Source organism: Bubalus kerabau, chromosome 4 (genome assembly GCF_029407905.1).
Source record: "Bubalus kerabau isolate K-KA32 ecotype Philippines breed swamp buffalo chromosome 4, PCC_UOA_SB_1v2, whole genome shotgun sequence".
NCBI classification, from domain to species: Eukaryota; Metazoa; Chordata; class Mammalia; order Artiodactyla; family Bovidae; genus Bubalus; species Bubalus kerabau.
In genome coordinates, this window is record NC_073627.1 from 17486071 (window position 1) to 17554226 (window position 68156).

Sequence of the window (68156 nt, forward strand, 5' to 3'; positions counted from 1 at the left end):
TGTGACCTTAGGCAAATTACTTACCCTTTCTATGCCTCAGGTTTCTCCACTGTAAAATAGGGATAAGGTGTCATCATTGTGTGTGGTGAGGACAGAACTTGGCTCATCATAATAAATTCTGGTATTATTAATAGATCTACTTACTCTTTCACATCCACAGCAACTACCAGCTTATATGCTACAGAGCTAAAACTCACCATCTTTTCCTATTCTATTTTAAATTCTTTTCATTCCTTTTTTCTATCTCATTTCTATTCTGTTTTCTTTACTTCTTGCAGTTCAAGTTTGACATGTCAGTGGCCTAATGAGTAACAGCAGGAATTTGCTTCATCCTATTTTCTCTTTTTCAATAGCACTTTCTTTTCTAAAAGCAGGTGGTTATTCCTCTGTGTTCTGCATCTCGATTCACTTCCTGCAGATGTTCTCTTGTTTCTTGAGAGAGGAATCATAAACGCAGGAAGGCCTCTGCCAGAAAATGTCTTCGCTAAATAAAGAGAACTCTGTCCTGCAGAAATTTGAGTTTTTATATCTTCCAAACTTTTGCATAATTAACAAATCCTCTGAGAAACAGGAGAAAACCTAAAACCAGAAACACCCACCAGAGACAATTCTGACCATCAAAATATCCAGGGAAATAGGTGGAAAACCTGACAACAAGGATCTGCTTGATTAGAGAGAGGCCAAATCCTGAAATGGCCTCATACTTTCCTGCAGTTGAAGTGGCCAGGAAAGCAGACAGGAAATGCCCAATCTAGTTTTAAAGAAGAATGCCATAAAAAAGTTCACATGAAAATCCTGTTGTTGCCTAAACTAAGTTGGTCAGCATTATCGAAGTCATCCTGACCCACAAAATACTCATCTCTTCCAGAAACTGAAGGGATAGTAGTTTCATGCTTGATTCTCTTGCCTTCATCATAACTGGGTAGTGTTGTTCAGTTCAGTCACTCAGTCGTGTCCAACTCATTGCAACCCCATGAACCACGGCACGCCAGGCCTCCCCGTCCATCACCAACTCCCGGAGTCCACTGAAACCCATGTTCATTGAGTCGATGATGCCATCTAACCATCTCATCCTTTGTCGTCCCCTTCTCCTCCTGTCCCCAATCTTTCCCAACATCAGGGTCTTTTCCAATGAGTCAGCTCTTTGCATCAGGTGGCCAAAGTATTGGAGTTTCAGCTTCAGCATCAGTCCTTCCAGTGAATATTCAGGACTGATCTCCTTTAGGATGGACTGGTTGGATCTCCTTGCAGTCCAAGGGACTCTCAAGAGTCTTCTCCAACACCACTGTTCAAAAGCATCAATTCTTCGGCGCTCAGCTTTCTTTATAGTCCAACTCTTACATCCATACATGTCCACTGGAAAAACCATAGCCTTGACTAGATGGACCTTTGTTGGCAAAGTAACATCTCTGCTTTTTAATGTGCTGTCTAGCCAGGTAATATAATAACATGGAGGCTTTGCAAACTCAATCTCATCTTTGTACTCAAAGTATTCTGCATTCTCTGCAGAGATGCTGCTTTGAGGTGGAAGACTGTAACCTGCGGCCTGCTCAGGTTTCTTCAGGCTCTTCTTCATGATGCAGCTGCTGGTACTGGATGCTACAAAGCTCATGCTTGAAGGTGTTGTTAACTTCTGAACTGATATAATAATACAGAAAACACTAATTTCTTGGCAGCTGGTACAAGATTTACTTACAGGGATACATAGAACTTTGCTGAGAAGATGCTTTGTTGAGAAGCTATCAGAAAGATGTTGAGCTTTTGTACTTAAAGGAAGAAAGAAACTTTCTTCTGAGGACTTTTTTGATGCTTACTGAGAGAGACAAAATGTAAATTCCACTCCTTCCTCCCCTTTTTCAAAATCATCAGTAACATCTTACCTCCTCAACATTGATTTTTTGGAAGAGGATTCTTTTGACAGTTGATCTCTGTCCTTAAGTTCGCATAGAGAAATAGAGACACTGTTCATAAGAAAGCAAGAGCTGTAGGGTGGGGGCAGGTAAATATGAACACATGACACTTTAAAGTATAAACATCATAAATAGAACCATAAAACTCAAAGCTTTGGAGGTCACAGTAACCCAAATGCAGCTCACCATCAACTGGCAGTAATTTTAGCAGTTCCAGACATTCCTTATCATTGACTTCTATCCCCATGTCTCCAAGAACATTTTTCAGATCACTGGCATTAATCTTTTCTCCTTTGAAAAGACAGAGTGTTTATAAGTGAAAACTTTAGAAATTTTATTCAATGTTTTAAAGAGGTTCACTAGAACATGATATTAGCCTATGTTGCATGTATCTTTAGATACATTTATAATACTTTATATGGCATCATTTCCAATCTGTGATTAAAAAGCAGAGGCAAAATGGGATATGGAAATTCAGTGTATCAATAGAAGTCAAAGTAAGTTTACTCTTACAATATTGAGATAGTGAGGGCTCTCTTAAAGTTGGGAATAATATGCAGAATTAAATCTAGTTATCAGATTGGATAATGAATTGCCAAAAGAAATAATTATGAGAGGAGATATTATACGGACTTATGTAACTGTTCACACATACACACACAAAAATATATTATCTTGCACTTTCCAAGGCTTTGCCTTATTTTTTAACATGCTTACCTAAAATTTAACTATTCACATGTAGGCAAAGACAGACCTATATAGTATCTCTACCATAGATAGAACTTGTTATGAGAACAAAGTCTGTGGTTTCATTTTAATACATAGATAACCAGAGATTGAGTGGATTTTTTCAGGTAGAAATCTTTAATGATAACTGGGTAAATGTCAAAATTAATATGAACAATAGACGACTAGACAAGAGCATCTAAAATATGATTTATTATAAAGCATTATGATTTCAGTGTCATAGAAACTCACCAGTAAAGTCTTTCATACTCAGTGCCACATTTTTTAGATCAACTTTCCCATCCACTGTAAGACACAAAGCAGTCATATATAACAATGAGACTGTTCCTTATGCTTTCTCAACCTACGATTCCTGCCCTCAGCTAGAATGTTGGTATCATCTTACATTTTAGTTCTATTCTATTACATTTTATATAATAAATAGTTACTTAGACATAAGAAAAAACTGTTATAGTCCTTTCCTCTACTTTGTTTCATGCGTCCCACTATTTCCCCCTGTACTCACACTTTTATTCTTTATGTATAAGTCTTTTTTTAAATCCTACTTATAAATTCCTCTTTGTTCCCAATGTTATAAAATTTTACAAGTATTTTTTAGGAATAAGTTGAAAAAATTTTAATCCTGCTTAACATTCAATGGCCCCTTTCTTTTTTTTTTTTTTTTATAATTTTAACAGTTTTATTGAGATGTAACTTAACTATTATAAAATTCATAAGTTTTCATTGTACCATTGAATACACTCAAGTAAGTTAATAGAGCTGTCCAATCACCACTATAATCCATTTTAGAACATTTTCATCACCCCAAATATTTTTCTGATGACCACCGGCAGTCAGTCACATCAATGGCCCCTTTCAATTTAGGACTGCAGGAAAGAATATGAAGAAATGAAATGATAATGTATGAGTAATTCTAGAGGAACATAGTGTGTAAAACAAATCAATAAGTTGGGAAGGGGGAGTAACAAAATGAAAATAGTCCAAGAATCTTGCACTGTCTTGAATGAGGATAAAAGCCCAATATAAAATTGGAGTAAGATAAATTAAGGATGTATATTGTAATCCCTGAAATAATCTTTAAAAAGTCCAAACTAATAAGAAAAATAATAGAAACCCAAAAGCAAAGCAAGGATGGAAGAAAACAGAATGTTGAACAGGTACAAATAAAGGCATTGAGTAAAAGTAGATTTAAACACAAATATGTTAGTAATATCATAACTGCTATTAGTAATACAAAAATAAAAATGATAGATTCATATTGCTAATATTTTGTATAGGATTTTTGCACATTTGTTTATGAGAGAGACTGGCTAGTGATCTTCCTTTTTTTTGTGTTTTCTTCATCAAGTTTGGGTATCAAGATTAAGATAGTTTCATAAATCAAACCAGAAGTGTTTCTGCTTTCTGTGTTCTTTGAACAGTTGATAAAGAAGGTTACTATATCTTATTTACATGTTAGGTAAAATTCATCAAGGAAGTGATCTAACCATCTAAAACTTAAGAATTTAAAATATCTGAAATATAAGGATTCAGAGAAGTTGAAAGTAAGAAGATGGGTAGATATAGACCATACAAATACTAAGCAAAAACAAAGTAGTGTAGTTATATTGACACCAACAACATGGTCACAAATACATAAAAATTGCAAAGTTAGAAGGAGAAAAAGAAAAATTCTAAATTATGGTTGGATATTTTAATATATTTCATTGAGTAGTTAACAAAATAAGCAGAAAAAAAGCATTAAGACTACAGGAAATTTGAACTACAAATTTAACAAACTTGATTTAATGGACATATAGACAACACTGTACCCAATAATTTCAGAATGCATATTTCCTTTCACATAGGGAGCATTTACAAAAATGATCATATATTGCATTGTAAAGCCCAATATCAATAATTTAAAAAGTAATGAGGGGCTTTCCTAGTGATCCAGTGGCTAAGATTCTATGGTCCCAATGCAGGAGGCCTGGGTTTGACCCTTGGTCGGGAAACTAGACCCCACATGATACAACTAAGAGTTCCCATACCTCAACTAAAGATCCTGCACGCCTCAACGAAAATCAAAGATTCTGCATGTCTCAAGAAAGAACTGGCACAGCCAAATAAATAAATCTTTAAAAATAAAAGTAATGACAATAAACAGTCCAAAATAATATTAAGAAAACAGTTCCAACTACAGTAACATCGACAGAACAAATCACCTATCACTGAGGAATAAATTTACAAAAAATAGGGACAAAACTCATACTTCAAACACTATAAAACATTATTGCAAGAAATTGATTGACTTAAATAAATGGAAAGACATCCCATGATCATGGATCAGAACACTTAATATTGAAACGATGGTAATATTCTCTGTGACTATCCCCTACCCTCTATCACACACTGAATTGATCTAGAAACACAAGGAAAATTTTTATCAAATCTTAGCTGGCATTTTTGCCAAATTTCAAGAGCCAATCCTAAAATTCATATGTAAATGCAAGGTATCTTGAATAGCCAAAACAATCTCAGAGAAAAGAAAAAAGTTGGGAGATGTACACTTCCCAGTTTCAAAACTTATAAGTGATTCATGTTGATGTATGGCAAAACCAATACAATACTGTAAAGTAATTAACCTCCAATTAAAATAAATAAATTTATATTTAAAAAAATAAAAAGTGATAGTAATCAATGTAGTGAAGTACCAGCAAAAGGCTAGATATATGGATCAATGGAGAGGAACTGAGAGTTCAGAAATAAATCACTGTATTTACTATTAATTGATTTTTGACAGGGGTACCATGACAGTTCAATGAAGAAGAGGAGACTTTTCAACAAATGGTGCTGAGACAACTATTCATCCACATGCAAAAGACTGAAGTTAGATCCCTTCTTCATACAGAAATAATTTCCAATGTATCATAGACTCAAAATTAAGAGCTAAAACTATAAAACCTTTAGAAAGAAATATAAAAATAAATCATTTTTATTATGGATTAGGCAAAACATTCTTAGATATGACACCAAAAGCATAGGTGACAAAAGAAAAAATAGATAAATTGGACTTCATCAAAATTAAAAGCATTTGTGCTTCAAAGGACACCATCAAGGAAGTGAGGAACTCACAGAACAGGAGAAAGTATTTGAAAATCATGCTTATGATAAGGGAGTTTTATATAGAATATATAAAGAATTCTTATAACTCAATAATAAAAAGACAATCCAACTGAAAAATAGGTAAAGAATCTGAATATATGTTTCTCTAATGGAAATATATGAATAGCCAACAAGTACGTGAAGAGATGTGCAACACCATTAGACATAAAATAAATAAAAATTAAAACTACCACTTCACATCACTAGGATGACTATAATAAAAAAGAGAGATAATAACAAGTAGTGACAAGGATGTGAAGAAATTGGAACCCTCACATGTTGCTGATGGAAATGTAAAATGATACAATTGCTTTGTAAAATAATTTCAATTCCCCAAAATGTTAAACATAGAGTTATCATATGTTCCAGCATTTCCACTCCTAAGAATATGCCCAATAATAATGAAAACATGTATCCATAAAAATTTACATGAGACTATTCATAGCAGCATTATTCATAATAGCCAAAATGTGGAAACAAACCCCAAATGTTCATCAACTTACGAATGAAGAAACAAAAAGTGGTATATCCATATCATGGAAGATTGCTTGGCAACGAAAATGAATGAAGTGGTGATACATGATATAAAATGGATAAGCCTTGAAAACATTATGCTATATGAAAGAAACCAGTCACTTATGATTCTCCAGAACACATGAAATCTCCAGAACAGGCAAGCCGGTAGAGATGAAAAGCAGATTAATGGTTGCTAGAGGCTGAGAAGAAGAGGAGAGTAGGGGATGACTGTTAGTGGGTAAGAGGTTTCCTTTTGGGGTTTGGTAATGTTCCAGGCAAATAGGTGGGGAAACAGTGCAAACAGTAGCTGACTTTATTTTTCTGGGCTCCAAAATCACTGCAGACGGTGACTGCAGCCATGAAATTAAGACACTTACTCCTTGGAAGGAAAGTTATGACCAACCTAGACAGCATATTGAAAAGCAGAGACATTACTTTGCCAACAAAGGTTCGTCTAGTCAAGGCTATGGTTTTTCCAGTGGTCATGTATGGATGTGAGAGTTGGACTGTGAAGAAAGCTGAGCGCTGAAGAATTGATGGTTTTGAACTGTGGTGTTGGAGAAGACTCTTGAGAGTCCCTTGGACTGCAAGGAGATCCAACCAGTCCATCCTAAAGGAAATCAGTCCTGAATATTCACCGGAAGGACTGACGCTGAAGCTGAAACTCCAATACTTTGGCCACCTGAAGCGAAGAGATGACTCATTTGAAAAGACCCTAACGCTGGGAAAGATTGACGGCAGAAGGAGAAGGGGATGACAGAGGATGACATAATCGACTCAATGGATATGGGTTTCGGTGAACTCTGGGAGTTGGTGATGGACAGGGAGGCCTGGCATGCTGTGGTTCATGGGGTCACAAAAAGTCAGACACGACTGAGAGACTGAACTGATTGACTGAATGTTCCAGAGTCCAAGCTGGGTTTAGAAAAGGCAGAGGACCCAGAGATCAAATTGTTAACATTCGCTGGATCATAGAGAAAGCAAGGGAATTCCAAAAATCTGTCTACTTTTGTTTCATCGACTATACCAAAGCCTTTGACTGTGTGGATCATAACAGTCTGTGGAAAGCTCTTAAAGAGATGGGAATACCAAACCATCTTACCTGTCTCCTAAGAAGCCTGTATGTGGGTCAAGAAGCAACAGTTAGAGTCTGTATGGAACAATTGACTCGTTCAGGATTAAGAAAGGAGTACGCCAGGGCTGTCTGCTGTCACCCTGTTTATTTAACCTATATGCTGAGCGCATCATGAGAAATGCTGGGCCGGATGAGTTACAAGCTGGAATTAAGATAGGCAGGAGAAGCATTAACAACCTCAGATATGCGGATGATACCATTCTAATGGCAGAAAGTGAAGAGGAACTAAAGAGCATATTGATGTCAGGTGAAGGAGGAGAGTGAAAGAGCTGGCTTAAAACTAAACATTAAAAAAACTAAGATCGTGGCATCCAGCCCCATTACTTCATGGCAAATAGAAGGGGAAAAGGTGTAAGTAGTGACAGACTTCCTCTTCTTGGGCGCTAAAATCACTGCAGATAGTGACTGCAGTCATGAAATCACAAGATGATTGCTTCTTGGCAGGAACGCTATGACAAACCTAGACAGTGTGTTGGAAAGCAGAGACATTACTCTGCCAACAAAGGTCTGTATGGTTGAGGCTATGGTCTTCCCAGTGGTCATGTACGGTTGTGAGAGCTAGCCCGTAAAGAAGGAAGAGCACCAAAGAATTGATACCTTCGAGCTGTAGTGCTGGAGAAGACTCCTGAGAGTCCCTTAGCCAGTAAGGAGATCAAGCTAGTCAATCTTAAGGGAAATCAACCCTAAATACTCATTGGAAGGACTGAAGCCAAAGCTGAAGCTCCAGTATTTTGGTCACCTGAAGTGAACAGCTGACTCATTGGATAAGTCCCTGATGCTGGGAAAGACTGAGGGCAGAAGGAGAGATGGCTGAATGCCATCACCGATACAATGGACATGAACTTGGGCAAACTTTGGGAGATGGTGAGGGACAGGGAGGCTTGGCTGGGGTCACAAAGAGTTGAACATGACTGGATGACTGAACAAAAACAACAACAAAGTTCTAAAATCTATTATGGTGATGGTCACGTAAGTCTATGAATATGCTAAAACCTGTTGAATTGAATACTTCAGATGGGCAAATTGTATGGTATGTAGATTATATATCAATAAAGTTGTTGAAAAATAAAATACAATAAAATGTAAAGGGATTAAAATCACAGAGTAGGTTCTTCGACTACCATGCAATTAACCTAGAAATAACGCACATGGGAATATCTGAGGGTTGAAAATAAATCACAATAGAACTAAGAAATATCTTAAACTGAATAACTAAAAAATATATCATGTCTCAAAATTCATCCTTGGTTTGGGAAGAGGAGGAGGAAATGGCAACCCATTCCAGTATTTTTGCCTGGAGAATCCCATGGAGAGAAGCCTAGCAGGCTACAGTCCATGGGGTCACAAACAGCTGAACACAACTGAAGTAACAGCACACACACACGAGGGTTGAGAATAAATCACAATAGAACTAAGAAATATTTTAAACTGAATAACTAAAAAAATATATATCAGAATTCAAAATATATTAGAAAAGAAAAAAATTAAAAATCAATAAGCTAAGCATGCACCTTAAGTTAGAAAAAGAATAGCAAATGAAATCAAAGAAAATTACAAAGAGCAGAAATTAATGAAACAAAAAGGAATTAAGAATGTAGAGGTTTAACAAAGTGAAAAGTTGGTTGTTTGGAATGACTTTTAATACTTGTTAGACCCTTGGTAAGACTAACCAAGAAAAAAAGAGGAAAGGCATAAATAACCAATATTAGGAATAAGCAAGATTCCCATACTAATCTTGCAAAAGATAGTTATTAAATAATTTTATTTAAATACATTAAAAATTCATATAAAATTGACAAATTCCTAGAAAACCAGTTTACCAAACTGACACAAGAAGAAACAGTCTTTTTAATTGGAAGTTAAAAATTCCAACAACACAAACAACAATAAGATAATAATTCAGACTCAAGATGTCTTCATTGGTTAATCCCACCAAACATTTAAGAATGAAATGATGCCACCTTAAAAAACTCTTTCAGAGAATTCAAACAAGAAATACTCAACATATTTTTTAACTTTGCTAGTAAAATTTAATGAAGACTGAACAAATAAGGAAAATCTCTTATAAACATGAATGCAAAAATCTTCAATAAAATATTATCATTCTGAATCCAATAATATATAAGTGATAATCCATCATGATTAATATATTCCAGGAGTGCAAAGTTTTTTAATATGCAAAAATCAATCAATGTAGTACCCCAGATTAATATATTTAAGGAGAAATACTATATAATCACTTCATAAACACTTCATTACATGCAATGATCAGGTGTATAAAAAATGAATTGGATAAATGTCAACATCCAAAACAAAAATAGGAATAGAGGAGAACTCCTTTAATTTACTAAAGGTTATGTAAATAACCCCAAATCACAAAAAACCTTCAACAAAGTAATATTTGCTGGTGAAATATGGAATTATTTCCCTTTGAGATTAAAAACGAGTTAGCCTTTGTTAGTCCTGGCCATGGTTGGGGCTGTGAGCAAGAGGAAGCTGCAAGCCCAAGGCTACCCTCACCCTGACACATTGCAGTAAAGAACTTCTTAAAGATAAGTCTGAACCCTGAACACAGTCATGTGAAAGTCTGTGTCCAAACCAGGAGCTGAAATGGCTTTTCTTATATTCTAGAAGGTATGAAGACAAAAGGAGACTCTGATGAAGAAGTTGTTTGAGATGGAGTCAGTCTTTATTGAAAAGAAAGCATAGCAATTCCTTTAGGAACAGAGATGGACTATGTTGAAGACAAATTATCTCCTGAGCTTGTGTTCAACAGCCCAAACATAAAAGGAATTTTGGCTGTGGAGAAAGCTTGATTATTTGAAACATCAGGACTAATCTGGCTGTAAGCTCCTGGAGACTAGTGGAAGCCTTCAATAAGTCCAGGTTTACAGAAAAAGTTTGTGACTGTTTTGTTCTTAGGGTTTATTATGTATGGCTGCCTTATGAAGAAAATAAAATTATATATTTTGAAAATTAAGCCTGTATGTTAGATTCCAGAAGTGACATTTGTATTCTTTTTAGGGAACAGAAAAGCAGAAACCATCTCTCTTTGTGTCAATTTTCTGCTATGTAAAGAAAAAAATATTGTATTTCTCACTGAACTCGCTAGTATCCTTTCATTAGAACTAATTTCATTAAAGTTGCCTTTCTGGGAGAATTTTAGGAAATGTATGTTTAACAGGTGTGCTGTCATTGGATCTCTGCTGAATGGCTTGAAAATGGCTTGGCATTTTTTTCTGACCAGGTTGATGGCTTTTAAAATTTGGAGGCAAGAAGCCCTGACTGCAGGTCATGTACTGTTTCTAAATCCAAAATTGGCCTGATATTTTTTACATTTTTATAAAATTTTCTTTTTTTTTATCTTTACAGTCTTTATTTCTAGCACAAGGATGGAAAATGGCAAGTGCTGAAAGCACATTTATGAAATGAATGAATAAATAATTGAAAATGAATGAATGGGCAAGCATGAAGAAACTCTAAATGTCCCTGCTACACATGCAGTCAATCCACACAGAAGATCTTGAGGGTGGGATTACCTTTAATATTACCAACCATTAGATAAAGTATCAGGCAACAATTTCCTTGCACTGTGGTGCAGAAAAGTTCTGAGTGAGGGCATCAAAAATAAATGCCTAACTCCCTTGTTTTTTAATTTATTTCTTTGCCACCTAAATGTCTGCTCAAAGATGGTATCTCAAGCTGACTTAGATTCTTTTAGTTGACAGGTCTCTCTCTCTCATTTTTTAATCTCAGTTTTATTTATTTATTTTACTTTACAATATTGTATTGGTTTTGCCATACATTGACATGAATCCGACAGGTCTCTTAAAAGGCATCTAGCTCACCCTCCTCAATTCTATACTTGAAGAGGCAAGTCCCCAGGGAAACTGAAAGGCTTTTGTCCATACTCACACTGTAAGCTAGGTAGGGCAGAACTGAGGCTCTACCTCTCTCCCCTACCTTATACTGCATGAATTCATACTCTGCTCTGAGATCCATGTTATTTGACTGTAGAAAGTTGGCACTATAGCAAGAAAAGATAGTACTGATGGTATTTTCAAATACGCTATTGAAAAATTTGGTATTCATATGGGAAAGAAAAGAAACTTAACCCCTACGGCATCCCATATACAAAAATCGTATCCAGGTGGATTGTTAGTTAAATTTGAAATGCAAAACAAAGGAATTTTAAAAAGATAATGTGGGACAATACTTTAATGACCTTAGGATAGGAAAAGATTTCTCTTATATGGTATAAAAGATACTAACCATCAGGGAAAAGATTGATATATTTGACTACATTTAAATTAAGAACTTCTGTTCACTGGAAGACACCATTAAAAGAATGAAAAAGCAAGCCAAAGAGACAGTTCTTTGCATTGCAAATTAGCCTCAAATTGCCTATACAGAGAATATACAAAGAACTTCCACAGTTCAATAAGAAAAAAAATCACAGTAGAAAGATAGGCAATATAATTGAAAAGTCAGTCCACAAAAGAGGCTACACAAATAATTAATAGATATATAAAAAGGTCTCAACCTCATTAGTAATCAGAAAAATATAAACTTAAACTTCAGTAAGTTACCCCGATACTCATTAAAAAGAAGCCATTGACAAAATGTTCCTTGCTATGTGATTCCATTCATATGAAGTTCAAAATATGGGTGAACTATAAAATTTGAGATGCATATTTATGTGGTAAAATATGAATAAAACTGAAGTAGTGATTACCATAAGGATTATGGTGGTGATTACATTGAGTGGGCAGTGTTGGGAAAGAGAACACGGTGGATTTTAGATGTTGGTGGAGAGTATACAGCTGTTTGTTTTATAACCATTAGTTACACAGGAAATTCATGTTTTACACACTTTTCTCTATGTATTATATATTTCTCTATGTACTAGGAAAAGGAAAGACATTACTCCAAATCCTATCTCCCATAGAGATAATCACTGGTCATTCCACAGACTCTCATCTATGAAGTTGCACAGGTAAGATAGATATACAGAATTATTTTCAAGAAGGTGCACAGGTAAGATAGATATAGAGAATTATTTTCAAAAAGCACTATATATATGGTTTTAAAAATAAGAATCTTCAATTTCTAATAAATATACCTCAGTACAAGAGATATTTATGAAGATGTCCAGTTAATTTTAAAAGAATATGAAAAACAGAGGTGAAGCCATATTTTCAAACTTAATCTTTCAATTTTAAAAACTATCACCTGATTTCCTGCTATGAAAAGCATTTTCTCACTTCCTCCCATTTCCCCCCTCACTTTCATGTTTTTATTAGTTATGTTATCACTGTTACACTGACACATATAAACATGATATTTTGTATCTATCATCCCCACAATTGTCTAGTACTTGCTCGGTATTCAAACAGATTTACAGGTCACCACCAGCCTTTTCACTATTGTTTCCTTTTGCTCAATTTTAAGTTATTTCTTAACTATATTTCATCATCTTTTTTGAAGAGGTGCTGAATTCATTTAGTTTTTCCCATATTATTAAAAGTTGTAATTTTATATTTATATATAAAATTTTTATGTATATTTGAATGACATCATAGCTGTACATAATACTCTTTGTCACACTTTGTTTTTCACCTTTGTAGATACTCTGACATTCTTTTCTGGAGCTGAATGTTGCTTTAGAAACCCATCACTTCCTCTCCTCATCTGTTACCTGCTTTCTATCATCTGTGCATCTGAAAAATTCTCATTTTTCCTTTAAGTTCAGTAAGCAAACTAGAAAATATTTCACTGTAGGGCACTCTGGATCACCATTTTCTGGAGCCTGGTGTGACATTTTTGATCTGCATTCATTCCTTCATTTTATAGAAATTTTCTTTTTTAAAAACTATCATTGATTAAAAAGTTTTAATTGTTATACTCTCTTCTAAAGATATTTGATATTCTTATGGTGGATGCCTTTGTGAATCATCCATATCTACTAGATTTTTGATAATTTTAATCTTTTTTCTCTGTATTTACTGTACCAAGTCTGCTCACACTGTAATATGATTTTTAGTGCTTTATATTTTTAAATTTTGATGTTTATAATTTACTTAATAATTCTATAATGACTTTTTGTACTTATTCTTTTTTTAGTTCTGCAATTTACCTTTTTAATATTTATATGTTATGGTACCATCTCATTTTTGAGCTTTAGTTTTATTGAATCCATTAAAGTTGTCCTGTAATATGAATTAATTGTCAACAACCTCTTTTTCATTGTTCCTTAGGTTATATTTTCTACTTGATGGATTATTTGTCTTTTGCATGCTGTCTTCCTTCATCCTATCTTCTTACCTTTCCTTTTCACTTTTCTGTTTTTCTTCACTGTGTTAATGCTAGAATTGTCACCATATCCTTTTTTTTTTTTCCAATCTTGCATATGCTTCAGCAACTCTGTCCAGATCTTCATTTTGTTCTCAGGATTTAATATATCTTTTAATAGCCCTTTCTACAGCAGCTGAGACTAGTTTGCTTTCTTCAGTGAGATGGCATTTGAAGAAAATTGTTCTACCCACTTTTATTGTAATCTAAGGGTAGAGTGAGGTATGTCATGTGGTCTTATACTTGAGCCCTGCTCTCGTATCTGAACTTTGGTTAAATGTCCCAACAGGGGTCATTGCTCTGAGACCCTGGTAAAGACATTTCACCAAAACCCAGATCTGCCTATGGGATGGTATTCTTGGGCTTCAGATGAGACCCCTGATTCAGCCTAGGGCTCTGAAGCTTTTACTTCTATCAATGAGTGATTCTAATCATTCATTTTCTCTGTTGTAGCCATTTCTCCCCAACAACTGTTTCTTCTTCTTCCTCATAAATGGAGAGAGAAAAAAGTTACGTACCCAGTTTTCTTCATCCCAGATCTGGGCATTTTAGTGATAACTCTCTGGATTTCACCAATTTAATTTCTGCCGGAGGAGAGAGGCTCAGAGGAGCCTAGCTCTGTTGCAGTAGTTTCTACTTTAGAATCTTTTTTTAATTGGAGGAAAATTGCTTTACAATGTTGCATTTGTTTCTGCCATACAACGATGAGAATCAGTCATAATTACATATATACTCCCTCCCTCTTAAGCCTCCTTCCTCTCCTTCCGCGATCCCACTCCTATAGGTTCTCACAGAGCACCAGTCTGGGCTCCCTGTGTTATACAGCAGCTTCCCACTCCCTCTCTGTTTTACACATGATAGTGTATGTATGTCAGTGCCACTTCCTCAAATCGCCCCATCCTTTCCTTCCCCCGCTGTGTCCAGAAGTCCATTCTCTATACGTATGTGTCTCCATTCCTTCCCTATTCTTATAGGTTCTCTGGTTGTCTCCTTTAAATATTTATGGCATTAGATTGGTCTTTTTCTATTATTTGATTGATGTTAAATTTCCTTTGTGGATTTTTTACTTTTTCATTTTTGTTGCTCCTTTGTTAGGTATTGGAGGAAATAAAAACTAAATGTTTTTATTTAGTTTATAATGTTTTCTCATCATCTTAAACTGGAGTTCTCTGGACCAGTTTAGCTAGCATTAAAACAAACAATTCCTTGAAATTTTGAAGGAATTTATTCTCAAATTTATTTTCTGCAGGGCTGTCACCTTTTGTTGGAGTGATGGGTGGTGGCTGATAGGTATACTTATTTTATAGTTTTTTCCAACTATCATTATTGGCCTATTTATATTTTCACTTCATCTTTGATTAATATTGGTAACTAATTTATTTTACCTTGGAAAAATGTTCATTGTATTAATATAAATAATACCCTAATCCCACATTATACCCAACAGTGAGTATCATTATGCTCTTTTAAAATTCTTAGTGTTTTTCTGTCTCCTTTTAATCTTCTGTTTATATCAGAACAACTGAGGCATATATTTAATTACTCCTCATTATAGGTTGTTTTTTTCTTTTGACTTATTATTTAATGTTTCTTTAAAATAGTTCTCATTCTATCTTCCTTCTTCTTCTTCTTCATTTTTTGATCTGTTAGCATTCTCATGAATTTTTATTATTCACAGTGGAAAACATTTTTTGGTCTTGGATTAATGAAGATACAAGGATGTGTTTTCATTTGAGACCTGAGTTTGGCTACAAGCTGTTAAAAATGCCCTGTTAATACCAAATAAGTACTATCATTAATTTATAGATGTTCTCAAACCCAAGATGTACTAAAGGGAATAAATTTTTATCTACAATGCTCACCATCAACTGGCAGGTATTGTGAAAAATCTTCAAGCTCTTTATGTGAAAGCTCAATCCCCATATTTTCCAAAAACGTGACCAGGTTAGTCATATCAATCTTTCCTCCTTAGAAGAGGCAAGAAAGATACCAAGATGTGAGAAAAATCTGCATTAATTCATGTGTATTACAGTTAACACTTTAATCAAGAAGACGTTAAGGTGCAGTAACACCCAGTCAAGGGTACAAGGAGGATCAACTGATAATTCAACTTCATCTTTCATTCAATCAACAAAGTGAAAATTTTAAAAGGACCGGGTAATTTTCCAGGGATTTATGGCATAACATGTATAACACATGCATAAATACTGAGAAAATACACATATGGGATTTTTAATGTAATAAAAAATAAGTTAGCATATATGAAAATATACAATAATATCTCAGATTTATTTGACTTCTCATCATACTTTTCACTCACTTTTAAGATTCTTCACACTGTCTAGCAACCTTTTTTGAAACACCTTTCCTTCAACTGTAAGAAAAGGCATAATTCATGTCAGAGAAAAAATAAAAAGGGGATTCACCTAAAAAAAATTCTGCAATTCTTCCCCTAATCTCATAATTTCAAAAAGAGAATTTTAATAATTCTTTTCTCCTGAAATGTACCTATTTGCTCTCAAATAGTAACAAAATTTGTTTGGAGAAAGACCTTAATGAGGCAAATCTATTAGCTCTTGGATAAAAACAATGATTATTGGTCTAAACCTTGTATAAAAGTGAAAGTTGCTCTCTCTGTCTTGTCCAACTCTCTGGGACCCCATGGACTATACAGTCCATGGAATTCTCCAGGCCAGAATACTGGAGTGGGTAGCTGTTCCCTTCTCCAGGGGATCTTCCCAACCCAGGGATGGAACCCAGGTCTCCCGGATTGCAGGAAGATTCCTTACCAGTTGAGCTACCAGGGATGTCCTAAACCTTGTATATCCCATTTGATTTTCTTTTATCTCTGACTTCTTCCTTTGTACCCTTTACTCTTCCATTTTCACACCCTTCCACTTACTATCAGGCATATTAGTGGAATCAAGGACAGTAATACATATAATTTTTTGGTAGGAATGAGTGAAATAGCTATTGCCTACCATAATATAAATTAAATGACCCAGATTTTCTTTGGCAAAAATCAAGTACTGAAAGTTTTCCAAAATGATTACAAAAAGAAAAAATAACAACTTGCTAGCAATACAGAGTTATTTTAGAAGAAAACGACACAGTCAAGCACTCTAAAGCCATTTGAAGAATACATATATAATTTTAAAATCCTTACCATCAACTGGTAGAGTTTTTACTAAATTCAAGTATTCCTTATCTGTGACTTCTACTTTCATGTCTTTTAGAGCTTTTTTTAGGTCACTGACATTTATCTGCTTTCCTAGAAAAGACAGAAATGGTGATAAAAGAATTATTATAATTATTTAGAAGGATAAAAATCAGTGAGTTATTACAACAAAAGCTGCTAACTAGTAATATTTTCACTCATGCACTATAATTTTGTGGGTACTTAAAAATAATGTGTTGTAAACAAATAAAAAACTAACATTTATGACCACCCTGATTATGTAAGTGGTAAAAAAAAAAAAAAAAAGAAGCCAAATATTGGTTCTTTTCTTCACTAAACAGAAATGTAAGTATTTCTCCAGATAGTTTTGAAATTAGCATTATGCTAAGAGAAATGCAATCTTAGGTACATAAATTTCATCTAGAAAGGCATATAAATTATATGCCTTATATTAACTAATTAATATAATGTATATAAAAACATGTATAGTTAATACTTGTTAGAAAGTATCTTTAAAAAAAACAGGGCCTCAGGCTTCCATAATAATTTTTGTTTTGCACTATTTGTATAGTAAGTAATCTTTTGATTATTACTTTTATACTTTGCAAACAAAAACAATTTTGGTTTAGTTAAGCCTTTTGCTTTAAATCAGCAGAAAATGAATCTCTGCAAGCTCACTGTCTATAAAGTCTAGAATCCAAAACTTTTAGTCAATAAATTAGATATGTTGCATATTTCAAGTATGTATGTCCAGTACAGATTTCTTTTTATTTATTCTGCTTGGGAGTCACTTGGCTTCTTTAAATTGACACCCTTTCTCTCTTCTGGAAAGTTCTCTTCAAATATTGATCCTGTCTCATTCTCTCTCTTCTTCCTGGCATTCCAATTAAAAATACGTTAGATTTTCTTATTATTCTGTAAGTCTCTTAATCATTTTTTCACATTTTTCATTTTTTGGTCTTTCTGTGCTACATACTTTATAACTTCTTAAGTTCCTTAGTTCTTTCTTCAGCTTTTTTAAAGTTACCATTCAATCCATCTAATGTTTTAAATTTCTATTGTTTTTATTTCTTGAAGATCTCTTTGGTTCTTTATCAAATCTTGTTTGCTCTTCATTCACATATTTAAGGCCTCTTTTTTAATTCTTAGACTATGTTAAGAATGTTTAACATTTTTTTGTCTGATAATTCCAAAATCTAAATCTGATTCTGCCATATGATGGCTGTTACTCATCATGCCATGCTTAGTTACTCATTGTGCCAATGTGTTTAGTAATTTTAGACCAGGAACTTCTGTGTATGTGAAATTCTTTGAGAAGATAAGTATCCTTCAGAATAGGAATACTTCAGAGGAGGATCAGAATTTGCTTATGTCAGTTTCCCGGGGCATTAGTCTTTTAGAATTCAGTTCAGTTCAGTTGATCAGTCATGTCTGACTCTTTGTGACCCCATGGACTGCACCATGCCAGGCTTCCCTGTCCTTCACCAAATTCTGGAGCTTGCTCAAACTCTTGTCTATTGAGTCGGTGATCCGACCTCTGGTGATCTCATCCTCTGTCATCTCCTTCTCCTCCCTCCTTCAATCTTTCCCAGCATCAGGGTCTTTCCCAATGAGTCAGTTCTTCATATCAGGTGGCCAAAGTATTGGAGTTTCAGCTGCAGCATCAGTCCTCCCAATGAATTCAGGACTGATTTCCTTTAGGTTGACTGGTTGGATCTCCTTGCAGTCCAAGGGACTCTCAAGAGTCTTCTCCAACACCACAGTTCCAAATTTCTTTCAGGATTACTTTAAACTAAATTCTCAGACTAAGTTAGTGCAAATTTGATAAGTAAGCCTGTGTAAAGGTCACCTTGTGTTTATAAATTGAGTTAGACATAGACAGTCTTCCTTGCGGTCCAGAGACATATTTCTAATTCGCTCTTATGCTGTATGCATAGCTTTTCAAGTCTTAGCTTTAGGGCAGGTGTGCTTAGTTGTTTAGTAGTGACTGACTCTTTGCGACCCCATGGACTGTAGCCCACCAGGCTCCTCTGTCCATGGAATTCTCCAGGCAAGAACACTGGAGTGGGTAGCCATTTCTTTCTCCAGTGGATCTTCCCAACCCATGGATCAAACCCACCATATTTCCTACTTCGGGCGGGCTCTGGGTTTTGCTTCCTTTCCACTGAGTTCTGGCAGACTGTCAAAACTGCTTAGATTCACTTAGTTCAGCAAATGTTTAGAGAGTGAAATGTGGCTTCAGGGCTCTTCTTCTTTGGGTTCCAGGCTTTTGGTATGAATATTCCTTAAGTATACACATTTATGGAAACATTTAAGAATCCTTTTAAAATTAGATTCTATCCACATTATTAGTTGTTTTCAATATCCAGGCACATAGCACATCACACTGCTAGAAATGGGAGTATTCTTAGAACATTCGTGAAAAGTGTATACGGGTAGCTACATACTTGTTTGTGTTCTACTGAGCTCTCACCTTTTCTTTTGTTCTACTCCTTCCCATTTCTCTGTAATGAACAGTCACTATTTTATATGGCTATTCCTTTGTAATTCCAGAGATAAATGAGTTTCCTCTGATTATGTCAGCTTCAGAGCTTGGGAAAGATATATTACTGAATTTTTATGATAAAAATGGCCTTTTCTATTTCATTTATTATTGGATCTTCTTTGCTGTTAATGAAACAAGCTGGAGCACTCCTACCATAATTTCCACACAACTGGGTCAAACAGAAGCCTACATAGGGTACGGCCAGGGAGCAATGGAGCCCACTGCATGGAGGAGGAAGGGCAGGGTAACTTGATGCAGCTTTCGTAGTGATGATCCCTCTCTCATGCCTGGGGGTCCAACTATGCATATATGAGGAACAAAAGTGGATTCATTTGTCCTTCATTGTTTACTTTAAGGATTCACATAACTATTGAGAAGAAAAAAGCACCCAAAGTCCTTTTTGAAGGACCTCTTATAGATCAGAAAACCAAGTGTAGGATCAGGTTCAAAGATTCCATTTAAAAGCACAAAATTCTACCTAATTTTGTAAGGAAGCTATTGGAATGATCAGGTTACAATATCAATGAGGATAACATCTGGCAAAGTCAGGATTGCTCCTTAGTTGCACCAGATAAAATTTCAAATGGATACTTGCTAAAACACTACATAGAACAACGGACTGCTACAGAAATAAATTCGCCACATTATTAAACACTGATTAGGACATGTGTGCATTATATCAGAGTAATTCACACCTCCTCTGAAACTAGAATAATTCTAGAAAACCTATAATTGTGAGACTTGGATTAGAACCACACCTTAAGGGACCTTTTGAACATATCCAAAAGGGTTTTATACAGTTGCTCCTGAGTTATGAATATGTACTAATAGTATGTTTATTTTCTGGGTGAATTTTTAAAAACTATTTATTTATGGCTGCCTCAGGTCTTAGTTTTATTGTGGGTGTGTGGGCTCTAGAGTTCATGAGCTCAGTAATTATGACACATGGGGTTTGGCGCCCCACGGCATGGAGGATCTTGGTTCCCCAATCAGGGACCAGGGATGGAATTCATGTTCTTTGCATTAGAAAGTGATTTTTCTTAACCATTGGACCACCAGGGAAGCCTCCTGGATGGATTTTTAACATTCTCATGTCAAAAATTCATAACACTCAGAGTGGCTAACAAACTTGTAGATACACTACCCTACTATATCTACTTAGGGCATTCCAACTTATCTATTCAATTTTAGAGAATTCATTTTATTTTGTTAATCATTCATGATTATATAAGATCTTCTGGATAATATTTAGAAACTTCATTGTCTTTTGAATACCAAAACCTCTGGTAAAATAGAAGAGACATCGGAACTGGAAAGTTACATCATTAAAGACCGCTGAGAGCTTCAATAAGCAGGTTGTTGCTTCCTTAGTGGTTCAGACAGTAAAGAATCTGCCTGAAATGTTGGAGACCCAGGTTTAATTGCTGGGTCAGGAAGATTCCCTGGAGAAGGGAATGGCAACCCACTCTAGCATTCTTGCCTGGAGAATTCCATGGATAGAGGAGCCTGGAGGGCCACAGTCCATGGAGTTGCAAGGAGTCGGAAATGTCTGAGTGACTAACATTTGCATTTTCACTTTTTCACGTAACTCACTTGCTGACCCAAGATCCAAGCTCCACAGAAACAAAAATTACATAAAGTCAAAAGCTTCCACCCGAGACCATTAGAATAAAAGAAACACTGACTGTCAGTGCACGGTATACTTTTTTTTTTTTTTTTTTTTTAATTTTATTTTATTTTTAAACTTTACATAACTGTATTAGATTTGCCAAATATCAAAATGAATCCGCCACAGGTACACATGTGTTCCCCATCCCGAACCCTCCTCCCTCCCCCCTCCCCATTCCATCCCTCTGGGTCGTCCCAGTGCACCAGCCCCAAGCATCCAGTATCATGCATCGAACCTGGACTGGCAACTCATTTCATACATGATATTTTACATGTTTCAATGCCATTCTCCCAAATCTTCCCACCCTCTCCCTCTCCCACAGAGTCCATAAGACTGTTCTATACATCAGTGTCTCTTTTGCTGTCTCGTACACAGGGTTATTGTTACCATCTTTCTAAATTCCATATATATGCGTTAGTATACTGTATTGGTGTTTTTCTTTCTGGCTTACTTCACTCTGTATAATAGGCTCCAGTTTCATCCACCTCATTAGAACTGATTCAAATGTATTCTTTTTAATGGCTGAATAATACTCCATTGTGTATATGTACCACAGCTTTCTTATCCATTCATCTGCTGATGGACATCTAGGTTGCTTCCATGTCCTGGCTATTATAAACAGTGCTGCGATGAACATTGGGGTACTCGTGTCTCTTTCCCTTCTGGTTTCCTCAGTGTGTATGCCCAGCAGTGGGATTGCTGGATCATAAGGCATGTCTATTTCCAGTTTTTTAAGGAATCTCCACACTGTTCTCCATAGTGGCTGTACTAGTTTGCATTCCCACCAACAGTGGAAGAGGGTTCCCTTTTCTCCACACCCTCTCCAGCATTTATTGCTTGTAGACTTTTGGATTGCAGCCATTCTGACTGGTGTGAAATGGTACCTCATAGTGGTTTTGATTTGCATTTCTCTGATAATGAGTGATGTTGAGCATCTTTTCATGTGTTTGTTAGCCATCTGTATGTCTTCTTTGGAGAAATGTCTATTTAGTTCTTTGGCCCATTTTTTGATTGGGTCATTTATTTTTCTGGAGTTGAGCTGTAGGAGTTGCTTGTATATTCTCGAGGTTAGTTGTTTGTCAGTTGCTTCATTTGCTATTATCTTCTCCCATTCTGAAGGCTGTCTTTTCACCTTGCTAATAGTTTCCTTTGATGTGCAGAAGCTTTTAAGGTTAATTAGGTCCCATTTGTTTATTTTTGCTTTTATTTCCAATATTCTGGGAGGTGGGTCATAGAGGATCCTGCTGTGATGTATGTCAGAGAGTGTTTTGCCTATGTTCTCCTCTAGGAGTTTTATAGTTTCTGGTCTTACGTTTAGATCTTTAATCCATTTTGAGTTTATTTTTGTGTATGGTGTTAGAAAGTGTTCTAGTTTCATTCTTTTACAAGTGGTTGACCAGATTTCCCAGCACCACTTGTTAAAGAGATTGTCTTTAATCCATTGTATATTCTTGCCTCCTTTGTCGAAGATAAGGTGTCCATATGTGCGTGGATTTATCTCTGGGCTTTCTATTTTGTTCCATTGATCTATATTTCTGTCTTTGTGCCAGTACCATACTGTCTTGATAACTGTGGCTTTGTAGTAGAGCCTGAAGTCAGGTAGGTTGATTCCTCCAGTTCCATTCTTCTTTCTCAAGATCGCTTTGGCTATTCGAGGTTTTTTGTTTTTCCATACAAATTGTGAAATTATTTGTTCTAGCTCTGTGAAGAATGCTGTTGGTAGCTTGATAGGGATTGCATTGAATCTATAGATTGCTTTGGGTAGTATACTCATTTTCACTACATTGATTCTTCCAATCCATGAACATGGTATATTTCTCCATCTGTTAGTGTCCTCTTTGATTTCTTTCACCAGTGTTTTATAGTTTTCTTTTTTTTTTTTTTTTTTAATTTTATTTTATTTTTAAACTTTACATAACTGTATTAGATTTGCCAAATATCAAAATGAATCCGCCACAGGTATACATGTGTTCCCCATCCTGAACCCTCCTCCCTCCTCCCTCCCCATTCCATCCCTCTGGGTCGTCCCAGTGCACCAGCCCCAAGCATCCAGTATCGTGCATCGAACCTGGACTGGCAACTCATTTCATACATGATATTTACATGTTTCAATGCCATTCTCCCAAATCTTCCCACCCTCTCCCTCTCCCACAGAGTCCATAAGACTGTTCTATACATCAGTGTCTCTTTTGCTGTCTCGTACACAGGGTTATTGTTACCATCTTTCTAAATTCCATATATATGTGTTAGTATACTGTATTGGTGTTTTTCTTTCTGGCTTACTTCACTCTGTATAATAGGCTCCAGTTTCATCCACCTCATTAGAACTGATTCAAATGTATTCTTTTTAATGGCTGAATAATACTCCATTGTGTATATGTACCACAGCTTTCTTATCCATTCATCTGCTGATGGACATCTAGGTTGCTTCCATGTCCTGGCTATTATAAACAGTGCTGCGATGAACATTGGGGTACTCGTGTCTCTTTCCCTTCTGGTTTTCTCAGTGTGTATGCCCAGCAGTGGGATTGCTGGATCATAAGGCATGTCTATTTCCAGTTTGTTAAGGAATCTCCACACTGTTCTCCATAGTGGCTGCACTAGTTTGCATTCCCACCAACAGTGTAAGAGGGTTCCCTTTTCTCCACACCCTCTTCAGCATTTATTACTTGTAGACTTTTGGATTGCAGCCATTCTGACTGGCGTGAAATGGTACCTCATAGTGGTTTTGATTTGCATTTCTCTGATAATGAGTGATGTTGAGCATCTTTTCATGTGTTTGTTAGCCATCTTTATGTCTTCTTTGGAGAAATGTCTATTTAGTTCTTTGGCCCATTTTTTGATTGGGTCATTTATTTTTCTGGAGTTGAGCTGTAGGAGTTGCTTGTATATTCTCGAGATTAGTTGTTTGTCAGTTGCTTCATTTGCTATTATCTTCTCCCATTCTGAAGGCTGTCTTTTCACCTTGCTAATAGTTTCCTTTGATGTGCAGAAGCTTTTAAGGTTAATTAGGTCCCATTTGTTTATTTTTGCTTTTATTTCCAATATTCTGGGAGGTGGGTCATAGAGGATCCTGCTGTGATGTATGTCAGAGAGTGTTTTGCCTATGTTCTCCTCTAGGAGTTTTATAGTTTCTGGTCTTACGTTTAGATCTTTAATCCATTTTGAGTTTATTTTTGTGTATGGTGTTAGAAAGTGTTCTAGTTTCATTCTTTTACAAGTGGTTGACCAGATTTCCCAGCACCACTTGTTAAAGAGATTGTCTTTAATCCATTGTATATTCTTGCCTCCTTTGTCGAAGATAAGGTGTCCATATGTGCGTGGATTTATCTCTGGGCTTTCTATTTTGTTCCATTGATCTATATTTCTGTCTTTGTGCCAGTACCATACTGTCTTGATAACTGTGGCTTTGTAGTAGAGCCTGAAGTCAGGTAGGTTGATTCCTCCAGTTCCATTCTTCTTTCTCAAGATCGCTTTGGCTATTCGAGGTTTTTTGTTTTTCCATACAAATTGTGAAATTATTTGTTCTAGCTCTGTGAAGAATGCTGTTGGTAGCTTGATAGGGATTGCATTGAATCTATAGATTGCTTTGGGTAGTATACTCATTTTCACTACATTGATTCTTCCAATCCATGAACATGGTATATTTCTCCATCTGTTAGTGTCCTCTTTGATTTCTTTCACCAGTGTTTTATAGTTTTCTATATATAGGTCTTTAGACTCTTTAGGTAGATATATTCCTAAGTATTTTATTCTTTCCGTTGCAATGGTGAATGGAATTGTTTCCTTAATTTCTCTTTCTGTTTTCTCATTATTAGTGTATAGGAATGCAAGGGATTTCTGTGTGTTGATTTTATATCCTGCAACTTTACTATAGTCATTGATTAGTTCTAGTAATTTTCTGGTGGAGTCTTTAGGGTTTTCTATGTAGAGGATCATGTCATCTGCAAACAGTGAGAGCTTTACTTCTTCTTTTCCAATTTGGATTCCTTTTATTTCTTTTTCTGTTCTGATTGCTGTGGCCAAAACTTCCAAAACTATGTTGAATAGTAACGGTGAAAGTGGGCACCCTTGTCTTGTTCCTGACTTTAGAGGAAATGCTTTCAATTTTTCACCACTGAGGATAATGTTTGCTGTGGGTTTGTCATATATAGCTTTGATTATGTTGAGGTATGTTCCTTCTATTCCTGCTTTCTGGAGAGTTTTGATCATAAATGGATGTTGAATTTTGTCAAAGGCTTTCTCTGCATCTATTGAGATAATCATATGGTTTTTATTTTTCAATTTGTTAATGTGGTGTATTACATTGATTGATTTGCGGATATTGAAGAATCCTTGCATCCCTGGGATAAAGCCCACTTGGTCATGGTGTATGATCTTTTTAATGTGTTGTTGGATTCTGATTGCTAGAATTTTGTTAAGGATTTTTGCATCTATGTTCATCAGTGATATTGGCCTGTAGTTTTCTTTTTTTGTGGGATCTTTGTCAGGTTTTGGTATTAGGGTGATGGTGGCCTCATAGAATGAGTTTGGAAGTTTACCATCCTCTGCAATTTTCTGGAAGAGTTTGAGCAGGATAGGTGTTAGCTCTTCTCTAAATTTTTGGTAGAATTCAGCTGTGAAGCCGTCTGGACCTGGGCTTTTGTTTGCTGGAAGATTTTTGATTACAGTTTCAATTTCCGTGCTTGTGATGGGTCTGTTAAGATTTTCTATTTCTTCCTGATCGAGTTTTGGAAAGTTGTACTTTTCTAAGAATTTGTCCATTTCTTCCTCGTTGTCCATTTTATTGGCATATAATTGTTGATAGTAGTCTCTTATGATCCTTTGTATTTCTGTGTTGTCTGTTGTGATCTCTCCATTTTCATTTCTAATTTTATTGATTTGATTTTTCTCCCTTTGTTTCTTGATGAGTCTGGCTAATGGTTTGTCAATTTTATTTATCCTTTCAAAGAACCAGCTTTTGGTTTTGTTGATTTTTGCTATGGTCTCTTTTGTTTCTTTTGCGTTTATTTCTGCTCTAATTTTTAAGATTTCTTTCCTTCTACTAACCCTGGGGTTCTTCATTTCTTCCTTTTCTAGTTGCTTTAGGTGTAGAGTTAGGTTATTTATTTGACTTTTTTCTTGTTTCTTGAGGTGTGCCTGTATTGCTATGAACTTTCCCCTTAGGACTGCTTTTACCGTGTCCCACAGGTTTTGGGTTGTTGTGTTTTCATTTTCATTCGTTTCTATGCAAATTTTGATTTCTTTTTTGATTTCTTCTGTGATTTGTTGGTTATTCAGCAGCGTGTTGTTCAGCCTCCATATGTTGGATTTTTTAAGTTTTTCTCCTGTAATTGAGATCTAATCTTACTGCATTGTGGTCAGAAAAGATGCTTGGAATGATTTCTATTTTTTTGAATTTACCAAGGCTAGCTTTATGGCCCAGGATGTGATCTATCCTGGAGAAGGTTCCATGTGCGCTTGAGAAGAAGGTGAAATTCATTGTTTTGGGATGAAATGTCCTATAGATATCAATTAGGTCTAACTGGTCTATTGTATCGTTTAAAGTTTGTGTTTCCTTGTTAATTTTCTGTTTAGTTGATCTATCCATAGGTGTGAGTGGGGTATTAAAGTCTCCCACTATTATTGTGTTATTGTTAATTTCTTCTTTCATACTTGTTAGCATTTGTCTTACATACTGCGGTACTCCTGTGTTGGGTGCATATATATTTATAATTGTTACATCTTCTTCTTGGATTGATCCTTTGATCATTATGTAGTGACCATCTTTGTCTCTTTTCACAGTCTTTGTTTTAAAGTCTATTTTATCTGATATGAGTATTGCTACTCCTGCTTTCTTTTGGTCCCTATTCGCATGGAAAATCTTTTTCCAGCCCTTCACTTTCAGTCTGTATGTGTCCCCTGTTTTGAGGTGGGTCTCTTGTAGACAACATATGCAGGGGTCTTGTTTTTGTATCCATTCAGCCAGTCTTTGTCTTTTGGTTGGGGCATTCAACCCATTTACGTTTAAGGTAATTACTGATAAGTATGACCCTGTTGCCATTTACTTTATTGTTTTGGGTTCGAATTTATACACAATTTTTGTGTTTCCTGTCTAGAGAATATCCTTTAGTATTTGTTGGAGAGCTGGTTTGGTGGTGCAGAATTCTCTAAGCTTTTGCTTGTCTGAAAAGCTTTTGATTTCTCCTTCATACTTGAATGAGATCCTTGCTGGGTACAATAATCTGGGCTGTAGGTTATTTTCTTTCATCATTTTAAGTATGTCTTGCCATTCCCTCCTGGCTTGAAGAGTTTCTATTGAAAGATCAGCTGTTATCCTTATGGGAATCCCCTTGTGTGTTATTTGTTGTTTTTCCCTTGCTGCTTTTAATATTTGTTCTTTGTGTTTGATCTTTGTTAATTTGATTACTATGTGTCTTGGGGTGTTTCGCCTTGGGTTTATCCTGTTTGGGACTCTCTGGGTTTCTTGGACTTGGGTGATTATTTCCTTCCCCATTTTAGGGAAGTTTTCAACTATTATCTCCTCAAGTATTTTCTCATGGTCTTTCTTTTTGTCTTCTTCTTCTGGGATCCCTATGATTCGAATGTTGTAGCGTTTAATATTGTCCTGGAGGTCTCTGAGATTGTCCTCATTTCTTTTAATTCGTTTTTCTTTTGTCCTCTCTGATTCATTTATTTCTACCATTCTATCTTCTAATTCACTAATCCTATCTTCTGCCTCTGTTATTCTACTATTTGTTGCCTCCAGAGTGTTTTTAATTTCACTTATTGCATTATTCATTATATATTGACTCTTTTTTATTTCTTCTAAGTCCTTGTTAAACCTTTCTTGCATCTTCTCAATCTTTGCCTCCAGGCTATTTATCTGTGATTCCATTTTAATTTCAAGATTTTGGATCAATTTCACTATCATTATTCGGAATTCTTTATCAGGTAGATTCCCTGTCTCTTCCTCTTTTGTTTGGTTTGGTGGGCATTTATCCTGTTCCTTTATCTGCTGGGTATTCCTCTGTCTCTTCATCTTGTTTAAATTGCTGAGTTTGGGGTGTCCTTTCTGTATTCTGGCAGTTTGTGGAGTTCTCTTTATTGTGGCGTTTCCTCGCTGTGTGTGGGTTTGTACAGGTGGCTTGTCAAGGTTTCCTGGTTAGGGAAGCTTGTGTCGATGTTCTGGTGGATGGAGCTGTATTTCTTCTCTCTCCTTTCGAAGAGTTGGGCTGCTTTTCTGGGTGCCTGATGTCCTCTGCCGGCATTCAGAAGTTGTTTTGTGGAATTTACTCGACGTTTAAATGCTCTTTTGATGAATTTGTGGGGGAGAAAGTGTTCTCCCTGTCCTACTCCTCCGCCATCTTGGCTCCTCCCCCACGGTATACTTTTCACACATTTTTATTCTTGTCATGTTTTTCTTTTTACTTGTTTAATTTCATATACCTCTGACTTAGCCAATCATAATCTCCCTTACTACTAATTAAGACTTATTGAAGGTTAATTTTACTAGAGACAATCACTTTACTAGAGTTAGAACAGTCCTAACTCTATAATTCAGCTTTTTACTGGCAAGCCAACTTAAAGAATTCCAGTTATGTTCTTGTTGTTGTTCAGTTGCTAAGTCATGTCCTACTCCTTGTGACCACAATGGACTACAGCACGTCAGGCTTCCCTGTCCTTCACTGTTTCCCGGAGTTTGCTCAAACTCATGTCCATTGAGTCAGTGATGCCATTCAGCCATCTCATCCTCTGTCACCCCCTTCTCCCTCAGTCTTTCTCAGTATCCTTTCTCAGGGCCTTTTCCAATGAGTTGGCTCTTTGCATCAGGTTTCCAAAGTACTGGAGCTTCAGCTTCAGCATCAGTCCTTCCAAAGAATATTCAGTGTTGACTTCCTTTAGGATTGACTGGTTTGATCTCTTTGCTGACCAAGGAACTCTCAAGAGTCCTCTCCAGAACCACATTTTGAAAGCATCAGTTCTTTGGCGCTCAGCCTTCTTTATGGCCCAACTCTCACATCTGTTCGTGACTACTGGAAAAACTATAGCTTTGACTATACAGACCTTTGTTTACAAAGTGATGTCTCTGCTTTTTAATATGCTGCCTAGGTTAGTCATAGCTTTTCTTCCAGTGAGCATGCGTCTCTAATTTCATGGCTGCAGTCACCATCTGTAGTGATTTTGGAGCCCCCAAAAATAAAATCTGCCACTTCTTCCACTTTTTTTCCACCTAATTGCCATGAAGTGATGGTACTTGATGCTGTGATATTAGTGTTTCAAATGCTGAGTTTTAAACCAGCTTTTATAGAGACGATTCTAAGTGCATGTCTTTTCAACAGTCTCAGTAGATCTTGTCTCTTTATAAAGAGTCCAAAGGGATAGAAACTTTTCTGAGGAAATGGCTAATACCTGGTGGAACAGATTCCCAAGTACAATGCATTTCATTCATGGGAATAAAAAAAAAATTGAGTCTCACCTTGGCTGACCTAGTATAAAATACAGTCCATGTCCTATTCAGAGAATAGGAGAAAGTCTGGACAGTTCCTAATTGTCTTTCTTGTGGCCTTGGTTGATAGAGAATCAAATTGTGGAAGCAGGACTACAAATATTTCCACACTATTAAGAAAAGGCTGTTGTCAAGCCATGGAACATTATCAAATGAATCCAAATTACAAAAAATAAACAAAACACATGTTTGTACAGCAGCATACGTTATTGCTAGAAAATCAAGACCCTAAGGACAGTTATTGAATTATGGAGAGTAAATACCAGATTTAGAAACATAACATTGTCTCTTATAATGAAAGACACATTCTCATAATGTTGGGAAAAATTCTACATATAATGATATGAGGCTAATATAATTGTCCAGAAAATTGTGATGTTGATGACAGATTCAAATAATTATGTCTATATATAGTATCTCAGTTATTGCCCCAATTTTGAAATTCTTGTCTTGTGTGCCTATCTTCCTAGTATTTCTGTTGCAAAAGCATGGGTAATCATAGCAGATAAATGAGAATGTTTAGTTAATGAAAGGTTAGAATAGCAAATTAATGGAAAAAAGGAATGGGAGAAATATCATTAAAACACAGTTAAGAATTAAGAAATATTTTACTTACCTAAAACAGTACTCAATTCTTTCATCACTGTATCTACTTTGATGTCTTCTTCATCTATAAGACACAGTAAAATTTAGACATTGATAAACCCAAACTCAGAAAAAAAGCAAAAACTACAAAGTTCTTAAATTAAGAAGTCAAGCCTGGATAAAGGCTATTGACTATGTTCTGTCCTTTTAAAATTTATGATCCCTGGACTTTAAAGGATAGCTCCATTATCTACAATAAGGATTCAGTTCAGTTCAGTTCAGTCGTTCAGTCGTGTCTGACTCTTTGTGACCCCATGAATTGCAGCACACCAGGACTCCTTGTCCATCACCAACTCCCGGAGTTCACTAAGACTCACGTCCATCGAGTTGGTGATGCCATCCAGCCATCTCATCCTCTGTCGTTCCCTTCTCCTCCCGCCCCCAATCCCTCACAGCATCAGAGTCTTTTCCAATGAGTCAACTCTTCGCATGAGGTGGCCAAAGTATTGGAGTTTCAGCTTTAGCATCCGTCCTTCCAAAGAACACCCAGGACTGATCTCCTTTAGGATGGACTGGTTGGATCTCCTTGCAGTCCAAGGGACTCTCAAGAGTCTTCTCCAACACCACAGTTCAAAACCATCAATTCTTCGGCACTCAGCTTTCTTCACAGTCCAACTCTCACATCCATACATGACTACTGGAAAAATCATAGCCTTGACTAGACGGACCTTTGTTGGCAAAGTAATGTCTCTGCTTTTGAATATGCTATCTAGATTGGTCGTAACCTTCTTTCCAAGGAGTAAGCGTCTTTTAATTTCATGGCTGCAATCGCCATCTGCTGTGATTTTGCAGCCCCCCAAAAATAAAGTCTGACACTGTTTCTACTGTTTCCCCATCTATTTCCCATGAAGTGATGGGACCAGATGCCATGATCTTTGTTTTCTGAATGTTGAGCTTTAAGCCAACTTTTTCACTCTCCTCTTTCAGTTTCATCAAGAGGCTTTTTAATTCCTCTTCACTTTCTGCCACAGGGTGGTGTCATCTGCATATCTGAGGTTATTGATATTTCTCCAGCAATCTTGATTCCAGCTTGTGCGTCTTCCAGCCCAGCATTTCTCATGATGTACTCTGCATATAAGTTAAATAAGCAGGGTGACAAAATACAGCCTTGACGTACTCCTTATCCTATTTGGAACCAGTCTGTTGTTCCATGTCCAGTTCTAACTGTTGTTTCCTGACCTGCATAGAAATTTCTCAAGAGGCAGGTCAGGTGGTCTGGTATTCCCATCTCTTTCAGAATTTTCCACAGTTTATTGTGATCCACACAGTCAAAGGCTTTGGCATAGTCAATAAAGCAGAAATAGATGTTTTTCTGGAACTCTCTTGCTTTTTCCATGATCCAGTGGATGTTGGCAATTTGATCTCTGGTTCCTCTGCCTTTTCTAAAACCAGCTTGAACATCTGGAAATTCACGGTTCACATATTGCTGAAGCCTGGCCTGGAGAATTAATATTGTTTAAATCATAAAGTTTATCTTAGGCAAAATGTCTTTTAAGTGTCTTGGACTCATGTTTCTAACTTCATATTTCCCTAGTAATGGCTGATAATATATGACTGGTATACATTTAAGGCTATTTTTTGTGGTATTATGTCATTTTATATAATTGGAAAAAGACAAAGAATGCCAGGAAAAGGAGCAATGAAGAGCAAATTGTGTGGTGAACTAAAGGTTTTAAATTTTGCCTAAGGGAAAAATGCCATGTAGAGAATGGAAAGATGAGGCAAAAAAGGCTGGTTGGAATTAACAGTTTAGACTTTGACATCAGACTGTTTCGATCTGGGAAAACAGCAGTGAAAAAAAGATGAAAATTCTGGCTCCACAAAATTTATATTAATTTGTTTTGTTTATGACTGTATCTCTTTGCATTCCAATTCCCTATGATGAAAGGACATTTTTTTTTGCTGTTAGTTCTGCAAGGTCTTGTAGGTGTTCATGAAACCGGTCAACTTCAGCTTCTTCAGCATTAGTGGCTGGGGCATAGACTTGGATTACTGTGATGTTGAATGGTTTGCCTTGGAAATGAACTGAGATCATTCTTTCATTTTTGAGGCTGCACCCAAGTACTGCATTTCGGACTCTTGTTGACTATGAGGGCTACTCCATTCCTTCTAAGGGATTCTTGCCTGCAGTAGTAGATATAATGGGCATCTGAAGTAAACTTGTCCATTCCTGTCCATTTTAGTTCACTGATTCCTAAGATGTTGATGTTCACTCTTGCCATCTCCTGCTTGACCATGTCCAAATTACCTTGATTCATGGACCTGACGTTTCAGGTCCCTATGTAATACTGTTCTTTACAGCATCAGACTACTTTCACCACCAGACACATCCACAATTAAGTGCTTTTTCTGTTGGCCCAGCCACTTCATTCTTCCTGGAGCTATTAGTAATTGTCTTCCACTCTTCCCTAGTAGCATATTGGACACTTTCCAACCTGGGGGGTTCATCTTCCAATATCGTGTGTGTGTGTGTTAGTTACTCAGTCATGTTCGACTCTGTGCGACCCCTCTGTCCATAGAATTCTCTGAGCAAGAATACTGGATTGGGTTGCCATTCCCTTCTCCAGGGAATCTTCCTGACCCAGGAATTGCACCCAGGTCTCCTGAATTGCAGGCAGATTCTTTACCATCTGAGCCATTGGGGAATCCCTCTGGTATCATATCTTTTTACCATTTCATACCGTTCATGTGGTTCTCATGGCAAGAATACTAGAGCAGGTTTGCCAATCCCTTCTCCAGTAGACCATGTTTTGTCAGAAGATTTCATTATGACCCATTCCTCTTGCATGGCCCTGCACAGCATGGATCATAGCTTCATTGAGTTATACAAGCCCCTTTACCACGACAAGGTTGTGATCCATGTAGGGGAACAAATGACTGGTCCAAAATTGGAAAATGAGTATGACAAGGCTGTATATTGTTACCCTGCTTATTTAACTTATATGCAGAGCACGTCATGTGAAATGCAGGGCTGAATGAATCACAAGCTGGAATCAAGATTGCTGCAGAAAATTTCAGCAACCTCAGGTATACAGATGATACCACTCTAAATGGCAGAAAGTGAAGAGGAACTAAGAACCTCTTGATGAGGGTAAAAAAGAGTGAAAAGGCTGGCTTAAATCTCAACACTTATAAAACTAAGATCATGGACTCTGGTCCCATTGTGTGTGAGTGCATGCTTAGTCACTTCAGTCATGTCTGACTGCTGCCCTGTGGACTGTAGTCCACCGGGCTTCTCTGTCCATGGGATTCTCCAGGCAAGAACACCAGAGTAAGTTGAAATGCCCTCCTCCAGGGGATCTTCCCAACTTGGGGACTGAACCTGTGTCTGCCTGCATCTCTTGTATTACAGAGGGATTATTTACCCACTGAGCCACCTGGTAAGCCCCTGGTTCCAAGACTTTATGGCAAATACAAGGAGAAAAAAATGGAAGCAAGGGCAGATTTTATTTTCTTGGGCTCCAAAATCACTGTGGACAGAGACTGCAGCCATTAAATTAAAAGACACTTGCTTCTTGGAAGGAAAGCTATGACAAACCTAAACAGCATATTAAAAAGCAGAGACATCACTTTGCCGACAGAAGTCTGTATAGTCAAAGCTACGGTTTTTCCAGTAGTCATGTACAGATGTGAGAGTCAGACCATAATGAAGGCTGAGTGCCAAAGAATCGATGCTTTCAAATTGTGGTGCTGGAGAAGACTCTTGAGAGACCCTTGGACTGCAAGGAGATCAAACTAATAAATCCTAAAAGAAGTCAACCCTGAATATTCATTGGAAGGACTGATGCTGAAGCTAAAGCTCCAAAACTTTGGCTACCTGATGTGAAGAGGCAACCCATTGGAAAAGACCCCATACTAGGAAAAGTGAAAGTCTTTCAGTCATGTCCAACTCTTTGCAACCCTGAGGACTGTATGTATAGTCTGTGGAATTCACCAGGCCAGAATACTGAAGTGGGTAGCTTTTCCCTTCTTCAGGGGATCTTCCCAACCCAGGGATCAAACCCAGGTCTCCCACATTGCAGGCAGATTCTTTACTAGCTGAGCCACAAGGGAAGCCCAAAGATTGAAGGCAAAAGGAGAAGACGGTGACAAAACATTAGATGGTTGGATGGCATCATCAACTCAATGGACATGAATTTGAGTAAATTCTGGGAGACAGTGTAGGACAAGGAAGCCTGGCATGCTGCAGTCCATGGGGCTGCAAGGAGCAGGACATGACTTCATGACTGAACAACAACAACAATGGCTGTATCTCTAAGGCTGAAGCAGACAATGCTGGGTGTCAGGTGTTCAATAGATACGATACATGAATGAATAAATTGAATGAGAAAATTCATTAAAATGCTTAGCACTGTCTGGCATATTGGAAAACAATACATAAAAGCTATGAGGGGGTCATTGATTTTTAGTCTGAGGTCAGATTTTCACCTTAGTTATTAAGTTATCATGGCTAGTGTGATCAGAATGAACTTAAGGCAATAATACGGCTGACAGACCAGTCAGGAGGCTTCTGCAGTAGTCTTAGCCAGGATGATGAGTTTTGAATCAAGTATCAGAGATAAAATTGAGATTTCGTTTTAAGGGAAAAGAGGAGGGAGTGTAAGTCAGACCAGTCAGGAGGCTTCTGCAGTAGTCTTAGCCAGGATGATGAGTTTTGAATCAAGTATCAGAGATAAAATTGAGATTTCATTTTAAGGGAAAAGAGGAGGGAGTGTAAGTCAAAGATAATTTGTGGATTCTTTCATGAGTAATTGTGGTGGATTATAGGGATACAGATGGGGAAGCCTGGTGGGCTGCCGTCTATGGAGTCACACAGCATCGGACATGACTGAAGTGACTTAGCAGCAGCAGCAGCGGCATAGGGATACAGAAATGTTGCTGTTCAGTCACTCAGTCGTGTCTGACTCTTTGTGACCCCATGAACTGCAGCATGCCAGGCTTCCCTGTCCTTCAGCATCTCCTGGAGCTTGCTCAAACCCATGTCCATTGAGTCAGTGATGCCATCCAACCATCTCTTCCTCTGTCGTCCCCTTCTCCTCCCACCTTCTATCTTTCACAGTATGAGGGTCTTTTCCAATGAGTCAGTTCTTCACATCAGGTGGCCAAAGTACTGGAGTTTCAGCTGCAGCATCAGTCCTTTCAATGCATATTCAAGACTGATTCAAGACAAAAGGTGCACTGGGACGACCCAGAGGGATGGTATGGGGAGGGAGGAGGGAGGAGGGTTCAGGATGGGGAACACATGTATACCTGTGGCGGATTCATTTTGATATTTGGCAAAACTAATACAATTTTGTAAAGTTTAAAAAAAAAAAACAGGCAGAAGAACTGAACAGTCATCTTTGTATGTCAAAGAAGACATACAATGGCCATCATGTAAATGAAAAGAAGTTCAACGTCACTAAATATCAGAGACATACAAAACCAAAATGAGCAATTTTGGTTGAGCTGGGATTGAGTTGGGATAGTTGAGTTAAGTTTGTTGGGACTGAGTCTTTATTTATGCTTCCTTCAGTAGATCTGCATTTTGCCAGGTATTTACCAAGTACTTTTCTGTACTAAGATTTGGCAGAAAACTTTCTTGGAAATAAAATTCATTTTAAAATACAAAGCAAAAGGTGAAGAATGAAGATTGTCAGATTAAGATTTAGGTCTAAAGCAGAAACAATTTGAAATTATAGGTAACAAAAGTAATGATGAGCTGACACATCACAACTGTAAGAATGACTATTATTATTCTAACAAAAGACGAGAGATAAATGCTGGGGAGGATGTGGAGAAGAAGGAACCTTTGCTCACTGTAAACTGGTAAAGCCACTATGGAAAACAGCATGGAAGGTCCTCAAGAAATTAATAACAGATGTACCATATGATCCTTGGACTGCAAAGAGATCAAACCAGTCAATCCTAAAGGAAATCAGTCCTGAATATTCACTGGAAGGACTGATGCTGAAGCTGAAGCTGAAGCTCCAATACTTTGCCACCTGGGAAAGACTGAAGGCAGGAAGAGAGGAGGACAACAGAGGATGAGAGGATGAGATGAGTTGGTTGGCATCACCGACTCAATGTACATGAGTTTAAGCAGGCTCTGGGAGTTGGTGATGGACAGAGAGGCCTGGCATGCTACAGTCCATGGGGTCGCAAAGAGTTGGACATGACTGAGCAACTGAATTGACCATATGATCCAACAATTCACTTGTGGGTATATATACAAAGCAAATGAAAACAGAATTTCAAAGAGACATATGTGCTTCCATGTTCATTACAGCATTATTCACAATAGTCAAGATACGAAAACAAACTAAGTATCTGTCAATGGGAGAATAACAAAGATATGATGTATTATACACAATGAATAGTTATTCAGTCATGATAATGAAGGATATCTTCCCATTTGTGATAACATGGATGGACTCTGAGTGCATTATGCTAAGTGAAACAAAGCAGACCGAGAGAGATTAATATGATATGATACCACCCACACAAACATACATATATGTATACATACATATAAAAGCGGAGCCCACAGACACAGAGAACAGAAGGAGAGTTACCAGGGGCTGGGGGGTGGAGAAATGGGGAGATGTTGGTCAAGGGTACAAACTTCTAGTTATAAGGTGAACAAATTCTGAGTATATAATGTACAGTTCAGTTCAGTTCAATTCAGTCGCTCAGTTGTGTCTGACTCTTTGCGACCCCATGAATCGCAGCACGCCAGGCCTCCCTGTCCATCATCAACTCCCAGAGTTCACTCAAACTCATGTCCATCGAGTCAGTGATGCCATCTAGCCATCTCATCCTATGTCGTCCCCTTCTCCTCCTGCCCCCAATCCCTCCCAGTATCAGAGTCTTTTCCAATGAGTCAGCTCTTCGCATGAGGTGGCCAAAGTACTGGAGTTTCAGCTTCAGCATCATTCCCTCCAAAGAAATCCCAGGGCTGATTTCCTTCAGAATGGACTGGTTGGATCTCCTTGTAGTCCAAGGGACTCTCAAGAGTCTTGTCCAACACCACAGTTCAAAAGCATCGATTCTTTGGCGCTCAGCCTTCTTCACAGTCCAACTCTCACATCCATACATGACCACTGGAAAAAACATAGCCTTGACTAGACGGATCTTTGTTGGCAAAGTAATGTCTCTGCTTTTGAATATGCTATCTAGGTTGGTCATAACTTTCCTTCCAAGGAGTAAGCGTCTTTTAATTTCATGGCTGCAGTCACCATCTGCAGTGATTTTGGAGCCCAGAAAAATAAAGTCTGCCACTGTTTCCACTGTTTCCCCATCTATTTCCCATGAAGTGATGGGACTGGATGCCATGATCTTCATTTTCTGAATGTTGAGCTTTAAGCCAACTTTTTCACTCTCTACTTTCACTTTCATCAAGAGGCTTTTGAGTTCCTCTTCACTTTCTGCCATAAGGGTGGTGTCATCTGCATATCTGAGGTTATTGATATTTCTCCTGGCAATTAATGTACAGAATGCTACATTTTATATGGTAAAGGCTGTAGTTAATAAAACTAATTGTATACTTGAAATCTGCTTGGAGGCTAGATCTTAAATGTTAGAAAAGAATTATAATAATGTAGTATGTTGGAGGTGTTAGCTAACACTATGGTGATAGTAGTTTTGCAATATATGTCTATCAAATCAACAGACTGCACCTTAAGCTTACACCATGTTATGTGTCAATATATCTCAGTACACAATAAACTGTGGAAAATTCTGAAAGAGATGGGAATACCAGACCACCTGACCTGCCTCTTGAGAAACCTATATGCAGGTCAAGAAGCAACAGTTAGAACTGGACATGCAACAACAGACTGGTTCCAAATAGCAAAAGGAGTACGTCAAGGCTGTATATTGTCACCCTGCTTATTTAACTTCCATGCAGAGTACATCATGAGAAATGCCGGGCTGGAAGAAGCACAAGCTGGAATCAAGATTGCCGGAAGAAATATCAATAACCTCAGATATGCAGATGACACCACCATTATGGCAGAAAGTGAAGAGGAACTCAAAAGCCTCTTGATGAAAGTGAAAGTGGAGAGTGAAAAGTTGGCTTAAAGCTCAACATTCAGAAAACTAAGATCATGGCATCTGGTCCATCACTTCATGGGAAATAGATGGGGAAACAGTGGAAACAGTGGAAACAGTGGCAGACTATTTTTTTGGGCTCCAAAATCACTGCAGATGGTGACTGCAGCCATGAAATTAAAAGACGCTTACTCCTTGGAAGGAAATTTATGACCAACCTAGACAGCATATTCAAAAGCAGAGACATTACTTTGCCATCAAAGGTCCGTCTAGTCAAGGCTATGGTTTTTCCAGTGGTCATGTATGGATGTGAGAGTTGAACTGTAAAGAAAGCTGAGCGCCAAAAAATTGATGGTTTTGAACTGTGGTGTTGGAGAAGACTCTTGAGAGTCCCTTGGACTGCAAGGAGATCCAGGCAGTCCATTCTGAAGGAAATCAGCCCTGGGATTTCTTTGGAAGGAATTTTGCTGAAGCTGAAACTTCAGTACTTTGGCCACCTCATGCGAAGAGTTGACTCATTGGAAAAGACTCTGATGCTGGGAGGGATTGGGGGCAGGAGGAGAAGGGGACGACATAGGATGAGATGGCTAGATGGCATCACTGACTCGATGGACATGAGTTTGAGTGAACTCCAGGAGTTGGTGATGGACAGGGAGGCCTGGCGTGCTGCGATTCATGGGGTCGCAAAGAGTCAGACACGACTGAGCGACTGAACTGAACTGAACTGAAAGATGGACAGAAAAAAAGACTCAATAGGCCTGAAAAAGTATGAGTGATTACAATGCTCACCATCATATGGTAGTTTTTCTATCAAATCCATGAATTCTTCTTCTGTGATCTTGATTCCCATGCTTTCTAAAAACGTGTCCAGCTTATTGACATCAATATTGCCTCCTAAATACAGGATAGGAAAGAAATATAGTAAAATTGAATGATTCTAAAACACATTCATTGTATATTAACATTCATCTTTACTGAGCATGTATTTTATTACAATAAAAATACTTCATTCATTTCTTAGTATTATTAACATTTTCAAGACAAACACCAAAATGTCAGTCTTGTTCAGCTAATACAATAAAAATTAGAATTAATTACTCCAAATTTTTGTTGGGAATATTGAAAAGCTAGAGCTAGAGGTGACTGACATAATATTCTGCAAAATAGTCATTATTTTTGCTGCCTATAATTTCAAATTGTTTCTGCTTTAGAGCTAAATCTTAATCTGACAGCCTTCATTCTTCACCTTTTGTTTGCATTTTAAAATGAATTTTATTTTTCTGGGGCTGAGTTAGGAAAATTTAAGAAAGTTTCCTGCCAAATCTTAGTACAGAAAAGTACTTGGTAAATACCTGTCAAAATGCAGATCTACTGAAAGAAGTATAAATAAAGACTCAATTATGTAGGAAAGGAGGAGTTATATTCTGACAATGCAAATAAAGGTTTCAGATTAAGTCTTTTTAGCATGCTTCTTACTCACGTTTGAGAGATTTTATGCCCTTCGTTAACCTTTTCTGATACACTTTTCCATCAGCTATAAAAAAACAAGATATTTTAGAAATGAATTTAAGAAAAGAATTTAGGAAACAGAAAGATAGTATACATCTCTTAATTTCAGAAAGAAAGAATTTAGAAAATCTTACCTGAAGAACATTCCAAATGCAAATAGATAACAGATATACCAAAATGTTCACTCACAGTGGTAAAGGAATACAAAGCTAATCATAATAATGAGATGTTCTTTTTTTTTTACTGTATTGACAATGTAAGGAAAATAACATTCTCAAATACTATTTGTGAGAGTTCAAATCACAATATTCTGGAAGGAAATGCGGCAAAACAAAATATTTTGCAACTCTATTTAAAGGAATACAATCTCACGAAATTTTAGGATGTTTGCCAAAATGTATCTACAAGATTGCCAAAAATAAAAAGGATGTCTATTTATAGATGGAGAACTGGAAAAATAAACCTCAGAATTTTTACGTTATTTACTGCTTTGAGGTAGGAAGAGAGATGGTTTTGTTTTTGCTTACCTGCATTATCAAGGTTTCTATGATGAAGACATATTCAATTGTGAAGAAATAAGCATTATAAATAAATTTATACACTCACAATATTATGTATGAATATATGTATCTAGCTATCTATCTTAAAAGCACTAGAAGGAAAGGTTTCAAAATATTAATAGTGGTTATCTTTGTGTTATGAAATTAAAAACCTTTTTTATTTTCCTAAATTTTAAAATTTCATTTAATTAGATAGTTAAGAACTGCAGTTTTTTCTGAATGTACAAAATTATCCACTTATTGGTAAAATATATATTTTATGCTTCAGAAATACACATAGCTATTTTTTGTTGTTGTTGTTTTTTATTTTCTCTTTACTCCTGTTTCTTTTGCTCCTTCTTTCTTCTTCTTTTTGGTGGTGGTGGTGTGTGTGTGCTCAGTCATATCTGACTACCACCAGGCTCCTCTGTCCATGGAATTTTCCATGGCTTGCCATTTCTTCCTCTGGGGGATCTTCCTGACCCAGGGATAGAACCCACACTCTTGTGTCTTCTGCCTTAGCAGGCAGATTCTTTACCAACTGAGCCATCTGGGACATACCCTTCTTCTTTAAAAAAAAAAATCTATTTTCAAATCCAGCTGATTAACAACCTGAGGGCTCAGGGATGAACTTTGTCTTTGATAGCAAAGGCAAAACTTATAATTTATAGCTGAAAGGGTTAGATTGATGATTTTTAAATACTAATCTAAGCAATGAATCTTTTCTTTGTACTAGGCATTAACTTTTAAACAGTTTTCAAGCATTTTCACTCTATTTTGGAATTTTTCAAATAGTTCCACAAAATCAGACTTCCTAAAAAACCCAGGTAGCACCCACATATCTTACCATTAACTGGCGATGTCTCCAGCAAATTCAAGCGTTCATTAGATGTGAGCTTAATCCCCAAGTTTCCCAAAACATTTTCAAGTTTACTAGTATCAACTCTGTCTCCTTTGAAAGAAAAAAAGGATTGTTAACAGATGGTAATTTTAGGACATCATAGTTACCTAAAAAATTTAAAAACTGGCTCATTTAATGTTATCCTCACTTCCATATTCTTGCATATTTGAACAGTGTTTACAGATAGTGAATCAGAATGTATTCCTTTATTCTTCATAAAGAGAGTAGTCTCTTAAGCCTAATGACAAGACATCACTGAAGAAAATTAGATTATGCAATAGGTCAGTAATTTAAAGTATCTAGTCTTTTTTGTTTTTAATGCTGAATCATGAGATTATTATGGCAATCCTATCAATTAAATTTTCTAAAAATATCCACCTTCCTATATTCTGTGACTATCTAGATTTTGACTATGTAAACTAGCAGTTATTAACTCAAAAGCTTGCAGGAGCCTGGAGATAGAAAAAATGAGTGAAACTGGATATAGTGAAGTGGACAGCACATGCCTTGTCCAAAAAGAAAACATGCCAGCTATTGTGAGGGAATTCAGATCTTATAAAACTTGACTACAGAATGAATTAAACTCATGGATGTCTAATTTGTGACCACTGATCTAAACACTGGTTAAAACCAGCATAATATTGCTGGAAATAACAGAAAATATAATTTATTATTCAAACATCTCCACTTATTTTCATGGCTGAATCCTAGATAATCCAAAGTCAAATAAGAAGAAAAGTTAAGGTGTACATATTTCATAATAAATATGTAAAGTATCAACATTAATAAGTTTATCTTATAATATTGAGGAAACACTATGTAAAATATAATACAGGGTATGAATTCAATTTAATATGTTTTACTAATGTCTTACTCACCTGAAAAAGGTTTCACTTCATTCATCACCTTTTCCAGATCAACTTTACCATTAACTGTAAGAAAAGGAATAAATTAGACAGAAATACAACAAGGAATATAAGAAAACAATGTTGTATACAGCAGATGATTTAGCAGCATTTATTTGTTGTAGAAGGCTTCCCAGGTGGCACTAGTGGTAACGAATCTGCCTGCAATGCAGGAGACTTAAGAGGCTTGGGTTCAATCCCTGGGTTAGGAAGACACCCTGGAGGAGGGCATGGTAACCCACTCCAGTATTCTTGCCTGGAGAATCCCATGGACAGAGGAGCCTGGCAGGTTACAGTCCATAGGGTTGCATAGAGTCGGACACAACTGAAGTGACTTAGCATGCATGCATGCATTTGCTGCAGAAAAGCTAGCTTTTCAAAAGTACAAATTTCTTTGTTGTTTTTCAGATGCTGAGTCATGTCTGACTCTCTGCGACTCCATGGACTGCAGCATGCTGGACTTCCCTGTCTTCTATCTCCTGGAGTGAATTTCTAGTTACAAATAAATACAAATTTCTAGTTATAAAATAAATAAGCTATGATGATGTGATGTACAGTATGGTGATTATAGTTAGCAATACTGTATTGCATATTTGAAAGTTGCTAAGAGAACAGATCTTAAAAGATCTCATCAAAGAAAAGCATTTTGTAACTAGGCATGGTGATGGCTGCCATTGGCGAACAGGTCTACTCTAGTTGAACTAAAAGAGATAAAACAAAAGCTAGCCATACTGATATTAAGTACCCTTTCAATAAATACTGATCCCATGCATTAGTAAATGTGGCTAAAGAGGTGGACTGTGATTTAAGTGAAACCTATCCATTCAGGAAAGGCTGAGTAAAAAGAGCAGAGAGAGATACCCTGAAATCTTTCTCTAATTTGCACATGACACTAGCAAGAGTCAGCATGTGTCCTTTCTTTGAATCTGAGTTTTTCTTCTAAGCTTTTCATAATACTTCTTGGTGTCAAACAAGCATTTTAACTGACTGTTAGAAATAGATATATAAGACTATTTTTTATGTAGGGTTCAGTGATATCTAAAATGCTCACCATCAACTGGCAGATTTTGTGTTAGATCTTTGAGTTCCTTTTCAGTGAGGTTCATGTCCATGTTTTCCAAAACAGTGTACACTTTACTAGAATCAATCTTCCCTCCTTATAAAAATAGATATATAAGAAAAAGTTAATGTCTCTAAAATGTAAATTTTGAGCAATGAACAATTCCTGAGGTAATATTATGATTATCATTTTCATCCAAAAGACTAAAGCCTAATGAGATCTTTACAAGAGTACAAAGAATCAATAATGGAGTTAGGATTAGAGTTCATTGTTTTAATCTTAATCTTCATGAGAAGCATATCCAGTATAAATATTTAAAGGTTATTGAATAACTTCTCAGAAAATTTTAGCAAGGTGACAATAATTCCAATATTACTAATACTATCTTGTTTTCACTGTGTTTAAGAGTCAACTTCTAGTTATGTTAAGGGATGCTGATTTTCCATTACAACTAAAATTTTTTAAAAAACAGGTTAAAAAGTAAATCATTTAAAATAAAAAATATTAATAGTAGTAGGAATGTTGTATGAATTTGACAGATATCATGAAGGAGGTATGTAATGATGGAAGAGTGGGAATCTTGCTTAGATCTGATCTCCATCCTGGCCTGCTTCCTGTCCATCTCTTTCAGTTTATTGGTACCTTCACTTCCTCAGAGACTTTCTAGGTTTTTCGTGATTTTTTGTTTTGTCTGAATGTCAGATTACTAGTCTCTGCTGCTAATTTAACTGAGGATGTCCTAATTTTCCCTTTACTTTTGTCAACTTGGGCTCTGATAATTTCTTCCTATGTTAAAATTTGGATAGCATGGATATTCTTTCCAGGTTACACCATAAGAAATGATCTCATAAAGAACAGGTTGATCTATAAAATAAATAATACAAGTGTTGAGTGGCAGGGCTTACTGTTTAATCACAAGGAAACAGTGTAAATGCCAAACATGATGATCTCAGATTGATGTGCGTTTTATTAGGTTTCTCACTCACCTTTAAGAAACTTTATACCATTCAGCAACCTTTTTCGATAGACCTTTCCCTCTGTAAGAGAAAGCACTATTCAGATCACAGAAGAACAATGTGGAGTTTCCTAGACAGTATGAAACCAGTAATTCAGTAAGACATATTTTGTGAATTGACTTAGACATTTTCTGATTACTGACATGTAATGAAATTACATAAAGTGAGGATACTGGTACTCTACTATACTGAAACACATCTTTTCCTTTTCTTTTGTGACATTTTCAGTTTCCCCTATTAGATCATTCCCTTCTTTTTCTTATTCATTTTCACTTAAATTTTGGATCTGTTGGTAGAATCAAAAGTAATAAAAGATATAATTGAACCTTGATAATAGGAATCATGATGATGCAATTGTTGATTCTCAAACAAAAACTTAATGGAACAGATAATATTTTAAGATATAACAGCACCATTTAGGAATACATTTGAATCCATTCTAATGTGGTGGATGAAACTGGAGCCTATTACACAGAGTGAAGTAAGCCAGAAAGAAAAACACCAATACAGTATACTAACGCATATATATGGAATTTTGAAAGATGGTAACGATAACCCTGTATGCAAGACAGCAAAAGAGACACAGATGTATAGAACAGTCTTTTGGACTCTGTGGGAGAGGGCGAGGGTGGGGTGATTTAGGAGAATGGCACTGAAACATGTATATTATCATATGTGAAACGAATCGCCAGTCCAGGTTCGATGCATGATACTAGGATGCCCGGGGCTGGTGCACTGGGATGACCCAGAGGGATGGTATGGGGAGGGAGGGTTGGAGGGGGGTTCAGGATGGGGAACACATGTACACCCGTGGCGGATTCATGTTGATGTATGGCAAAACCAATACAATATTTTAAAGTAATTAGCCTCCAATTAAAATATATAAATTTATATTAAAAAATAAAATTATGTAACACAGATTCAAACATTATTTTTGATAGGCAATGAGGTAGAGGTAATTTCAGAAATTTTCACACAATATTATTTAACAATAATATTCCCTAGATGACTACAGTTTATTAGAAATACTCACTATCAACTGGCAGATTATTCACCAGTCCTGATAGTTCTTTATCTGTGAGCTCTATTCCCATATTTCCTAGAACTGTTTCCATGTCATTGACATCAACTTCCTCTCCTTCAAAAAAAATAACAAATAGAAATGGTAACGTGAGATTTTAATGAACTATTTAATTATTCTATATAATAATGAAATCTATTATTATTTAATTATTAGCCCTAACTAAGCAATGACTTTATTAAGTTGAGTAAGTCCTGTTTGGCTACAGTTATGGCAGAAAATTGAAGTGTTTATTTCTTTAACTTTATTAATAGTAGACACAAAAGAACACAGTACATGGTAATGGATTTTCATAATTTTCTATTTGGGGATTACCAGAAAAGTAATGAAACTATTTTTATTCCTTTAACATGCATTTTTAGTAAATATTTTAGATTAATTTGGAAAAAATTAGATCATAGGACCTAACAAAATGCGACACTATGTTTTGTTGTTAAAACATTGATAAACCAAAGCCAAAGTCTAGAAATCAAATCACAATCATTTTACTAGAAAATAGCATAATTTAAAAAGAAATAGCAAGTACCAGGAAAATAGAAAATTGTATAAAGAATCAGAATCATATGCATTTGGTAACGTCTTTCTCACCTGTAACATCTTCTATTCTATCCATCACTTTTTTCAGATCAACCTTCTTATAGGCTGTTAAACACAGTTTAATCAGGGGAAAACAATAATAAGGACTCAGGAAAAAATCCATAGAATAGGGGGTGTTTTTATCTAAGAGTTATTATTACTATAAGATGACCAAGGAAAATATATACACTTAAAATGAAGATTAAACAGTAAACAATGAATGAATAACCTACAAAATGTATTACTGAAAAATAAAAATTCAAATTATGAATATAAGTTTATTTTACCTAATATTCAAGAAAATTCAGGTTATAGATAGCCCATAGAATCAACGCTGACTTTTAAAAATGTGTTGGGATGTGATTGTCTGAGAAAATGAGATTATTGCACACTGGGGCTTCCCTGGTGGCTCAGAGGTTAAAGTGTCTGCCTCTAATGTGGGAGACCTGGGTTTGATCCCTGGGTCGGGAAGATCCCCTGGAGAAGGAAATGGCAACCCACTCCAGTATTCTTGCCTGGAGAATCCCATGGACGGAGGAGCCTGGTGGGCTACAGTCCATGGGGTTGCAAAGAGTCGGACACGACTGAACCACTTAACTTTCATGGCTTCCTTCATTTTCTTGGGCTCCAAAATTACTGCAGATGGTGATTGCAGCCATGAAATCAAGACACTTGCTCCTTGGAAGAAAAGCTATGACAAACCTAGACAGAGTATTAAAAAGCAGAGACATCACTTTGCCGACAAAGTTCCACATAGTTAAAGCTATGGTTTTTCCAGTAGTCATGTACGGATGTGAGAGTTGGACCATAAAAGAAGGCTGAGCACCGAAGAATTCATGCTTTCAAACTGTGGTGCTGGAGAAGACTCTTGGGAGTCCCTCTTGGACAACAAGGAGATGAAACTAGTCAATCCTACAGGAAATCAACCCTGAATAAAATTCTTTGGAAGGACTGATGCTGAAGCTGAAGCTCCAATATTTTGGCCACCTGATGAGAAGAGTTGACTCATTGGAAAAGAATCTGATGCTGGGAAAGATTGAGGGCAAGCGGAGAAGGGGGTGACAGAAGATGAGATAGTTGGATGGCATCACTGACTTGATGGACCTGAGTTTCAGCAAACTCAGGGAGATAGTGAAGGACAGGGAAGCCAGCCATGCTGCAGTTCATGGGGTCAAAAAAGTTGGACATGACTTAGCAACTGAACAACAGCAGCAACAACAACAACATGGACTACTTTAAACTCTGAAAAAAATATATATAAAAAATAAATTTTGAAAAAATGATTGTTTTTTAAGGGTTCCTTTAAATACTTTGAAACCCAAATTATTCTACTTCAAATGGCCTATCATTATTATTCATGTAAAATTTTTCTTCCTCAATTATGAAATGGTCTAACTCTGCCAAGTCTACATTTGTCAGTGGCTTTGTGTGATTGAAGCAGTCCTTCAGAAAGTCCTTTACTTTCACTTATTTCTTGAAATTATACATCTTTTCTAATATTTGTAAGGATTGATACCTTGTGTTGCCACGTGTTGATGCAGCGGACAGATGGAGACTCGTGCTGATCTGTAAGGAATGTTTGCTAGGGGCCACCTGATGGGAAGAGCTGACTCATTTGAAAAGACCCTGATGCTAGGAAAGATTGAAGGTGGGAGAAGGGGACGACAGAGGATGAGGTGGTTGGATGGCATCACCAACTCAATGGACATGGGTTTGGGTAAACTCCGAGAGTTGGTGATGGACAGGGAGGCCTGGCACAAAGAGTCCCAACACAACTGAACAACTGAACTGAACTGAATTATGTAAGTGGTCAGTTTAGTGAATCTCTTGAAACTAAATGGTGGATAAGCACTCAGCCAAAGGCCTATCACTTGACACATCATTTGCATCCATCTCAAATTAAAAACAGAATAAATTGAGTTAAAGAAATTTAAACATACTTTTCATAACAAATTTAAAAAATACACAAACATATAAATAGTCCCTCTTTTTACTTCTTCTCACTGTCATTACCATACCTCACCATTAATAACTGCTTTCTGTATATTCTTCCAGACTTTTCCTTAGTTTACAAAAGTATACTACATATCTTTTTAGAAAATTAATAACACTATACATATTATTTTATACTTTTTTGCTACAGTGACCAAAAAAGAATGCATGAATCAATGGCTGGACAAATTGGGTTAAAGCCCGAATTGATGTCTGTAATATAAGCATCAGTGAAAAAAACACATTGCAGATCTTATTTTGTAAAAACCAGAGGAGAATAACCCCTCTCTCTTTCACTAGCACCCATTTCCAGCCCAAAATGTGTAAAGAAATAGATTACAGGCTTTAACTGGACAAAAACATGGAGCCGTGTTGTTGTTCTCCTGAAAGCTATTCAAAGGTTTTTTTGGGGGGTAACAAATAATTCAAACCTTTGAAACAGTCATAATTAATCCTGCAAACTCAACCTCTATTTAAAATCACACGTTTTCCATAATGCTCACCACTCAGAAGATCCTTCAGGTGATCAAGTTCCTCTTCCGTAAGATTGACCTCCATGGCTTCTAATGCAGTATCCAGGTTACTTACATGAACCTTTCCTCCTTAAAAACATGAAAGGAAAGGGAGAAAGGAAGAAAACTGGAATGATTCTAAAATATTTTAAAAATTCATAAATCACTTACTATCTTCAACTAACATATTATTGGTTCCCCTCATTCAGGCTTATTGAGATATACTAATAGTTGACATACAATGTTGTACAAGTTTAAGGTGTACAACATAATGATTTGACATATGTACGTACTACAAAATAATTACCAAAATAAGGATGGTTAACGCATCCACATTTCTCACAGTTATAATTTTGAGGTGAGAACTTTTGTTAAGATTTACACTATTATTAACTTTCAAAAATACTATACAATATTAACAATATTGTTAATAATAATCATTGTGCTGTACATTACATCTCTAGAACTTATTCATCTTCCAACTGGAAATTTGTATCCTTTGATCACCTTCACCCACTCCCCTCCCCACCCCCAAACCTCTGGCAACTACCAATTTTCTATTTCTATGAGTTCAGTTTTTTAAGATACCACATGTAAGTGAGATCACAAAATGTCCATCTTTTTCTCTCTGACTTATTTACTTATACCCTCTCTATTTATAGTGTTCGGAGAAGGCAATGGCACCCCCTCCAGTACTCTTGCCTGGAAAATCCCATGGACGGAGGAGTCTGGTAGGCTGCAGTCGATGGGGTTGCTAAGAGTCGGACACGACTGAGCGACTTCACTTTCACTTTTCACTTTCATGCATTGGAGAAGGAAATGGCAACCCACTCCAGTATTCTTGCCTGGAGAATCCCAGGGACAGAGGAGCCTAGTGGGCTGCCCTCTATGGGGTCGCACAGAGTTGGACACGACTGAGGCGACTTAGCAGCAGTAGCAGCAGCATTTACAGTGTTGCAGATGGTAGGATTTCTTTCTATTTTAATGGCTGAATAATATTCCATTGCATGTACACACACACACACACACACACACATACACCCCACATTTTCATTTTATTTATTCATTCAGCCATCATACCATGTCTTGGTTATGGTAAATAATGTTGCAATAAACACAAGACGGCAGATATCTCTTTGAGACAGTAACAGGTATTACTGTTACATGAATATACACTGGTAAAAGAGAATGACATCATAACCTGGTATAAATGCTAATATTTTCAAGAAAAGAACAAAACTACAATAGATTTTTCCAGCTCTTTACAAGCAGAGTTAGAATTTAAAGAGTTTAAAGCAAGAGTTAGAACTTCTCTCCTCAAACCTTAAGCACACCTGCTCAGGAAACTGTTAGGTGGGATAGGAGTTAAGCAACTATAAGGAGAGAGCACTAATCAGTACTCTTCACAAAGAAGTAGAGATTATATTTTTCCCCTCAATTCTTACTCTCAGATTGTTTTCTCTATTCGTCGTCACATCTGGAATACATGGCAAAACTTTTCCCTCTCTCCCTCTTGCCTTCCTTCCTACTCCTCCTGCTCCCTCCCTCCTTCCTTTTCTTTATCTCTTCCTTTCATCTTTCTTTTATTTGTTTATATAATTTTTTTTTCAAAAAAATTTTAAAAAATGCAATCTAACAGAGAACTTCCTTCTAAGATAAAGTAAAGATTTTTACCAGGAAAAAACACAGATGTGAGAAGAAAAACAAGAAGCAAAATAAAGTATTATAGTTTCTTGATATGAATTTAACACTTGAGGAGGATATTTCACAGGCCTAACCATGTTTGCTTACTTTTGTTACTCCTCACATCCTTCAGCAATCTGTTTTGAAATACCTTTCCATGAGCTGTAAGGAAAGGTACAATTCAGATCTCTGGAAAATTGATATAAAATTCATTGAAAAATTATAAATTGTATGATTACAAAAAGTTACATTTTAATGACGTGCTTTAAAATTTAGTCTATTTTATAGCCACAATATTGACATTTAAGAATATAAATATCTTTCACAATGGCAAACTTATCCATTACTTGGTATTAGAGACATTTATTAGCTTAACTCTCCTACAGTGCAACTCTACAAAACACATAAAAATATTTTTGCTTTATTCTACTGATGTTTCTATTTCTTTCTCTTTTATTATTTTTCATTGTTCATATTGCATACCTAATGCTGACCCAAGTGACAGTATTAGTCACTTAGGGATGACTCAAGTTGTGTTTGAGGAGATAATGATGAAATTTATTCTCAAGTCAAAAGTGCCTTTCTATTAATTTATGGCATTTTGGGGCAAAACTGTACTATTAAAAGATTAAGAGCTGCTCATGCTGACCCATAAGATCAAGTTCCCTGGGAGGCATGGTACATTCTCGTGGCTTACCATCAATGGGGAGTGTTTTCATCAGTTGCTCAAGCTCCTTATCTGTAAGCTCAATTCCCATGTCTTTTAGAACATTTTGTAGGTTACTGGAATCAATTTTTTCTCCTTTGAAAAGATGGAATATTCATAGGTAAAATTAATGTTAAGGGCCAAGCTAATTATTTCTTTTTTAAAAAATATAAATTTATTTATTTTAATTGGAGGCTAATTATTTTACAATATGTATTGGTTTTGCCATACATCAACATAAATCCACCACGGGTGTACACGTGTTCCCCATCCTGAACCCCCCTCCCACCGTCCCTCCCCATACCATCCCTCTGGGTCATCCCAGTGCACCAGCCCTGAGCATCCTATTATGCATCAAACCTGGACTGGCAACTCATTTCATACATGATATTTTACATGTTTCAATGCCATTCTCCCAAATCTTCCCACCCTCTCCCTCTCCCACAGAGTCCATAAGACTGTTCTATACATCAGTGTCTCTTTTGCTGCCTCGTACACAGGGTTATTGTTACCATCTTTCTAAATTCCATATATATGCGTTAGTATACTGTATTGGTGTTTTTCTTTCTGGCTTACTTCACTCTGTATAATAGACTCCAGTTCCATCCACCTCATTAGAACTGATTCAAATGTACTCTTTTTAATGGCTGAGTAATACTCCATTGTGTATATGTACCACAGCTTTCTTATCCATTCATCTGCTGATGGACATCTAGGTTGCTTCCATGTCCTGGCTATTATAAACCAATTATTTCAAATCATCTAAAAGTATACTTGTCCTGCAGAATGAATGATTTCCTAATAAAAAGTCAAATCAGAGCTTCCCTGGTGGCACAGTGGGTAAGAATCCACATGCCAATGAAGGGGACATGGGTTCAATCCCTAATCTGGGAAGATTCCACAAGCTGCAGAGCAACTAAGCCTGTGCATCACAACTACTGAGCCTGTGCTCTACAGCCCGTGAGCCACAACTGCTGAAGCACACATGCCTAGAGCCTGTGCTCTGCAACAAGAGAAGTCACCACAATAAGAAACTCGTGCACCTCAGTGAAGAGTAGCCTCCGCTCACAGCAACTAGAGAAAGCCCATGCAAAGCAAGGAAGACCCAGTGCAGCTGAAAATAAATAAATAGATAAATAAATTTTTTTTTTTAAAAACTAGTCATTTAAGAAAGGTCAAATCAAAAATAGATTTTGTCCCTTAATAAATGGGATATACTCCTAACTTGGAATACTTAGAATAACACCACATAGTATAGAAGCAAATCTGCTTGTACAATTATCTACAAATAGGACAAGAGATGGTTAGTACAATAAAATACATAATCATCAGAGTATAACCTATTTTACTTTATTTTGTTAAAACTATGTGATTAGCTGTTTGCAATGAAATTATGTTTAATGCTTCACTCTGCTTTTACTCTGTCCATAAATACTCATGAAATACTTTTATTGAATAAAAAACCCATCAAATATAAGACTTCTAATGAAGAAATAGTCATTTTGTTTTACTTATAAAATCCAGATAATGTTAGCTTAATCTGTTGGTCAGTAGATGAAAATATTTTATCAAAATGAACACTGAAAATATGCTAATTTATAAGTCATATATTATATATTGGGAAATACTATTAATTTTTTATCATAAACCATGATTTAGTATAAATCATTTATAATAAATTCCTACCTGCAAAAGCTTTTACTTCATCCTTCAAGGTTTTAAGGGACACTTTATTATCAACTGTAAGACAGAAAACATAACATGAATCTCATAAAATGATTTAACATAACAGAAGAACACTCTCCCCTCTCCTGATTATAACAACTAGCAATAGCACTTAATAAGTGTACTGGGCATTTCGTTAAGCATTTTAAATGGTCATTCAATAAACATTTATTCAAAATAAGCAAAGAACATGGGTTAGAAAAAATTATAAATATTAAAATTCATGCTTTCTTCAAAAATGTAAATTTGACTTTCTACCCAATAAAATATCAAATCTTATATTTGATAATGAAAAGATGGGCTATTTTGTAGAGGCCAGCTTTCTTGCCCTCAGAGTTCAAAAGACTCTTCTACTGACCATGCCACCAGTACCTGGAACAGTATATTCCCAACTTCTTTAACTTTCTCACCTCCAATCTTGATATCTTCCCCATGAAATTTCCTTTATTTCTTTCCTTCCTCTGTTAAAGGTACAAAGCTCAAAAGACGATGGTATCTAATACACTTACACTGACTGGCAGGTTTCGTGTCAGATCTTTGAGTTCCTCATTGGTGATCTTGATTCCCATGTTGCCAAGTACAGTTTCCAGGTTTTTGATGTCAACACTCCCTTAATTAGAAAGAGACAGGACTGTGAAGCAAATTTAATGATTCCAGAGAAGTTATTTTTAAGGTTTTATTTTTTTTTAATTTTATTTTATTTTTAAACTTTACATAACTGTATTAGTTTTGCCAAATATCAAAATGAATCCGCCACAGGTATACATGTGTTCCCCATCCTGAACCCTCCTCCCTCCTCCCTCCCCATTCCATCCCTCTGGGTCGTCCCAGTTGACACATATACCTTCTGAGAATCTGAGAAAGGCTGTGTATCTTACACTCCTACACAGTGCACCTGTTCTTATTTATAAACAGTGCATTAAGATTTAGAGGATGTTCTGAAGCCCTTCCATGGACCTCATAAGTGCTCATGAAACTAAAACTTTTTTTTTAAACTAAAACTTAAAACATCTGATCCACATTAAAAAATTAATTCCTTTGAATCATGATTATGTCTTTCAGCATAAAGATCAAAGATTCATTGAATCAAATATATAAAGGAAATTGACAGTGTAAATAATATTAGGATTCTTTCCTTTAGTCCAATTTGGAGAAGAAGATAACAGTAATTAGTATATGCAAGATTTTAAACAATAAATAAAATATTTTTAGACAGTTCACAGGATTAAAAAAATCTCACTACTAGCGGGAGTGAGCAAGTGGAGTAGGAAGACCCTGAGCTCACCTGCTTCCATGGGCACACTAAAATTACAACTATTTATGGAGAGGTATTTTTTTTAACTTCAAATTTCATATTGGAGTATGGTTCAGGTGTATAGCAAAGTGACTCAGTTATACATATACATGTTTCTATTCTTTTTCAAAAATTTTCCCCATTTAAGTTGTTACATAATATTGAGCAGAGTGCCTTGTGCTATATATGGTAGGTCCTTGTTGGCTATCATTTTAAACATAGCATTGTGTACACGTCAATCCCACATTTCCTAACTACCCCTACCTTTCCACCCTTCACCTCTGGTAACCATAAATTTGTTATATAAGTCTGCAAGTCATTATGGAGCAACTATTGATGAGAAACATTGGAAGATGAGCAGAAAAGATGTTCTACAATTACATATATAAAGAAGGAACTCACAATAAGATGGGTTGGAGGGGCAAAGATGTAGCAAAGTTAAGATTCATACTCCTGAATGGGAGATCCACAACTGGATGATGAATACAATTGGAGAGGTTCTCCCCAAGGTGTGAGAGGTCCTGGCCCCTGAAACTAAGAGCTAATTCATTGAAAAACAACAACTTGATAAATCTTTAGTCAGATTCATCAAGAATAAAAGAGAAGGCCCAAACCAATAAAATCAGAAATGATAAAGGAGAAGTTACAACAGATAGCAGAAAAATACAAGAGATCATATGAAATTACTACAAATAGTTACACACCAATAAAATGAACAATCTAGAAGAAATGGATAAACTCCTAGAAACATACAGTCTAATCTTCCAATACTGAGAACCAGGAAGAAATAAAAATAACAGCCCAATTACCAATAATGAAATTAATCAGTAATTAAAAATAAAACTCCCAACAAACAAAAATCTAGGACCAGATGACTTTGCAGGTGAATTTTACCAAACATTCAGAGAAGAGTTAACACCTATCCTTCTCAAACCATCCAAAAACTTGTGGAGGAAGGACTGCTTCTGAACTCATTCTACAAGGCTAGTATCACCATCATACCAAAACCAGACAAAGATATCACACAAGAAAGAAAGTTTAAAGTCAGTATCACTTATGAACATAGATGCAAAAATCCTCAACAAAATATTAGCAATCCAAGCTCAGCAATATATTAAAAGGATTATACACTATGGTCAAATGGGATTTATCCCTGGAATGTAAGAACAGTTCAATATCTGCAAACTAATCATATGACACACCACATTAACAAACTGAAGAGTAAAAATCATATGAGCAACTCAATAAATGCAGAGAAAGATTCTGAAAAAATTAACATTTATTTATGATAAAAGCTCTATACAAAGTGGCTATAGCAGAAACATAGCTCAAGATAATAATGGTTATATATGACAAACCCAGGCTTCTGTGGTAGCTCAGTTGGTAAAAAAAAAATCCATCTGCAATGCAGGTGACCCTGGTTCTATTCCTGGATTGGGAAGGATCCCTGGAGAAGAGATAGTCTACCCACTCCAGTATTCATGGGCTTCCTTGGTGGCTCAGATGGTAAAGAATCCACCTGCAATGTGGGAGACCTGGGTTCGATCCCTGGGTTGGGAAGATCCCCTGGAGGAGGGCATGGCAACCCACTCCAGTATTCTTGCCTGGAGAATCCCATGGACAGAGGAGCCAGGTGGGCTATAGTTGATGGGGTTGCAAAGAGTCAGACACGACTGAGCGACTAAGCACAGCACATGACAAGCCCATAGCTAACGTCATCCCCAACAGTGAAAAGCTGAAAGCTAAGATTAGGTACGAGACAAGGATGACCACTCTCACTACTTTTATTGAACAAAAGTATTGGAAGTTGTAGTCACTACAATCAGACAACAAAAAGAAAATAGAAGAAATCTAAGTTGGAAAGGAAGAAGTAAAACGTCACTGCTTGCAAAAGACATGTACTATACATAGAAAATTCCAGTGACATCACCAAAAAACTACTAGACCTCATCAATGAATTCTGTAAAGTTACAGGATACAAAATTAATCTACAGAAATCTATTGCATTTCTATATGCTAAAAACAGAGTATCAGAAAAAGAAATTAAGAAAGTAATCCCATTTACCACTGCATCAAAAGGAATAAAATACCTATGTATAAATCTAACTAAAGAGGTAAAAGACTTGTATTTGGAAAACTATGAGACGCTGATCAAAGAAACTGAAGATACATAAATAGATGGACAGATATACTGTGTTTGTGGATTGGAAGAGTCAATGTTGTCAAAATGGTTATATTACCCAATGCAATCTACAGATTCAATGCAATCTCTATCAAATTACCAAGGACACATATCAAGGTATATATCAAAATACCAAGGACATTTTTTCACTGAACTAGAACAAATAATTTTAAAATTTGCATGGAATCACAAAAGATCGGCAAGTCAAAACAATTTTGAGAAGGATAAAGCTGGAGGTATCACATTTCCTTATTTCAAAGTATACTACAAAGCTACAGTAATCAAAATAATAAGGTACTGGCACAATAATGGATTCATAAATCAATGGGACAGAATAGAGAACCCAGAAATGAACTCTCACTTATATGACCGAGTAATCTATGACAAAGGAGTTCAGTTCAGTTCAGTCGCTCAGTCGTGTCCGACTCTTTGCAACCCCATGAATCACAGCACGCCAGGCCTCCCTGTCCATCACCAACTCCCGGAGTTCACTCAAACTCATGTCCATCTGCCGGGAGCTGGCATATTGCATATTGAGTGCATAATGCATATTGAGTGCAGCACTTTCCACAGCATCATCTTTCAGGATCTGGAATAGCTCAACTGGAATTCTATCACTGCCGGGAGCCAGCGTGAGGAACTCCGCCCATGACAAAGGTCATGAGGAAGGAGGCTCGGCATACGCAAAGGCGGGATCGAGCCTCAGGAGTCCCCCTGGAAATTCTCAAGCATCTACCCCCCAAACCAGAGTCTGCCTACTTTCTGCTTTGTGCTTTCACCTACACCTCTGACTTTACGGGGGGCTGTCCCCCACTACCTCTCTCTGAAAAAAGAGTTAGCTTACAGCTCCAGTTAATAATTCCTGGGTGTGACAGTGTTTCAACCAAAAAACTCCTTTGGAAATCCTCTAGCCTGCCTGAATAGGTTTTTCCGGCCACATGTGATTGTTCAGAGCCTCCCAACTGTGAGAGGCAGGAGATGTTCTAAACTGCCTAAACACAGATTCCTTTGAGTAGTTAAAAGATTGGTTAGAAATTGTATTAGTGAAGGGTTTTTCACTTGTTGGGCCAATGTTTGCTGCTAAGTCTCCATACTCCTTACCTACTGTGTCCTTGGCAGTGTATTGATTGATATAATGGGTGTATAGAAATGTAAAATGCAGCTTTGTCCAATGCTTTTTTGGAGGCTGGTGCCTGACTTTGGAATAATCACCTTTAGAGAAAAATAAGTTTCTTAAAATGTTAACAGGCCTCCTGGCCAGAAGATGATGTAATTCACCTGAACTTTTGCATATGGTAAGTTTGAAAGCCTGGCTTAGATTAGGACCAGGAACTGCTGTCCTTGCATGACTCCACCCCTTCCCCCATTATCCTCTATGCATAACTTAAGATATAAAAACTACTTTGGAAAATAAAGTGCGGGCCTTGTTCACCAAAACTTGGTCTCCCCATGTCGCTCTCTCTCCCAAATTCTGGCTGAGTCTCCATCTGGAGCGCGGAACCCGCCATGCTTGCTAATTATGCCTGGGCTTCTAAGATCCGACCGGGGAGGCCTCAGTGTCTCCTCTCCTTCAGGAGAACGGAAGGACGCCTGCGGCCTACGTAAGTGGTGCAAACTTCTTGTCTTGAAGTTTTATTGGTCTCCAGCGTAAACCAAGCTACTCAGCCTCTTTTCTCCACTGAATTTTCCTACTGAGCTATCCTCATTCTATTACTCTTTGTATCCTTAATTAAGGTGTAATTAAGCAGTTGTTTCCTGACCCTCGCCTATGCCATCTCTCCTTCAAATACCCTGGATCAGCCGGGGCTGGACCCCGGCATCCATCAAGTCAGTGATGCCATCCAACCATCTCATCCTCTGTCGTCCCCTTCTCCTCCTGCCCCCAATCCCTCCCAGCATAAGAGTCTTTTCCAATGAGTCAACTTGTCGCATGAGGTGGCCAAAGTACTGGAGCTTCAGCTTTAGCATCATTCCTTCCAAAGAAATCCCAGGGCTGATCTCCTTCAGAATGGACTGCCTGGATCTCCTTGCAGTCCAAGGGACTCTCAAGAGTCTTCTCCAACACCACAGTTCAAAAGCATCAATTCTTTGGTGCTCAGCCTTCTTCACAGTCCAACTCTCACATCCATACATGACCACAGGAAAAACCATAGCCTTGACTAGATGGACCTTTGTTGGCAAAGTAATGTCTCTGCTTTTCAATATGCTATCTAGGTTGGTCATAACTTTCCTTCCAAGGAGTAAGCGTCTTTTAATTTCATGGCTGCAGTAACCATCTGCAGTGATTTTGGAGCCGAAAAAAATAAAGTCTGACACTGTTTCCACTGTTTCCCCATCTATTTCCCATGAAGTGATGGGACCGGATGCCATGATCTTCGTTTTCTGAACGTTGAGCTTTAAGCCAACTTTTTCACTCTCCACTTTCACTTTCATCAAGAGGCTTTTGAGTTCCTCTTCACTTTCTGCCATAAGGGTGGTGTCATCTGCATATCTGAGGTTATTGATATTTCTCCCAGCAATCTTGATTCCAGCTTGTGTTTCTTCCAGTTCAGCATTTCTCATGATGTACTCTGCATATAAGTGAAATAAGCAGGGTGACAATAGACAGCCTTGACGTACTCCTTTTCCTATTTGGAACCAGTCTATTGTTCCATGTCCAGTTCTAACTGTTGCTTCCTGACCGGCACACAAATTTCTCAAGAGGCAGGTCAGGTGGTCTGGTATTCCCATCTCTTTCAGAATTTTCCATAGTTTATTGTGATCCACACAGTCAAAGGCTTTGGCATAGTCAATAAAGCAGAACTCTCTTGCTTTTTCCATGATCCAGCGAATGTTGGCAATTTGATCTCTGGTTCCTCTGCCTTTTCTAAAACCAGCTTGAACATCAGGAAGTTCACGGTTCACATATTGCTGAAGCCTGGCGCATGGTGGCTGCGACAACCAGAGCACTAAGCGCAGGCGGCCAAGAGGAGCTACCCCACGTTCGAGGTCAGGGGCAGAAGCCGGGAGGACCCCATGCCCGAAGGGCGGCGGCCAAGAGGCGTTACCCCACGTCCGAGGTCAGTGGCAGCGGCCAAGAGTGCCAGGCTGCGATGGCGCAGGAACGGCCGGAGAGGAGCTACCCCGCGTCCGAAGTCAGGGGCGGCAACGAGAAGAGTTACCCCGCATCCGAGGTCAGGGGCGGCAGCCGGGAGGAGCAACCCCGTGTCCAAGGATCGTGGCTGCACCGGTGCAGGAGGGCCTAGAGGAGCTATCCCACGTTGAAGGTCAGGAAGGGAGGCGGTGAGGAGATACCCCTGGTCCAAGGTAAGGAGCAGCGGCTGCGCTTTGCTGGAGCAGCCGTGAAGAGATACCCCACGCCCAAGGTAAGAGAAACCCAAGTAAGACGGTAGGTGTTGGAAGAGGGCATCAGAGGGCAGACACACTGAAACCATACTCACAGAAAACTAGTCAATCTAATCACACTAGGACCACAGCCTTGTCTAACTCAATGAAACTAAGCCATGCCCGTGGGGCAACCCAAGATGACAAAGGAGGGAAGAATATAAAATGGGAACAATACAATTTCTTCAATAGATGGTGTTGGGAAAACATGCAAGAGAATCAAACTGGACTACTGTTTCACAGGATGTACAAAAATAAATTCAAAATGGGTTAAAGGCTTAAATGTAAGGCCTGAAACCCTAAAACTTCTAGAAGAAAACACAGGCAATAAGCTCTTCAACATAAAGTTTCAACAGTATCTTTTGGATCTGTCTCTTCAAATAAGGGAGACAAAAATATAAGCAAAAAGGGGGAAAAAATAAGCAAAAGTAAACAAATGGGACTATGTTAAACAAATGGGACTATGTTAAACAAAAAGGCTTCTGCACAGCAAAGAAAAACTATCAACCAAATGAAAAGGCCATCTACCAAGTGGAAGATGATATTTGCAAACAATATATCCAATAAGGAGTTCATATCCAAAATACACAAAGAACTCAAACAACTCAACACTAAAAAAAAAAAAAATCCAATTAAAAAAACTGAACAGAGGCTCTGAGCAGACAGTTTTGTAATCAAGACACACAGATGGCTAACAGGTATATGAGAACATGCTCAATATCACGAATCAACAGGGAAATGTAAATCAAAACCACAATGAGCTATCACCTTACACCTGTTGGAAAGCCTGTTATCAAAGAGATAAATAACAAGTGTTGGAGAGAATGTAGAGAAAAGTGAACCCTTGTACACTGTTGGCAGCAATATAAATTTGTGCAGCCACTGCGGAGAACAGTATGGAGATTCCTCAAAAAATTAAAAATAGAATTATTATATGATCTTGCTCTTCTAACTCTTGGGTATTTATCCAAAGAAAATGAAAACACTACTTAGAAAAGATGAATGCACCCCCACGTTCATTGCAGCATTATTTACAAATTTACAAATGCCAAGATATAGAAGCAACCTAAGTGCCCATCAAGAGATGATTGGATAAGAAGATGTGGGGTATATATACATATATATATATATGGAATGGAATATTACTTAGTCATAAAATATATACATATATATACAAAATGGAATATTACTCTGTCATAAAAAAAATCTTGACATTTTCAGCAACATGGATGGATCTGGAGGTATAATGCTAAGTGAAATAAGTCAGACAAAGAAAGAGAAATATTGTATGATTTCACTTATATGAGAAATCTAAAAAACAAAACAAACAAATATAACAAAACAAAAACAGAGTATTAGACACAGAACAAAGAGACGGTTGCCAGAGGAGACAGTGGTAGGGAATAAAACAAATAGACAAGGGAGATTAATAGGAACAAACTTTCAGTTGCAAAATATATATATATATATATATATATATATATATATATATGTCACAGGGCATTAAATGTACAGAGTGGGGAATACAGTAAATAACTATGTAATGTTTTCATATGGCGACATGACTTATTGTGGTGATCACTTAAAAATGAACAGAAATATTCAATCACTATATTGTGTAACAAGAACAAACACAGTTTTGTAGGTCAGTTATACTTCAAAAACAAACACATTCATAGGAAAACAGATCTGATTTGTGGTTACCAGGGGCAAGGTGTGGAAGGAAAGGAAATATGATGAAGGCAGTCAAAAGGTACAACTTTCAATTATTATGTAAATAAGTATGAGGGATGTAATATACAATATGATAAATACAATGAGCACTGTAGCCCACCAGATTCCTCTGTCCATGGGATTCTCCAGGCAAGGATACTGGGTGGGTTGCCATTTCCTACTCTAATAGCACTGTGTGCTGTGCTTAGTCGCTCAGTCATGTCCAACTCTTTACAGTCCCATGAACTGTAGCCCTCTGTCCATGGGGCTTCTCCAGGCAGGAGTTACAGGAGTGGGTTGCCATGCCCTTCTCCAGGGGATGTTCCCAACCCAGGGATCGAACTCAGGTCTCCTGCCTTGCAGGAGGATTCTAGTACTGCCTGAGCCACCAGGGAAACCCAAGAATATTGGAGTGGGTAGCCTATCCTTTCTCCAGGTAATCTTCTCAGGGAATTGAACTGGGCTCTCCTGCATTGCAGGTGGATTCTTTACCAGCTGAGCTACCAGGGAAGCCCATAGTTAACATTACTGAACGTTATACACGAAAATTGCTAAGAATGCCTAAAATTTCTGATCACAAGGAAATTTTTTCTATTTTCTTAATTTTGTAACTACATGAGATGATAGATGTTCACTAAACTTACTGTGGTAACCATTTCTTGATGTATGTAAGTCAAATCATTATGCTGAACACAAACTTATACAGTAACTCTATGTCAATTATATCTCAATAAAACTGGAAGAAAAAAAGATTTCACTATTACTACTAATGATAATGATAGCTAATCTTTATGGAGATTTTTTTTTTTTGGTACCAGGCACCATACAAAACATTTCATTTTTTTGTCATTTAATCTCAGAGATATAACAGTTAACTGAAATTTCTGTATAAATAGTTCATCTTTTTCTTTTTTGCAAGTAACTATTTCCTCCCCAAATAAATGCTGAGAGTGTGGGATACATTTCTAAGCAACATGGTTGATTACCTTGTTAAATAAAAAGAAATCTGTTTTTTTTAGAAATGACATGGACTCTATATAAACAAGGAGTGGCAAGATTAATAACGAAGTGATTAGATAATGGTGTAAAGCCAAATGAGAACCTCATATTCAACTGCTTTCTTACGACTTCTGACTCACGTTTAAGATACTTTACACTACTTGGCACCATGTTCTCCCCTCCCTCCTTCCTTCTTATGCTCAAGTTCTCCCCAGTGTGACCAGCAGGAGTCTACTCCTGTTTCTTTTGACAGGAACACGTTAAATATTACCTTGCTTTCAGAAAAAAGGTACCCCATGCTCACTCTGTACTTTTCCTATCCCAGACCTGGAAGCAGAATTTCTCCAATGAGCTCTGGGGTTCCTTTTAGTAGAAATTCTATTGAGAAACCATGATCATTGAAACTAAGATGTGATTGTTTCTAGGTCCTTTTCTTTCAAGGAAAATACAGGAAATTCATCTTTAAAACAAACAGGATAATTAAAAAAAAACAACCGTGAATTCGTAATGATCCAAATTATAGTTACAGGATTTTTCCTAACTTCCTGATTGCATATTTGTACCTCTTTTCTCTGAAACTGAAACATGTTAGTTTCTAAGAATATTAACATATTTATTTGTTTTATTCTGCTTTTACCTGTAATAGTCACAATATTAAATTCCAATATTATTATTAATGATAAAACTATTGAATAAAGTTTAAGATTCCTTTGAAGTCCTTTCTGTAGTTAGTATATATTTCACTGTTCAGTCATAGCACTGCATTTCAGAAATCACTTGAAATAACTAGGTTCCCTATATCATTCTATTGGGCTTCCCTGATAGCTCAGTTGGTAAAGAATCCACCTGCAATGCAGGAGACCTTAGTTTGATCCCTGGGTTGGGAAGATCACCCGGAAAAAGGAAAGGCTACCCACTCCAGTATTCTGGCCTGGAGAATTCCATGGACTGTATAGTCCATAGGGTTTCAAAGAGTCAGACGTGACTGAACGACTTTCACTTTCACGTATCATTCTATTAGCACTTTGTTATATAATTAGACTCATGTGTTTCAGTTTATTTTCAATTTTAGAATTTATTTTTCTTCAATATTTGATTTTTTTAATATTTAAGCATTTTTAAGTTAAAACTAAATAAGAAATATACTCAGACTTCCTTCTAGCCCCTTCACAGTGTTTCCTGAATCCCCTACAAGTGAACTGTTTTTTAAAATTACTTTCTGATTTATGTTTCAGATTGATTTTGCAAAAATAAGCATGTAGGTTCTTATTTCCTCTCCTTCCTTACATAAAATGTAGCTTTCTATATTGATGATTCTACATCTTGCTTTGGTTAGTTAATATATATCCTGTAGATTATACATGTCAATATAAATAACCAATACACCAAATTTTTGATTGGACTTTCTGGAAGCTTTAAGAAAAGTCTCAATGCAGGTTATAGATAAAGTGATGTGATAATCCACTATGTGAGTAACAAAGGAAAAACTTTTAAAATTATATTCATTAGAGTAAATTTATTCAATTTACTCTATAGTTAGAAAAAAAGTTTTTCAGTTAAAACTAGAAAAAGTATAGCAAAAGTATGGTAAATAGATGGGGAAACAATGGAAACCATAAGAGACTCTATTTTCCTGGGCTCCAAAATCACTGCAGATGGTGACTGCTGCCATGAAATTTATTTATTTATTTATTTTTGCCATGAAATTTAAAAATGCTTGCTTCTTGGAAGAAAAGCTATGACCAACCTAGAGAGCATATTAAGAAGCAGAGACATTACTTTGCCAACAAAGGTCCATCTAGTCAAAGTTATGGCTTTTCCAGTAGTCATGCACGGATGTGAGAGTTGGACTATAAAGAAAGATGAGCACCGAAGAACTGATGCTTTTGAACTGTGGTGTTGGAGAAGACTCTTGAGAGTCTCTTGGACTGCAAGAAGATCCAACCATTCCATCCTAAAGGAAATCAGTCCTGAATAGTCATTGAAAGGACTGATGCTGAAGCTGAAACTTCAGTATTTTGGCCACTGGATGAAAAAAACCGACCCATTGGAAAAGACCCTGATGCTGGAAAAGATTGAAGGCGGGAGAAGAAGGGGACAACAGAGGATGAGATGGTTGGTTGACATCACTGACTCGATGGACATGAGTTTGAGTAAGCTCTGCAAGTTGGTGACAGGGAAGCCTGGCATGCTGCAGTCCATGGGGTCACAAAGAGTCAGACACAACTGAGCGGCTGAAGTGAACTGATAGCAGACCTACACAGGAGCTGGTGGTTTATCAATATTAAACATACTCATCTCATTCTTTTCCTTCTCTTCTCCATGATTTTTCCTTTTTTCTCTGTCTTCTAGTACATAACCATTGCATTTTCCTCTTGTGTCTCATAACTAGACACAGAGTTCTCACTTGAATCATGGGTTCAGTTCAGTTCAGTTCAGTCGCTCAGTCGTGTCCGATTCTTTGCAACCCCATGAATCGCAGCACACCAGGCCTCCCTGTCCATCACCAACTCCCGGAGTTCACTCAGACTCACGTCCATCGAGTAAGTGACGCCATCCAGCCATCTCATTCTCTGTTGTCCCCTTTTCCTCCTGCCCCCAATCCCTCCCAGCATCAGTCTTTTCCAATGAGTCAACTCTTCGCATGAGGTGGCCAAAGTACTGGAGTTTCAGCTTTAGCATCGTTCCTTCTAAAGAAATCCCAGGGCTGATCTCCTTCAGAATGGAAGGTTGGATCTCCTTGCAGTCCAAGGGACTCTCAAGAGTCTTCTCCAACACCACAGTTCCAAAGCATCAATTCTTCGGCGCTCAGCTTTCTTCACAGTCCAACTCTCACATCCATACATGACCACTGGAAAAACCATAGCCTTGACTAGATGGACCTTGGGTAGGCTTACATATTAGTTTTTGTAGTCCCTGTGCTCTGTGCACATCTCTCAGATCCTATTTACCATTTTTGAGCATTCCCAGCCATGGTGTGGTTTTGCTCTCAACAAGCAGCACCTGTAGCTTTTGTTTGTAAGACTACCCTCATGCTACTGAAGACTGCTTTTCTCTCTTGTACAGAAAACAAAGAAAGTATGGCTGGGTCAGCCAATGGCTGATTGAGGGAAAGTGTGAGAGCTCTCGATTGGGACAACTCAGGTATAATTTACAGAGATCTTCAGTGGGATTATTCTGAAGGTATCAAGACTTTGTCTAAGATGGGGCTTTTACTTGGCTTCTTCCATCCCCTTATATAAGTTTTCTTTGGTAACTCTTCTGTAACAATTCACTTGCACATAAATACTAGTCTCAGGGTCTGCTTCTGAAAACCAAATTTAGGACACTTGGCTTTGAAGTGGTCCTCAGAAGCAGACCATAAGGTGGTGTATGCCTTGCTGGACAGGTTATAACAAAGATTCCATTGATGGTGTAAGGGAAGGGGTAATAATCCCTAACACATGCATGTGTATGTGTATGCTAAGTCATTTCCAACTCTTTGCAACCCCAGGCACTGTAGCCCACCAGGCTTCTCTAGTCCATGGGATTTTCCTAGCAAGAATACTAGAGTGGGTTGCCATTTCCTCCTCCAGGGGATCTTCCCGACCCAGGGATTGAACCCACATCTCCTTTATTGATAGGCCGATTCTTTACCACTGAGCCACCTGGGAACCTGTAACACACTGTATTGTTGAAACTGCTGAGATGTTCACCTTTGGAGAATTGCTTGTAAAACCAATACAATATTGTAAAGTAATTAGCCTCCAATTAAAATAAATTTATATTAAAAAATTTGAACAAAAAAAACATACAGGTGGAAGGGGATATAATGGCTCAAGTAATATTCTCTAATGTTTGAGAAATATGAGTAAATTTTAATTTTACAATGTAATTGGATGGTTGTTGCTTAGTAACTTGAGGCATGTGTAAAGGGCAGGCTTCCATGGCAGCAGTTTAAGAGGCTCGCATCTCCTATTTGAAGAGACAGTGTTGAAGACCAAGATCAGTACCTGATGGTCAGAAAGGCAGAACCTCAGAGAAAGCTGAATGTGCAGTCTTGGAAAGTCTGCTCTACCACAGTCATGGCTCTAACAGGGGGTTGGACACTGAGACCTGTGGTAGGGACATTTGGATGGATGCACTTATTGCCTCATTAAAGACAGTGTTCCATAGACCCTCTTGAGGAACATAGTTATTTGATGGATCTTCAGGTCTTACATAATAGATTCATTCTGGTATACCCAATTTATTTGAACTTTTTGTTCTCTCCTCAGCATTGTATCAAGGCAGTTCTGGCATTTTCACCTAATTTGATGTGGGCCATTGTCTTCCAAGCTCCTAGGAGCCAACCCAGACATTTACTGTCCACTCCAAGTAGTTTTGGCTGGGCATTAAAACTGGACTTACAGGAACAAGCACCTACATCAACAAACTCTTCCTATCCAGCCTCAGCCTCATTTTCCACACTCTATTCTGGGTTATACTTGAAGATATTCTCCCAGAAATGCTGTCCTAGTCCTTGCCAGTACATATCAGCCAAGTATTGCAGTTCCTTCTATGAATAATCTCTTTATCCTTTAGAAGGGTCAGCACTTCTTCAGTTGGGTCAAGCTGAGACTTGAATCTGTTATAGGTCCCGTAGCCAGGAAGGGAAAGTACTGTCTTTCAAAGTATTTGCCTCAGTTGAGGCTTCTACATAGCTTTTTGGAAAGAAACAAAGCTCCAAACCTCTAGTAAGTAGGAATGGCCCAATTTCATGAGACTAGAAATTCAGGAGAATTGGGGGACCAGTTAGGTGAATTTGAAGCAAAACTTGATTTTTTTTTTTACTGTACTAACCAAGATAAAAGATTTATGAGAACTACTCTAGAGAATTAAAGTCTTTCTACCAAGACATGACACTAAAATTTTAATACTGAAACATAGGTACCACTAAGTCCAACTCTACACAAATATTTACATTAAGCAGTATAATGCAGAATCAACATGACAATTATTGTTAATGGCAAAACATAATTACCATACCAATCTTAGGTTTATAGTGACTTTATACTCACCTGTAATGACTTTCACTTCTTCCATCAAATTATGCAGATCAACATTTCCATTTGCTACAAGTAAAAGTCCAAAAGAAACACATAATAATGGTATGACCTTAGGAAATATATAAAAATTACTCATATAGTATAATAAAGTCAGCTAAATTAGGCTCACATCAAAATTTAAATGAACACTCCTTTAAATTTTGGGATTTTGAAGATTTATGTCATATTAATAAAGTTTTTTGGAGATCATAAACTCTGGGCCAGAGAGAAGGCTGGCTTTTGGCGAGCCCTTCTGTTTTATAAGTATAATTATCAAAATTTCCTTGATTCTGACTGATATTCTGGTACTGCCAAAGATCTGACCGAGGCCCTAATCAAGCCTGGAGCATTCAGTGAAGACAGCATGTGGGGGTTAATATCTGAGATGAGTAAAGTAATTAGCAGGAGCTAATCAGAAGAAGGAGAAGGAGAAAGGGTTTTTAACAAGTAGGAGATAAGTTAATACTGTGATACTTGAAGTATCTGGTTCCTAGACCAGCTACATAGGCATCATGTAGGAACTTGTTAGAAATGTGAATTCTAGGGCCCCATCTCAGACCTACTGAATTAGAAACTGGGTATGTGGCCTAGGAATTTGTGGTTCATCAAATCTGAGAAATTCTTATACACACTCAAGCTCGAGAACCACTATGATAAGCAAAATGGGTCTGGGATAGCATGCTATGTATGAGCAGTGTAGGATGGCTGGACATAGACTTGGATTACTGTGATATTGAATGGTTTGCCTTGGAAACGAACAGAGATCATTCTGTCGTTTTTGAGATTGCATCCAAGTATTGCATTTCGGACTCTTTTGTTGAGTATGATGGCTACTCCATTTCTTCTAAGGGATTCCTGCCCGCAGTAGTAGATATAATGGTCATCTGAGTTAAATTCACCCATTCCAGTCCATTTTAGTTCGCTGATTCCTAGAATGTTGATGTTCACTCTTGC

General features: G+C 37.1%; 1 protein-coding gene and 1 pseudogene across 1 annotated transcript; both read right to left on the reverse strand.

The window, feature by feature from the left end:
- Positions 1 to 391: 391 nt before the first annotated feature.
- LOC129650793 (NEDD4 family-interacting protein 1-like) lies at positions 392 to 1891 on the reverse strand (annotated as a pseudogene).
- A 74-nt stretch (positions 1892 to 1965) lies between these two features.
- On the reverse strand, positions 1966 to 50939 carry LOC129650794 (uncharacterized). Its single transcript, XM_055579600.1, has 16 exons — positions 50831 to 50939; positions 50242 to 50295; positions 48442 to 48540; positions 45323 to 45427; positions 44260 to 44310; positions 43265 to 43369; positions 42187 to 42240; positions 41255 to 41359; positions 39840 to 39893; positions 39149 to 39253; positions 30300 to 30353; positions 16970 to 17074; positions 16124 to 16177; positions 15666 to 15770; positions 2889 to 2942; positions 1966 to 2201 (listed from the first exon to the last, which is right to left on the reverse strand). Exons 1-16 carry the CDS (start codon positions 50889 to 50891, stop codon positions 1966 to 1968), a joined length of 1401 nt encoding a protein of 466 aa, XP_055435575.1. The 5' UTR covers positions 50892 to 50939.
- Positions 50940 to 68156: the final 17217 nt, after the last annotated feature.

Excerpts from the sequence above, each read along its gene's own strand:
- LOC129650794 (XM_055579600.1), bottom strand. The coding sequence starts at position 50,891 with ATGGGAATTGAGCTTACAGATAAGGAGCTTGAGCAACTGATGAAAACA. Across the intron at positions 44,311-45,322 it reads GAATAATCTGCCAGTTGATA|AGGGAAAGGTCTATCGAAAA; the intron begins GTGAGTATTTCT and ends TTTCTCTTACAG. Across the intron at positions 43,370-44,259 it reads TGGTATAAAGTTTCTTAAAG|GAGGGAAGATTGATTCTAGT; the intron begins GTGAGTGAGAAA and ends TATTTTTATAAG.